The sequence below is a fragment of the Carassius gibelio genome, chromosome B3 (genome assembly GCF_023724105.1).
Source record: "Carassius gibelio isolate Cgi1373 ecotype wild population from Czech Republic chromosome B3, carGib1.2-hapl.c, whole genome shotgun sequence".
NCBI lineage: Eukaryota > Metazoa > Chordata > Actinopteri > Cypriniformes > Cyprinidae > Carassius > Carassius gibelio.
Window position 1 is genome coordinate 49,169,785 of NC_068398.1, and position 60,948 is coordinate 49,230,732.

At 40.5% G+C, this 60,948-nt stretch overlaps 3 protein-coding genes and 1 long non-coding RNA gene across 4 annotated transcripts; all 4 read left to right on the top strand.

Annotated features, from left to right (window-relative positions):
• Positions 1 to 15,694: 15,694 nt before the first annotated feature.
• Positions 15,695 to 17,889, top strand: LOC127953073 (serine/threonine-protein kinase pim-2-like). The gene is made up of 7 exons (XM_052551966.1): positions 15,695 to 15,902; positions 16,195 to 16,407; positions 16,657 to 16,751; positions 16,889 to 16,939; positions 17,020 to 17,401; positions 17,479 to 17,658; positions 17,789 to 17,889. The coding sequence occupies exons 1-7, from the start codon at positions 15,695 to 15,697 to the stop codon at positions 17,887 to 17,889; spliced, it is 1,230 nt and encodes a 409-aa protein (XP_052407926.1).
• Positions 17,890 to 36,172: 18,283 nt separating this feature from the next.
• On the top strand, positions 36,173 to 38,371 carry LOC127953074 (serine/threonine-protein kinase pim-2-like). The gene is made up of 7 exons (XM_052551967.1): positions 36,173 to 36,380; positions 36,671 to 36,883; positions 37,142 to 37,236; positions 37,373 to 37,423; positions 37,502 to 37,883; positions 37,961 to 38,140; positions 38,271 to 38,371. Exons 1-7 carry the CDS (start codon positions 36,173 to 36,175, stop codon positions 38,369 to 38,371), a joined length of 1,230 nt encoding a protein of 409 aa, XP_052407927.1.
• A 6,218-nt stretch (positions 38,372 to 44,589) lies between these two features.
• LOC127953075 (THAP domain-containing protein 6-like) lies at positions 44,590 to 47,543 on the top strand. The gene is made up of 4 exons (XM_052551968.1): positions 44,590 to 44,685; positions 45,163 to 45,257; positions 46,606 to 46,798; positions 47,319 to 47,543. Exons 1-4 carry the CDS (start codon positions 44,590 to 44,592, stop codon positions 47,541 to 47,543), a joined length of 609 nt encoding a protein of 202 aa, XP_052407928.1.
• Positions 47,544 to 55,426: 7,883 nt separating this feature from the next.
• LOC127951823 (uncharacterized) lies at positions 55,427 to 56,695 on the top strand. The gene is made up of 2 exons (XR_008152747.1): positions 55,427 to 56,028; positions 56,450 to 56,695. It is a non-coding gene; the product is annotated as an uncharacterized LOC127951823 (long non-coding RNA).
• Positions 56,696 to 60,948: the final 4,253 nt, after the last annotated feature.

Genomic DNA, 60,948 nt, shown 5'->3' on the forward strand with positions numbered 1-60,948 from the left:
TAAAATACACACTGATGTCTGTGGAAGCAAGTGCTAGTGTCGCGTTGGTTGGCGCTGAGCCAGAGACGGACGATCAGCGCTGTCATATCACAACTATGCAGTGTTTTCAACCTCATAATGTTTATTTTAGATTTCATACATTTAAATAGGCTACACATAAGCACTGGTAAAACAATAGCCTACATTTGGAGTCTGTGAAAGCAGCAAAAACGATCTATTCAAATATAATTTGCCGACGTGTGTTTTTCATATCAGATAAACACAGTGGAAGTAACGTTAGGCTAACTATAAAATTTACTCTATTGTTATAAAAAAATTTAAACGACCAAACACCCTCACTTACACATATTTGAGAATCGGAATATAGGATAGTTGATGACATGGTAAGTAAGTTTGTGAATATTTCAATTAAAAAAGGAAAAACGAAATGAAGGATAGCCTACATCTGTTATACAGTGTTATTATTGTGGCTGCGGTGTTTCACTTGACAAATATGACGCGTTGCCATGGAAACATTAAGGAGGAACGTTCTAAAATAACTGTCGCCATCGAAAAATCTTTAGAATATTAGAACAGTTAGAATATTTTAAACTTAAGTGTGATTCAGTGCCAAATCAAGGAGACTGCAGCTCTTCTAAAAAGGTATAGGACATGATCTATCATCATTACACTGTTTAAAATTTGCTAGTCTCTGGTTACCTGCAGTTGCATATGGAGTGTTTTAGGGAGCGCTGTATTTAAAAATCTTTCGTTGCAAAGCGAGATCTCAGTGTGTATTAATCATTGATGGTGTAATAAAGTTAAGCCCCCTTAACAGTTTCACATGCCCCCTCAGTAATTTCATCCTGCAGCTGGGCCTGAATGAACTACACTTCCACCCTTGCTTGACTTCAACCTCACCACCAGCTGTTCCCAACAACTTTTACAAACTTATTACAATATTCATACAAACTTATTTCAGTGAAAAGGATTTACTCTGTGTATGAATTTGAATCCACGCTACATTAACATTTTCATATGAACTGTAATAAATACAAAACTATAGCCAAACTAAAACTGCAATGAGACATTTATAATAAATAGGATAGTGAATGAATGAAATAACTACAATACTAGTTCAGTCCTTCAGAGGTTTGTAGGCCAGTGTCCTAGGCATTTAACGCTAGAAGCTAGAGTGAGACGGTCTAGTTAGTTTAACGCTAGAATGAGACGGTCTAGTTAGTTTAACGCTAGAATGAGACGGTCTAGTTAGTTCAACGCTAGAATGAGACGGTCTAGTTAGTTTTGCGCTAGAATGAGACGGTCTAGTTAGTTTAACGCTAGAATGAGACGGTCTAGTTAGTTTAACGCTAGAATGAGACGGTCTAGTTAGTTCAACGCTAGAATGAGACGGTCTAGTTAGTTTTGCGCTAGAATGAGACGGTCTAGTTAGTTTAACGCTAGAATGAGACGGTCTAGTTAGTTTTGCGCTAGAATGAGACGGTCTAGTTAGTTTAGCGCTAGAATGAGACAGTCTAGTTAGTTTAACGCTAGAATGAGACGGTCTAGTTAGTTTTGCGCTAGAATGAGACGGTCTAGTTAGTTTAACGCTAGAATGAGACGGTCTAGTTAGTTTTGCGCTAGAATGAGACGGTCTAGTTAGTTTAACGCTAGAATGAGACGGTCTAGTTAGTTTTGCGCTAGAATGAGACGATCTAGTAAGTTTTGCGCTAGCATGAGACGGTCTAGTTAGTTTTGCGCTAGAATGAGACGATCTAGTAAGTTTTGCGCTAGCATGAGACGGTCTAGTTAGTTTAACGCTAGAATGAGACGGTCTAGTTAGTTTAACGCTAGAATGAGACGGTCTAGTTAGTTTAACGCTAGAATGAGACGGTCTAGTTAGTTTTGCGCTAGAATGAGACGGTCTAGTTAGTTTTGCGCTAGAATGAGATGGTCTAGTTAGTTTAACGCTAGAATGAGACGGTCTAGTTAGTTTTGCGCTAGAATGAGACGGTCTAGTTAGTTTAACGCTAGAATGAGACGGTCTAGTTAGTTTTGCGCTAGAATGAGACGGTCTAGTTAGTTTTGCGCTAGAATGAGACGGTCTAGTTAGTTTAACGCTAGAATGAGACGGTCTAGTTAGTTTAAAGCTAGAATGAGACGGTCTAGTTAGTTTAACGCTAGAATGAGATGGTCTAGTTAGTTTAACGCTAGAATGAGACGGTCTAGTTAGTTTTGCGCTAGAATGAGACGGTCTAGTTAGTTTAACGCTAGAATGAGATGGTCTAGTTAGTTTAAAGCTAGAATGAGACTTCGCTTCACATGAAGATGTGGGACTAGTAGAAGATCGATACATCACTACGTGACCTCTCTGTTCAGAAAAATTAAAAATTAATCAAAATAATTAAGGAAGCACTAATTTTAGCTGTAGCGCAGCTTGCTATTTTATAGAATAAACCTTTAAAAGATTAAACAAATAAAATGGAACTGATGGTACATTTGAATGAGGACACATTTTATAATTTTGTATTGCTTAGTGTGAAAAAAGTTACAGCTGTGGTAAGAACCTATGATAGCCACGAGGAGTGTTGCTGTGGGCAACACCACATCCAAGGTTCTTCCGCTTTGCTCTTCAACTCCACTTGAGCAGAAAGCAGCATCACCTGATAGACCACCAAAGCGTCCTCTCTTGGAGTCAAGGCCCCGATATACTTCAAACAAAGTTCGTTTTCGTTCTTCATTTTTGGGGCCAAAAGAAGTTTGAAAAGGGTGAGCTACGGTATACTGTTAACAAACTTTCTGACACCCCTGCACTGCTGGAGGTGTGATGTAGATTAATGTAAACATGACTCGCAACGCTCGTGTGTATCCCCGAAGCACAACAACAATGAAATTAATCTAGGTGTGAGATGGGCTCCAATGGTCAGAATCAGGGGCGGTTCTAGGGTGAGTGGAGATCTGGGGCTTAGCCCAGAAATATCCATGTATGTGACTTTTTATTTTAATAAATCAGAAAGATTAACCTTGTTTAAAATATACAAAAACAAACAAAACTAAAAAAAACTAAAAAAATTTTTTTTAAACATTTTATTTAAAGTTTATCCCTTGTATCCTGACACATATGCTGATGTTGTGTCTCTATCTCACTTTTTTTTGTCTCTGTCTCTCAGTTTTCTTTTCTTCTCCAATCAGGCCTGACTGGCTACACTCGTCCTTGTAGAACAGGGATAAGAAGCAAACATTAAGCAGTGCACTGACATACTCTTACTCTACAAAGATATAATATCTCCATAAGTTTCAGTTGTTTTGTAGCTCTTCCAGCATGTCATGGAAGCCTTATGAAGGCTACTTTGTTCATGCTCTCTGAATGATTCTAAAGCCCTTTTCCAGTTGGAGAAACCTGCACTTGTTAATGTGTCTTTGCTGTTTCGGATATGATGCTTGCCAAAGAGACGACAAGAAAAGCAGAATGCAGAATTTCTGGAAACTGCCGTTACAATGAATGACGCTGTTATGATGCACAACATATATATATATATATATATATATATATATATATATATATATATATATATATATATATATATATATATATTTGAGAGGGGTTCCACATGTAATACATTTCGAATGGAAAGATGTCAGCCAATCACAACAGTTGTCATTTACTCGGAGTCTCCCAGCTGCACAACATATATATATATATATATATATATATATATATATATATATATATATATATATATTTGAGAGGGGTTCCACATGTAATACATTTCGAATGGAAAGATGTCAGCCAATCACAACAGTTGTCATTTACTCGGAGTCTCCCAGCAGACACGCCCCTTCAAACAGAGCATTCAAGCCAGAGGGCTAATGTCAGGATATAAAAATGCTTTTTATTTCTAAATTTTAAATGTAAAAATCATACTAACAATATGAGCACACCTAAGGAAACATTAAAAAGCATTTAAAGAAAAGGAAATAATCCATGTCATGGGACTTGATTTGATTGCATAAACAGTGTGACTTGGTTCTTGTGTCCTAAACCATACCATTCTTTTAAAGACAGGCATGCAATTTAATCATGTGATTTCTAAAAATTCTAAATTAATACAAATCATTTTATTGTCTATCTTACACAGCTCTTTCCTTTACCTGCAGTGGTCCATGGTCTGCTGGGTAGCTGTTAAGGGCGTTCTGCAGGGTGTAGGGGTTCAGGCAGACAGGCTCAATTCATGCACCGTGGCTCTTCAGGAAGTTCTCCACATCTATTCTGAACCTGTTGGAGTATGTTATAAGGTGCTTTAGTGCCAGAAATCTAATAATCTACTAGCTGTGTATTCATCGAGTGCAGCGTTAGTTCAGTCAGGCCACGTAGGCAAGGCTGTGAACAGCTGATGCTCAAATCACTACCACACTATATACGTATATAAGCCCCCCCCAAAAATTCCCTGCTAAGTTAAACTACATTCTAAGACTGAATGCATACAATTTAATGTAGGGTTCCCCAGCATCAGGGTAGGTATTATTAGCATTACACACGGTGTTGAATGCTACAGTCATGTCAAATCATGCGTCACTGGACTGGACGCTCTCAAACATCGTCATCACAAACAGTGGAACGACGTAAACAAGAATTAATTCATGGCGTAGTCCGCGAGATGCAGTTGAATCGTCAGTCATCAATCAGGGATATTATTCCAAGTTTTGTAAATTAAATCCCGAATGGATTAACCATCTGTTATGCTGCTAGAATTACCTATTGAAGGATCTATGAACATGATGTGTCTTTCCCCCACAAACATTAATTGTTATTGTGACAAAATCTAAGGACATCACATATTGTAAGGACATTCATATATAAGGACATTTCTAGAGTAGTCTACAGCATGAGCTACAGCTAATATAAAAGCGTTGGTTAAAACCAGTGGATATTTCATGCTACAAACTTTTAATAATAAATAAAATAAGACACTGACCGCAAGGGAAGGAGGAGATTGAACAGGAGGATTAGAAGAAGGAAATGGAGAAGGAGATGGAGGATGAGAAGAAGGAGATGGAGAATGAGCAGGAGGATGAGAAGGAAATGGAGAAGGAGATGGAGGATGAGAAGAATGAGGAGGAGGATGAGAAGAAGGAAATGGAGAAGGAGATGGAGGATGAGAAAAATGAGGAGGAGGATGAGAAGGAAATGGAGAAGGAGATGGAGGATGAGAAGAAGGAGATGGAGAATGATAAGAATGAGCAGGAGGATGAGAAGAAGGAGATGGAGAATGAGAAGAATGATGAGGAGGATGAAAAAAGGAAAGGGACTGCTGTTTTCTCCAGTTGGAGAGATACCGTCTGTTAAGCTCACGTAGTAAATCCAATCCTACAGATCCTCTTTTCATCACAGACAAAGGAGAAGCCATTTCCAAGCCTTGGTTTGACTCACGTCTCCGAACCCGCATGCCTACATTGTCCAGGTCTGACAGACACAGCGGCTCGTTATCATCACGGATCCGGCCTGACAGACACAGCGGCTCAGTATCTTCACAGTCCAGGTCTGACAGACACAGCGGCTCAGACCAGGTCTGACAGACACAGCGGCTCAGTATCTTCACAGTCCAGGTCTGACAGACACAGCGGCTCAGTATCTTCACGGATCCGGCCTGACAGACACAGCAGCTCAGTATCTTCACAGTCCAGGTCTGACAGACACAGCGGCTCAGTATCATCACGGATCCGGCCTGACAGACACAGCGGCTCAGTATCTTCACGGATCCGGCCTGACAGACACAGCGGCTCAGTATCTTCACAGTCCAGGTCTGACAGACACAGCGGCTCAGTATCTTCACAGTCCAGGTCTGACAGACACAGCGGCTCAGTATCTTCACAGACCAGGCCTGACAGACACAGCGGCTCAGTATCTTCACATTCCATGTCTGACAGACACAGCGGCTCGTTATCATCACGGATCCGGCCTGACAGACACAGCGGCTCGTTACCATCACGGATCCGGCCTGACAGACACAGCGGCTCAGTATCTTCACAGACCAGGTCTGACAGAAACAGCGGCTCAGTATCTTCACAGTCCAGGTCTGACAGACACAGTGGCTCGTTATCATCACGGATCCGGCCTGACAGACACAGCGGCTCAGTATCTTCACAGACCAGGTCTGACAGACACAGCGGCTCAGTATCTTCACAGTTCAGGTCTGACAGACACAGCGGCTCAGTATCTTCACAGACCAGGCCTGACAGACACAGCAGCTCAGTATCTTCACATTCCAGGTCTGACAGACACAGCGGCTCGTTATCATCACGGATCCGGCCTGACAGACACAGCGGCTCGTTACCATCACGGATCCGGCCTGACAGACACAGCGGCTCGTTATCATCACGGATCCGGCCTGACAGACACAGCGGCTCAGTATCTTCACAGTCCAGGTCTGACAGACACAGCGGCTCAGTATCTTCACAGACCAGGTCTGACAGACACAGCGGCTCAGTATCTTCACAGTCCAGGTCTGACAGACACAGCGGCTCAGTATCTTCACAGTCCAGGTCTGACAGACACAGCGGCTCAGTATCTTCACAGTCCAGGTCTGACAGACACAGCGGCTCAGACCAGGTCTGACAGACACAGCGGCTCAGTATCTTCACAGTCCAGGTCTGACAGACACAGCGGCTCAGTATCTTCACAGATCAGGTCTGACAGACACAGCGGCTCAGTATCTTCACAGTCCAGGTCTGCCAGACACAGCGGCTCAGTATCTTCAGAGACCTCACATCAGAGGTTTAGCCATTTACCCAAATCTAGGGCCTTGTAGAATATCAATAGACATGCAGTACAAACTTTGGTTCAGTTATACTAAGAACATGTTTGTCTTCCATCCTGCAAAGTTCGGTGAGGCTATGAATAACACTTTAAGATATTAATGCCCAAACATGGTTCTCTGATAGTGTTTTCGATGCTATAAAAATGACAATCTCAAGGACTGACAAAAAATATGAATATTTTTACAGGCCTTGGTTTTGGGACCCAAATATAATATAGAAAAACTCTTCATCTGAGATGTTGCTGCAACCACTTTCCTGGATTCTGACTGATTTGACATGGAATAAAGCCTCTATATTCTATTAGACACTAGCAGGAGAAGACCAGGGTTGATTTGGAGGTCTAGACACACCCTTGCCATGAAAAACATACCGTTGATATGGACGCGGAACGGACTATTTTCTTTAGCGGAAGCAATACAATAAATACATTTTGTCAAATTATTTATTTATTTTGTAGGTAGCAATGTAACCCCTTCAGGCTGATTTTTCACCAGCAATGACTGGAAACTCACATGTTGGCCGCTCATCGTGTTCACAATCAAAACGTCCCTCACGCTAGCGTTTCTTCTTCTCTCCTGTTTCCATGTCGGTGGCGGCGCCAAGCAAGTCGCTAACAGCGCCACCCGCTGTTGTGGAGTGCGAATTACATGACAGTTTACTAGCATGTGTGTGGATCTGAAGGCATTTGCGTGTGAAAGTGAAAGTGAAGTGACATTCAGCCAAGTATGGTGACCCATACTCATAATTTGTGCTCTGCATTTAACCCATCCGAAATGCACACACACAGAGCAGTGAACACACACACACACACACTGTGAGCACACACCCGGAGCAGTGGGCAGCCATTTATGCTGCGGCGCCCGGGGAGCAGTTGGGGGTTCGATGCCTTGCTCAAGGCACTGTGTCTGTCAGACCTAAAAGGGCAAATACTTTGAATCTCCAGAGCCATCTCCGGTCATTTCACCCACAATTCCGTCTGGCCCGAGACTAGAACCCACAACCCTTCGATTGGGAGTCCAACCCTCTAACCATTAGGCCACGACTTCCCCCCCAAAAATCAGCAAGGCGGAAAATTTGTGCCCAAAGTCACGTGACAGTTTTTCGTACTTGTAGAATTTTGTTTTGTATTTGAAGGATTTTGTTTTGTACTTGAAAGATTTTAGTTTGTACTTGGAAGATATTTTTGTCATTGAAGACATACGTTTCTTTGTATATGTAAAACGTACTGTATTTGTTAGATACGTTTTTTATTTGCAGAACAAAATGCATTAGTTTGTGAGTGATGTTTTGTATTTGCAAAAAGTTTGTTTGTGAATTGTTGGGTGTGAGTAAAACACATTTTGTGCGTGTGTGAGGTTTTGGCATGATTCTCACTCCATATTAAATTGGCTAGTCAGTTAAACAGCAACCAGGGAATTAGGGCTGTGAAGTCACATACCATGTGAATGATTGAACAAAATAATATATGTTGTTTCCTTTTGACTGGTGCACTTTGGCATAATTCATAATTCAAATTCGAGTTCAGCCATGGATCTCATTGGAAAACCAAATGTTACATCGCCGATCTGGGAATATTTTGGATTTGTGCTGAACGAAAAATGGGGCACCAAACAATTTAGATAATGCCATTTGTAGATTTTGTGAGAAAAAAAGTGTTAAAAGGGCAAATACTTTGAATCTCCAGAGCCATCTCCGGTCATGTCACCCAGCCGCATATACCCAATTTATGTCTTCTGAACCCAAACACCCGGCTAGTCAGCTGGGTATCGCAGAGGCCTTCTCAAACACGGCCAAATACAAAAGAGAAAGCGATAAATGGAAGACATTAATGAGAATTAGAGATGAACATTTTTGGTAGCCACTCCGGACTGTAGAGAAACCTGCTTTAAAAAATGCTTCAGTTGATTGATAAACAATAAAAACTTCCGAGCAAAAAATACTTTTTAAATACTGTCATTCCTCAAATATTCAACAAAACTAAGGAGAAAATAATTTCGAAACTAGACAACCTTGATTTATTTTCCGTCTAGACCTAAATATGGTCCAGCGTTAATATGACTCCATTTATGAGTCTGACTGTAGCCTACATTTCATCAACAAAAATTTGGAGCTGAGGAGCAGGTGCTTGCAGACTGCGTTCACACCAGAGATTAAATGAAAAAAAATTGCATGCATCATAACAGATAAAAGGGCCAAAATCGTGGCTGCTGTTAGAAATACGGAAATAAGATCATGAATACAAGTGTTTGAGCTTGTATTAAATTTTTATGATCGAAGCAGTTAGACCTTTCTCCTTTTTTATTTTATTGGACTGTTCATACAGTATCTGTGACTGGACAAACGACCCAATGGAATGGCCAGAGGTGTCGTTTCCCAGCATTTCAACCTAATTGAGCAAGAGACTGCTTATTACAAGCCTATACGAGAACGAGATAGCTTTTGAAAGTTAAGATTTGTCAGTTTGTTTTGCTTCTGTAATGTCTGTTTTTTCTTGTTCATTGTTTTCATGTCTTTTATTTTGTAGTTTGATTTATGCTGTTTGTGTCACGCTTCCCTTGCCCTCATGTATCTCTGCCTTGTGTTTGTGTGATGTTCTGATTGATTTATTGTCTTGTCATTTATCAGTTCTGTTTACTAATTGGTTGTCTTAGTCATGTGCCTTGTTCCCCATTGGTTTATGCATGTTATGTGTCCATCTTTGTCTGTTATAAGTAGTAAGGTTTTTGCCTTTTGAGGACTCTTTTACTATGTGGATTTTAATGATGTGGCCCTTAAGAACATATTTCAGCTGGGTCTTAATGAGCCCATTTGCTCTCTGCTTCTGGGGGGAAAAGATCACTGGTCCCTTGCTGAATATATAGAGCATGCTCTTTTGCTGGCGGGTTTACTACTTACTGTCGGGGTTGCTGAGGAGGAACACCGCTATCCTACATTACCCACCACATCAGAAAATTTCCATGTCCCAACCGTCATGTCAGGAGTTGTTCACATCACACCATCCAAGCCAAGGTCAACTCACATCATGACTGCCAAGCCAGCACCTGTTCAAGTCATCCCTGCTATGCCAGAGCCTGCTCACATCATGCCAGTCTCTCAAGAGAATCTCCACAACATGGCCGCCATTGAATAGCTCCATTGCAAAATGGCTGCCACTCGAGTCTCTTCAGAAACTGGCTGTTTGAGTCTTCCAGAGCCTCGTCACGTCACAGCTGAACTTCCAGAGTCTCGTCACGACATGGCCGCCACTCCAGAGTCTCGTCATGACATGGCAACCACTACTGAGCTTTGTCACAACATGGCTACCACTCCATAGCTTCGTCACGACATGGCTCCGATTTCTGAGTTTAAATATGTCATGCCTACCATGCCAGAGTCCCCGGCCGAGATGGCCACCACGCCAGAGTCCCCGGCCAAGATGGCCGCCACGTCAGAGTCCCCGGCCAAGATGGCTGCCATGCCAGAGTCTCCGGCCAAGATGGCCGCCACACCAGAGTCCACGGCCAAGATGGCTGCCACGTCTGAGCCCCCGGCCAAGCCTAAGTCTCGCCATGTCATGGCTGTCACAGAGACTGTTCCATTGACCTCAGTACTTCCGGTAATGGCAGTCCCCATGTTGAGCATGTGGGCTGCACACTGTGCTCCAGGGACCTCTCCTTTCCACAAGTCTGCTCCTGAGGCTTCTCCTGACCGTGAATCCACTGCAGTGCCTCCAGAGTTGGCAGTTTCCACTGCAGAACCTTCAGAGGTTTGGCTTCTGCTGCAGAACCTCCCGAGGTGGTGGCACCCACCTTTGAACTCTCTGCTTGTCCTGTCACAGCCATTGAGGCCACTCAAAAACTCACTGTCTGTCCTGTCATGACCAAGTGGTCTGTCCATGGTTCTGCTCTACCTCAACTCCATTGGGTGTCACTGCTCCACGGCCCAGGTTTCCCTCTGCTTCAATCTCTGTCTCTGCTTCACGGCCCTGGTCCCCCTCTGTTTCTTTATGTGTCACTGCTCCATGGCTCAGGTCCCTCTCTGTTCCATTGTCTGTCTCTGCTCCATGGCCCAGGTCTCCCTCTGCTCCATGGTCTGTTCCTCCTCCACTCCACCATCCTCCTGGGCTTTTTGGGTTTTGTTTGAGTGTCTGGAGCCGCTCTTGGGGGGGGGGGGGTATGTAATGTCTGTTTTTGGGGTTTGAGTATTCTGTTCATGCCACGTCAAGTCTGTTTCTGTCAAGTCTATTCAAGTCAAGTTTCTGTTTGGATTTCACTTCTGTAAATAAACTGCACTTGGGTTCATCTACACTCACCTTCAGTGGACTAATTGTTACAGCTTGATTTTAATAAAGTGATAAAGACTTGAGTAAAAGCCTGTCGTACTTTCTGTACTGTATAGAAAATACCCCAACATTTTTTTTTATCATTTACTATAGTTAAACCATGGTAAAAAAAAAAAAAAAAAAAAAGACATGTTTTGCTACACTAACCATGGTATTTGTAGTAAAACTGCAGGCTACAGTTAGTAATAAGAATGGCAAAAAAACAGCCATGGTTAGCCTACTATACTATTAATACCTACTTTTTTTTACTATAGTAATACCATTGAAGCTAATTTCAAAAGGGACTGTGTAAAATATTATGAAGTAAAATGTTTTTATTGAATATGACATCACAAAATATCAGGGAGTGAGATTTCCTTGATTGTGATTAAGGTTACCGTAAACTGTGCAAGGGGACGGGACTAACGACAGATCATCATTGCAGAGTAGTGTAGCCTGTCTGTGCTACCTATTGTAGTCCATCTGTTTATCAGTCATATACATCTTTGGATCAGGTTTTTTTTTTTTTTTACTTATTAGAGGTACAGGACGCCACACAGCAACTTTTCGGCACTGCACTAAGCAAAAATCAAAGAAATCATCACAAAAAGTGATATTAACACACGCTTAACAAGGTCTCTGTGCGTTAATTTGAATAGTTTGTTTTACCCCTATGGCATAAAAGGTTATGTCGCTTTTTGGGCATTCCCAGCGATGCTGAACAAGTCTATGGTAAATTTGACTGCTGTTATCAGTCTCTCTCAATTTTTTTTCATTTTATTGATAGTCATGAAAACACTATCGTGGAGTTTTCCTTTTGCTATTCGAGCAAATGGGAATGCAAAAAATATATTTGCAGTACTCTCCCATTTACTGCTCTTCAAATTGAAACCAATTATGACGACTTTAGCTGCTGAGAAACACAGAAATGTGGAAAAAGGTCCATTATAGGAGACACACACACACAAAACACATAATTTACCCCGCTTGTTCGTTTTCCTGTGTTATTACTGCAGATCTTACAATTGACTACAGACCTTTTATCCAAAGCAACTTACAGGGCATTCAGGCTAACAGTTTTTACCTAACATGTGTTCTCTGGGAATCAAACCCACAACCTTGCTCTGCTAACGCAATACTCTACCACTTGAGTCACAGGAACACTACTTATATATGAGAATTTCTTACATACATAGCATGTGGGTATCGGGTGAAAAATACCTGTGATAAAACTTAAAAACAAACAATTAAAATAAAAAAATCTTAACTGTTTTAGCACAACAGGTCATTCATATGTAAGCTTGCTTGTATGTATTTTGAACATGCTTCATTGCGCTCTCAGGTGATTTATTCAAAGAGAAATAAAATAGTATTTTTATCTTCCACATTCTTATTTTTGTAAATGCAGTTGCAATAAGCAGGTATTGTTTTCCTCCCATATTTAGTATGTACGTACGAGTGTAGATTTGTTTAAGTGTGTGTAAGGTCAATGTTTCCAAAAAACTATTTTAAATATTTTTTATGATGAGTTAGTTTAAGTAAAATGTCTGCATTTATAATTTCACCATATTATTTTCTGAAGTAACTGTGGGGAATATTTACTGAAGAGACCTGATCACCAGCAAGCTTCGGATCTACTGAATGTGTATTTTTCAATTATTTTATTGCGGGGTTAACCGTTATTTATCCGAATAGCGATGACTGGGGAAAAGTGTTTTGGGTGAACTCTTTAATTTGCATGCTACACTTTAAATATTAATCACGCCACCATATTGGTAATCCCTAGTGTGCGTAAACATTCTATTGAATAAATAGAAGACTGTATGATTTTAATGAGAGAACATCACATAACAAGTCAACATTTATAAATCTGAAGTATCTTTACATTATTACAATGCGAACCCCCTAGGCATGTAAATATTTATTTATTTTTAATGTTGGGAATTTTCTCAACATATATATAACAAATGACAAAGTGCTCATTCTGAAATCTGAAGAAAGATTTATTCTTTGTATAACTTAATTTGCCTTGTACAGTTATTCATTGATTGTATAACTTTGTTAAAGTTATTTTATTCATAATTTGGCGCTAAGTGCAAATGTTTCAACAATGATTTTGTTTACAGCATTCATACTAACAGGTTCATGTTTAATAATCTCTGAATAATTATGTTCATAAAGACATAGTCTATATTTTGTGTTGGATCAGTTACCGTGCGCAGCAGACACACCCATCTTAACGGTTTGAATATATCTCTTATCCTGCCCCAAAATACCATAAACATTACCGATAACATCTGAAGTAAAAATGAGTTTACATCCCATTTGACTGATTAGCTTAAAATCGGGTGATTTTTGGCCAGCGGTTTGCCTTTGACTCAATGGTGCCCTCTGTTGGTAGGGATTAGTAAAATGGTGGATCGAACACTTCCGGTGACTTCACTGCCTGTTGGCAGACTAGAACCAATGAGCGATACAGTCATATATAGATCAGTCGCAACAACCAAGAAAAAGTACTCATCGTTTCACTCAGAAATTACCCATGGTAATAGTTGTAAATAATTAGATAAATAAACAACAGTACAAATGTTTTAAGTTTTGGTGTATCTTTACAATAGTTAACATAAGTAAAATGCTGAAATTAAGAATAACAATGAGCAATACATTTGTTACAATATGAATTAATCTTTGAAACTGTTAAAAAACAACAACTGATCTTTGTTAGTTCATGTTAGCTCTGATCCATTAAATAATGTTAACAGGCACAAATTTTGTTCATAATGTATTTGTAAGTGTTGAAATTAACTAGGTTAATAATATTAACTACAGTTAATTAAGTATTTGCCATGTTAAGTAATGTTAACAAATGAAACCTTATTGTAAATTTTAAAGTGTCACCTGAGTGTTTATTCTTTATACTTGTTAAATTTTAGTTTCCAAGTATAAATAAATGCAAGGGTAATTTCACTAAATGTTAAGTTTCATATATATATATATATATATATATATATATATATATATATATATATATATATATATATATACAGTACAGACCAAAAGTTTGGAAACATTACTATTTTTAATGTTTTTGAAAGAAGTTTCTTCTGCTCATCAAGCCTGCATTTATTTGATCAAAAATACAGAAAAAATTTAATATTGCGATATATTATTACAATTTAAAACAAGTTTTTACATTTATTATACTTTAAAGCTGCAGTTGGTAACTTTTGACGCTCTAGCGGTTAATAAACAGAACTGCTTGCTTCTTGTGGAAGAACATCGTAGCCGGAACTACTTCTCTCTGTTTATGTCTATGAAGAATCACAAAGGTACTGGGTTACTCCGCCGCGGTACCCCCGAAGCAATCTAAAATAGTCCAAATATAAACATTTATTATAGGTGCACCCTAGTGATTCAGGACAAGCTAAAAACACGGTTTGGAAAATTGATTCATGGTGTACTTAGTTATTATATAAACCTTTCTACATTTTGAACACAAACAAAGTTACAGACCACAGCTCTGATTGGTTGTTTCTTAACGGGAGCGATGGAGTTTCTGCAAATGGCAATAGGACACTGGGAGGAGCCAGAGGAGCTTGATTTTTTCACAGATTATCTGTCTCATATTCTACTGTCAGGACATAATGACAGGTTTAACAAATATGTAAAAAATATATATTTACAAAAGTTACCTACTGCAGCTTTAAATTATCATTTATTTCTGTGATGCAAAGCTGAATTTTTAGGATCATTATCACATGATCCTTTAGGAATCATTCTAATATGATGATTAATTATCAAAGTTGGAAACAGTTCTGCCATCTTTTTAAAATATAAAAAAGCCATCTTTTTAAAATATAAATATTTTGTAAAAACAATCTACACTACTGGTCAGTAATTTGGGGTCAGTAATTTTTTTTTCTTAAATAAAATCAATATTTTTATTCAGCAAGGATGTGTTAAATTGATAAGTGATAGTATAGAAAATATATTATATATTATTAGAATTGTTTTTTTTATTTTGAATAAATGCAGTTCTTTATAACATTTTCTTCATCAAATATATTAGACAGCAGAATTGTTTCCAACACTCATAATAAATCAGAATATTAGAATGATTTCTAAATGATCATGTGATAGACTGGATGTTACATGTGACACTGAAGGCTGGAGCTATGATGCTGAAAATTCAGCTTTGCATCACAGGAATAATAATAATAATAAAAAAAGTATATTCAAATAGAAGAGTCACCTGCAGGCGAGAATCTGACTTGAAATAAACAGGCATATATTTAGGAACTTTGATTTATAAGATTTTTACGTTGATAAAATGAAACTAAGGTTTTTAAAAAATGCGCTCGAGACTCGCGCTCTGCTGCGTTCTATTTTGGAACGTTCGTGCATTGTGACATCACTCGACAGTCCCTTATAACCGCGCGCTCGCAGACTGTCTTCAGTCAGAGACAGTGAGAATCTGAGCGAGTTTGAGTGCTAGAGAAAATCTACCTACGAAAGCCTGCAGACACAACACACACAGTGTACAGACTAAAGTCTACTAAACACTCGAGAGTTTGTCCACTCACTCTCAGCGTCACGATGTGTTCAGCATCTGAGTCCATGTCTAATGAGACAGAAGCGGCTGCGTGGCTGGATAACATCAGCTTCTGCAGCGGCTTCTGTCAGTGGATCGACGAAGAGTTGATCGATTCACTGCCAGCTGACTCCCAGCAGCCTGTCGAGTCAACAAGGGCTTCAGAAGCAGAAGCAGTGAGTGCACAGCCTTCTGCTGAGAAAAGCCCCACAGGTCAGATTATTCGAATAAATAAACCCTTTCATCTCATTATATAATAACACACTTTATATAGTCAACAAATACTTGCATAACTTTTATTTTTGTGAGAAATATTGTAGTAAAAAAAATAGCCTCAGTTTTTATTAGTGGTTTTTGTAAGAGGTCGTTCACACAGAAATAGATTTAGAAATCCACTGCTCTACTTGTTCATTGTTTTCTAAGCAAGACATCTTTTATAATCATTGATGTTTAATTTGTGGTCAGACATGTTTCTAATGTTTCTTGTTGTTTTTCTTCAATGAAGAGCTTCGTACTGGAGGCAACAGGAGGAGCAGAATCCATGCGTTCTTCAAGAGAGCCTGGAAGGCCGTGAAGAAACCGTTCCTCCGCTGCAGACGGACACGAGTGGAGTCTGATACTGAACCGGCGTCTGTCCCGGGACCCTCTGAGCTCCAGAACGAGCCTGACACCGAGCCCACATCTGCTCCAGATCTCCCCGACTGGAGGCCAACTACCAGTGAGTCTGCTGTCAGATGCACACTTACTTTATCAGTTTTGAAGTGTTCTTACTTTGTCATCCTAGTATCACCTACTTTAACACACTTATAAACCTTTGCTTGTTTAACAAATATTAATAACACATTTCATTTTTAAAGAAACATTTGTCACATGGATCTTATTTAGTCAGACAGCAGTACTATTATATCAGACATGTAATTTAATATAAAATAACTGAGCATATTCTGTAACCTCTTGTGTTTTTCAGAATCTTTGCACAAATTGTACACAATGCAAGATTTGATAGGAACAGGAAGCTTCGGCAAGGTGTATAAGGCAATCCGAAAATCCGACGGTCGAGAGGTAACACGCTTTTACTGAACATTTGGCTCCTTGTGTAGAGATCCATGTCCACTTGATCTGAACGTGTTTAAAATAAAAGATAGATTGGATAATGTGAGAAATATTAATAATATATGTGTTTTTGTCTCTCTTTGCAGGTTGCCATCAAAACAACACGGAAATGGAACAACAGCTGTTCTCTTCAAATAGTGAGTTGTCAAAGAGTAAAGAACACATGTTTAGTTGTTGAAAGCTCTCTAACGGTTGGTGGTCTTGTGCTGTTCTCTAGCCTGGTTGTTCCAGACGTCTGGCTACAGAAGTGGGGCTGATGCTGATGTTGAGACGTCCTCCAGTGTGCCCCTACATCATAGAAATGTACGAGTGGTTCGATCGGCCCCTGGTCTTCTCACTCGTTTTGGAGTTCCCTCAACCCTGCGTGACCTTGCGAGAGTTCATCATGGATTCGTCAGGACTGAGTGAAGCGGTCGCGCGTGGCTTCATGCGTCAGTTAGTCCTGGCGGTGCAGCACTGCATAAACCACGGCGTGTTTCATAATGACGTCCATGCTGACAACGTCCTGGTGAACACCGACACTCTGGAGCTGAAGCTGATTGACTTCGGCTCCGGTCACCTGCTTGACAGCGCTGGCTATGACAGCGTCAAATATATAGGTCAGCTGCCTTTTCTATTGCACTGTGATTTACTTTGTTTTCTGAAAAATATTAATCATACAATGTCTTTCTTCCAGGAGCATTCCTGTTCTGCCCACCAGAGGTCTTCTCCAAACCCAAATACTACGCCGTCCCAACAAACGTCTGGACTCTAGGTGTGACGCTGTACATGATGGTCAACATAAAGCTGCCTTTTTCAAGTGTCAAGCAAATATTGAAAGCCTGTCCTTTCCCTTGGAAAGCTGACCTATCCAGCGGTGAGAAAACTGATAAACATTTATCTCTCACTCTAGCTTTTATCAGATATTTGAGAAGGTGTTTACACACGTCAGCTCTGGTGTGTTACGTGCTCTTGACTGACCGTCTCTCTCCTCCAAACTTTTACAGCATGCAGTGATCTGATCCACCAGTGTCTGGAGCGCAGTCCAGCGAAGCGGCCCACGTTAGAGCAGATCTTACAGCACCAATGGTTTGAAAGTCAGCTCTAGGATGAAGGCAGGCATGGGATCCTTCTGTCCTCTGGGTCAGACGAAGAGAAGATCTGCAATTGTTCTCATTAGAGGTCAAGTACTGTTGTATTTTTCATTTCTGAATTATGATCAGAAAACGAAGCAGTTATTGAACAGTACTGAACTGACTGGAAGACATTTTAATGTTCTGGTCCTCTTCTAAATAATATGATCAGATGATGAAACAGAGACTGGATGAAGACAGGGTCAAGAATACAGTTCCTCAGAGGACACACAACATCCAGTCGACTGAAGAACCCAGGACTAGACAGAAAACACAAGACAGAGACGGAAACAATGTCTCATTCTCTGAAGATCATGAGCCATAGACCTTTCATATGAATTGGTTATGATTTCTGATTTCACATGAATGCAGTGCTTCCCGGTGTTTTTGATGATACTCTTAACCAGCGCTGCAGCTCTAATGATTGGTTCAGCTTTACAATATATAATGCATAATCATTCATTATTATAGGTTTATTATTAAAAATTTGTAATTAAATTTGTTATAGTTATTTGTTTTGGAATAAATAAAAGTAGGTTCTTTTTAAACTTGTGACAAGTTGTTAAATACACAGTATTTAAAACAATGCTTCTAAATCCTGAAAAAAACAAAAAAACAAAAACCTGACTTTCAAAGTAATATGCCCAACAAGGAATTTTGTCAATTTATTTATTGGTTAAAAACACTTATCAGTCCCTCCAGAAAAACGTGATAATGTGATCGGCGGATTTAATGCATAATCAGCCAAAGGCCGCATATTTATGCGGGGTCGCATTTTTTCAAATACGCCACTCTTTTGCTGCATAAATTGCCGATTTCAGAAAGCAAAATATGCGGGGCTAGCATGATTTCATAATCCCTGTATTTTCGTTGCAAAAAACTCACATTAACATAATATATTAACAGAAAGTTGAAAAATGTTGCATTTACTTCACACAAATAAAGCGCCATTTTCCCCCTTTTGCCATGGGAACCTTATGAAGTGACGTAATAACGTGACGTGAACATCATCTGTAAACCCCGCGGTGAAACCAGGGTGAAACTTGAAGCACGCAAATCATTCTTATTTGCCAACAAAAATAAGCGCAAAAAAAAATGCACGAAGCAGTTTCCCCGATTTGTTACATGACAGTGGAGCCAAATTATATTGCGAGAACTTGCGAAAACTGCGGTTTGATGAAATAGAGAAATTCATTGCATAAAATTGCAAAAATATCCCGCATAATTCCATCGCATTTTTTAAGAAAACGTGCAGCAAAATCAAGGATTTTTGCCCGCAACAATCACAAAAAAAATCAGCGTTTTTTTGGAGGGACTGACTTATGTTACACTGCTCATTTATATCACATTCTGCTCCTCACTATCCATATGCATCTTTGCTCTTTCATGTTTTTTTACCTTCTCCGAGAGATGATGCATTTCGGTGGCACCTGTAGTTGTCCAAGAGATGTCCATCACTCCCTCGCGATGAAACAAAATGCAGAGGTAAATTAGCAGAATAAAATGTCTACTTCACAGCCTGCTAGCCTTTTTCTCTTCTCATACCATGTCCTCGAAAATCCTCATTTATATGACTTTGAGCACTTTGTAGAAACTAGTTTGATGTTTAAAATTTGTCTTGGTTGTCTTAATTCTTTAATTGTCAATTTATCCTCATTGCTACAGAACGAATGAATGGTATTTCTTTCAATGACAGGGAAGGGACCAGACTCAAGATGAGGAGCTCATCCTCTGAGCGTGGAGACGGTGGTGGAGATACAGGACGGATCTGGAGAGCTTCTTGGAGCTGACGCTTTACCTCCGATGGCTGCTCCCTACGCCTTCTCTGAGCTCTTCTTCTTGATGGTCCTGTATCAATAATGATAGCACATTTTGTACAATGAGAAGGCAGAAAAGGATTAAACTCATTCACAAACCATCAGTGTGAGGCTATGAGTGGTTACTGTAGATATAATATTATTGCCTGTACACACCCGTGGGTCAGCAGCAGATGTTGAAGGATGTTGAACCAGTCGGCTCTGTCATGACAATATTAAATATTAATACAACATTACACACATTGTACATTACACCAGTAAGCGAAATATTAATTTAACACAACATATATGCCCTGTTGTGAACACACCTCCTGTCTCTGAGTGCTGCTGCTGCTTCTGTCTCGCCCTGGTCCTCGGGGTGCTCGTACCCTGCGGCCTGGTTCTCCTCATCCCCCTCTCCATATCCCCTTCTCTCTGCACACTTCCTCTGAATAAACACATCAACTCAATATGTATATATAGCTCAAATTGAGTAAAGAGCATTTTTTACAACTTACCAGATTGTCCGACCTCCTTACTTACTTTCTTCCTAGCAAGATCCGTTTTATTTCTGTTTCTATAAAAGTATGAAGAAGTAATAACACAGCTCCACATATAGCAATGATAAATTTGTCCTCCCTTGTTGTTTCAGATTTTCCCTCCGCTCGCTACTGCTTAATCATGTCACTACTAGAACCAAAGTTCAGATTTTTACATTTTCATTGATCTAACAAGTAAATCGATAAAAAGGTCCTGCAGTGCGAATGGGGCATAGAGAAAGTGCACAGTTGTATTTTCCTGTGTTTACTGGGTAAGTGTTTTAACTTATACCGTTTATTGGTAACTGTAGAGATACTTAGCCCCAGCCATGTTAACTTTTGTGGCACAAACACCCAAAATACTGCTTTGCCAGGAAACTGCATTATTGTTTTAAGTTGTTTCGTACATTTTGAGTAAGTTTAACCTTTTAGAAAAGACAAAGGGTCACTTAATCTACAAAATGTGTTTTTAAATGGTACTTAGCTGTTCATCTTAAACAAGACAGAAGAGTTTCACTTGAAAGGCTTATAATTTAACATTTACATATAGTCTAGTTTTTAATTATTAATTTATGTTCTTGCTCTTTGTTGTTGCAGATGGACACTAAACTCACATTCTGTACATGTCATGTGGAGTCAGCTCTTTCACTGTGGGCTCACGTTTGTGTGGTGAGTAATATTTACAGTTTTTGAGAAAGTGCCAGTAGTTTTTACAACTTGTGCAACCTACAAATATGACTACCTGTTGTTGTTGTTGTTTATTTAGTTTATTTAAGTTTAATAAAAATCACTTTCGCAGCAGCTCTGTTAAAGTTAGAACAATTTACTCATGTACCAAGCACAGAAATCTGTGATTTTATTTTGTCTGAGCTTAACCACTTAACTAGTTCCCTCTCAAGTTCCCACACTGAGGGACCGTGTGGAAGTTCCCACCACTGCTTTATGCACAGGGAATCCTATAAATAAAGCCATAGCTTAGGGTGGGATTTTGAGTTCTGCATATCAACGTAAGCAGTAACATAAGAAACTTCAATGTAATAGAACCAGTTGAATATATTTTGGATGCCAAAGAGAACAAAACCTTTCAGTATGTCCCCATTCTTGAATCAACTTGAGTAACCTTCCTCTTGGGTGTAATTTGTCTTTGACCTTCATCTACTCCACTGTTGTGCAAAACAGATGATGTTAAGTGCTATGGCTATGACAAGGTTTTTGAACCACTTGTTAGAGATCTCAGGTCTTTGGAAGTTAATGGAATATTTGTTCCCCAACTGGGCAGATCGCTTAAAGGTACAGTTCAGTCAGTTGCTGCAGACAATTTAGGAGCTCACAGAATAGCAGGCTTTGTTGAGAGTTTTACAGGCCCCTTTTTTTTTCATTTTTGTACTGCAACAGCCTCAGAAACTGCATTCAATGAGGTGAGATCAGAAACTTTTACCCTCAGAACAAAAGAAACACACGGGACTCATGTCAAAGCAATCTAAGATGGCAGTGGCAGTAACTGTTTTGGAGTTAAACAAGCATGTCCTTTGACTAAACCCCTTTCTCATTTTCATGTTGTCAGTGGCTACCCTCCTGACATTTCCCATGATCCTTTGAAGGCATTGTGCCTGTTGAAATAGCACGTTGTCTCAAAATACTAATATCAAATAAAGTATATCAGCTTGGATGATATCAACAATTGCATTTTTCTCTTTCCATACAAGTGGACAGACAAAAAAATAAGCCTCATGTTTTGCCACGAAATCTGTCAAGCAGGAACACCATAGGCGGTAATGCCCATGAAAACTGGAGCTTGCCAAGACTGGTTCCCTTTCTAATTGGGTCCCAAATTCCTGAGCTTGACCTTGCATGCAATGAGTCTATTGCATTCCTTGAAAGCAAAGTTTCTGACCATAGACAAAGGCATCAAGAGGTGTTTCCACAGAATAGACTGTTGCCCAAACATCATTATCTAGAGCAATATCCAAAACTATTAAAGTTGTTTGGGCCTCTTGTGGGTCTGTGGACCATGAGGTTTGAGGCAAAGCACATTTTCTTCAAAAGGGTAATTAAATGCACAAGTTGCTTTAAAAATGTGCCCCTCTTTCTGGCTGTGAGACATCAGTATATGATTGGGTACCACTTGTCATCTTCGAGTATTGATAAACCAATTCTGTATGTGTCAAATGCATCTCTTGTTCCGATTGCGAGTTGGCTCAATCTTTCAAACAAAAGCCCTATTCGGACGGGACTAGTTTTACAGGGGGTCGTTAGAGAAATCTGCGTTCACAGACGTACTTGGTGATTTTAATCCCGTCCGAATCTGCCACGACTGTGTTTTTCTCACACAACCTCTGTGATAATTCCAGAGCAAATTACCTACCGTTTTTCAGCAAACTCAGTCATCCTCTGAGAAAACTAATCCCATCCGAATGCGAATGTCTGTGATTGCCGGTGATATTTTATTTCACAACGCGTTTCCTTGTGTGTTTTGGCCAACGTGAATTACCGGAGATGCTCTTACCGCGCGGATGTTTGATATATTTGCTTAGCGGCAAATAAATAATAATAATAAAATAATACAAATAATAAAATCAAGAGCAAGATCGCGTAAACTGTTAATAACGGCTATTGTAATATCAGCATCAGGTAAGATTACTCACGTTCATTTATGTACTCAGTTACATAATGTTTTAATTACATTTAATAAAAGAAAAAAAAGGAAAACAAGTTAAACTAAAGGAACCACACATTAACATGGTTTTGTTATACTAGCCATTTAGTATTTATTGTGTAATAATACTAAGGCAATCATTCTGAATGAATGCAATGCACGCATACAGAGCGCGTAATCTCTGTGAAGCCCAGATGTACAAATCAGACCCTCCCACCTCTGTAAAAAACACAGAGATACTAGTCTTGAAACTCAAACGTAGTTTAGAAAACGAGTCCCGTCGGAATAGTGCTAAAGATATCCTGATCTATCTGAAATACACCTTTCAAAAATGTTTGGAGCAAGGGAATAAACTACAGGCCAGGTAAGGTAGTTGCCCATGGGTCTGAAGGTGGACTGCCAGAATTTGGGGAAATGCATCAAATATGCATTTTGCATCCAAGATTGTTTTTTGTTTTGAAACTGCTGTGTGGATGGTATAGAGAGCAATATGGAGCTTATGAGCTGACTCCATCTCCAGCACAAGAACTTGTTCATATTGAAATCTGTGAACTGTTTGATGAGTATCCCTTGGCTGACTATCAGGTTGGGTGTGCGCGGATGGTGATCCACTTGTGTTTAAAGTAAGTTAATAAGTTGGACACGATGATTAGATACATAACATAACATCAACTAGGGGTGTGTGCACGGATAGTCGAACATTCGAATATTCGTTCTGCTCTAATTATTCGATAAATAAAAATGATATTAGAATTTCGAAAAAAAAAAAAGAGTTCACAATAAAACCTAATTTGGTCACTTTCTGTGATTATCCACATTTGAAGATGTATGGAAGCAAAAAATAATTAATTAATAAATAAGGGGCCGTTCACATATCACGTCTAAAAACACGTAGAAAACGCTAGGCGTGCCGCTTTCTCCTTTCCAAAGTGATCGGCAGAAGCACTCCTGAGGCGTCTGCCGTTGCTAAGCAACAATGACACGCTTTCTCCATGAAGACGTGGAAATTTCAGGAGAGGATAAATGGATTTGCAGAACAAAAAAAATCGCTTTCAGTAGCTCTGCTACTAAATTTATTTCAAACTGGCAATCCATTTACAGCTATGATTAGCTGTTCCTTCATCTTGGCAGAGCTTTCAGCGTTGTTACAGGAATGGATGAAGCTGAATGTTTAGGTCTTGTCACATGACATGCGGTGCGCTTGCAGCATTCAGAAAAGTTAAGATGTTTTTAACTCGATGCGGTGCAGACTCACCTGGAAAAAACGAGCGCGTCGCACCACGTGCGCATCGCGACCACATCGCTTCCATTATGAGCGCGCATACCGCGCGCCTACATTGGAAATAACGAACTTGAGCGTGCAAAAGATGCAATATGTGAACGGCCCCTTAAGAACTGCGGTCTTCTACAGTACTTCAAATATGCAGTGGAGAATCACAGAAAGTGACCGAAATCAAGAACATTGTTGCGGCATCTCTCAAGCAGTGAATAAACACAGCTCACTTGGAGAATGCAGTGAAAACTCCTCTTCTCGCATCCGCTCTAGAGCCTCGGCACAAACATCTCAGGTTTCTCGATGAAAACATGAGAGAAGTAAGAAAAAAAACTTTTTTGAACATTATCAGAACATTTTCCTTGATGTGAGTGGTGCGGATGCAGCCGCTGCCACCAACGATAAAGAGGATGCAATGCCCACTCGTCGGAAAAGGTTGAGCCAGTTCTTCAGCGATGATTACAAAAAGTCCAGCGGAGACGAGTGGGAACAGTTCTTGCTGGAGCCATGTATTCGACCAGATGAGGATCCCATTCAGTGGTAAAACGAAAACACGAAGCGCTTCACAAAACTTATTCGCTTAGTACACAATTATTTGTGAGTCCCGCCAACGTCTGTGCCGTCAGAGCGCGTTTTCTCCGCGGCCGCCCTGATTGTTAACAGACTAAGGAGCCGACTTTCCCCCGATCATGTGTTCCTTAACAAGAACATGTAAAACAATAGAAAAAAAAAAGCAAAAAAGATTTAATGACAGTTTAAAAGTTTCAAAGTGTAGGCTAAGTTCTACAATAGCCTAATTGCTGCAGGCTGCTTTAAGTTTTTTCTTTGTTCAATTTTTTTTTTTTTATCTGTACTTTTGTTTGTTTGCACGCATTGTTAAAGGCGCAATAGGTAAATTTTCTGTTTAAAAAATAGCAGAAACCACTATATCTATGTTATATATATTTTTTTGTTGTGTATTTACATTATCCCGACAGTTTCCACGAACTTTCAAATCCGGAGAAAATAATAGTTTAATTAGAAGACACGTTTCTTAATTTCCCTATCTGTCGGTCACTACGAGTTATGTCGACCGACAAATGGGGTCTCACTTGGGAGGCCAATCATCTCTGATTTTAAGAGAAAACGCCAATGAAATTGGCAAGTGGATTAACACACCTGAGCCACTCCCCGTGCCAGCGGGTATAAATAGGGCGACAGGTGCATCCACTCATTAGATTTTTGCTTCGGAGCCGAGTAGTCGATGAAGAAGATCACTACAAAGCCATTCATCTTTGTTTTTGGTAGAGCTGTTCCTGGTCGGTGTGACGGCGCGTTACAGTGGTGTCCCTGCGAGCGGCGATTCCCCTGGGCGCTTCGGCTAAAAGAGACAGTTCTCTAAAAGAGCAAATCACGGACGATTCGCGTCTTTTTCAAGATGCCGTTTCGTCCGTGTCCTTCTGGATGCGGTCGTTTCCTGTCCTCGGTTGACGGTCACGAGCGTTGTCTGCAGTGTCTGGGCGTCCAACACGCTGAGGCTGCGCTCGTGGATGATTCATGCGTCTACTGTGGGCGTATGAACATGGCAGCGCTGCGATCGCGTCTCTCACTCCTCAAGGGGAGTGCAGCAGACCCCTCTGTCGCCACCCGTCCCGGTCTCTCTGGCTCGAGCAGAGGGCCGCCGGCTGGCGCTCTGGGAGATCTGAGGATCACAGTGAGAGCTTCTCCGCCGGGCCACGCCCCACGGACCTCTCACTCCTCACGCAGCGACTGTCCCGTGCAGCTGCCGATTGATTCTGCTGGGCCGTCTCACAGCGGTCCCAGCGTGTCTTTCGGTGCGCCGCCCGAGGACCAGATGTCGATTGCTGCATCGGGGGATGGGTTATCGACCTCTGAGGATGAAGGTTCGGCGGGGCTGCCCCCCTCGGGTGTTGTCGCTACTGCCGAATCGGACTTGGAGTTGTCGGCCATGCTTGCCCGGGCAGCCGTGAGTATCGGACTGGAGGTGACTACACCGCCCAGTCCCGAGCCCTCACGGCTGGATGATTGGTTTCTCGGCGCGGGACGCGGCTCACAACCTCGTTCTGCTCCGGTGCCTTTCTTCCCGGAGGTGCATGAAGAGGTGACGAAGTCGTGGACGGCCCCTTTCACGGCCAGAAGCCGCTCTTCTCCCTCTTCCATCCTCACCACCCTCGATGGCGGGGCAGCCAGGGGGTACGTAGAGGTTCCCCAGGTGGAGAGGGCGGTTGCGGTGCACTTGTGCCCACAAAACGCCGCCACTTGGAGGAATCGTCCGCGCCTCCCGTCCAAGGCCTGTAAGCTGACGGCCGCACTCGCTGCCAAGGCTTACAGTGCTGCGGGCCAAGCTGCCTCTGCCCTGCATGCCATGGCTATCCTGCAGGTACACCAAGCCAAGGCACTCAAAACCATGCACGAGGGTGGTACCGACCCGGGGTTGATGCAGGAGCTGCGCACGGCGACCGACTTCGCCTTACGGGCAACGAAGGTCACGGCGCGGTCCCTCGGGAAGGCGATGTCCACGCTGGTGGTCCAGGAGCGGCATCTCTGGCTGAACCTGGCTGAGATGAGGGACTTGGACAAAGCGCGCTTTCTCGACGCCCCCATCTCCCAGGCAGGCCTGTTCGGCGACACTGTCGAGGACTTTGCCCAGCAGTTCTCGGCGGTACAGAAGCAGACTGAGGCCATCCAGCACATCCTGCCCCGACGTGTCTCTCCGGCTGCCACCGTTCCGTCGCGGGTAGCGCCTCAGCCTGCTCGTCGCCGTGGGCGCCCCCCTGCGTCCTCTACGCCAGCTCCGCCCCGTGCTGAGAGTTCTTCGAGGCCGGCGCGTCGAGCCCCGCGCAGGAGAGCGGCGCCCCCCGTGTCACTCCCGGCTGCGAAGTCCTCCAGGAAGTCGACCAAGCGGCCCTGACACGGGCAACTCGGAGATGCGGAGAACTGCTCTTCAGGAGATGGCGAAGACAGCGCCACTCCTTCCCCCGGAGGAGGGCCGGGCGGAGAATCCTCAGTTTCTGTTTTGTTCTGTTCCGCCACTGGCCGGACGGCCAGTGGTACCCACATTTTCAATAAAAGAGCAAATTCTCCTTCCTCCGAGTTGCAAGGCTCGTGGCTTGACAATGAGCGACGCACAGCTTCCTCACTCTCACCCACGACGCCCCCTTTCGCCAGCGGCCAAGAGGTCGCGGTTCGGAGACGCAACGCCTCTCCACGCGTCTCTGGCCAGTTCCTCCGGGAACACGAGGAGTGTGGTTGCGATGACCCAGGACGCTGTGCCTTCTGGGCCTTGCGGCACGACTCCCCATCGCTGCACCACTGCGGGTATGTCGACTGTCCCTTTGGTGCCACTTGTACGGTATCTGGGAGCGTGGCTTGCGCTGCCCAACCCGTCACGCTGGCTCATCCGGACGGTTCGACTCGGCTATGCGATTCAATTCGCCCGGCGACCCCCCAAGTTCAATGGCGTGCTCGAGACTTCGGTGGCAGTCCAGGACGCCCCTGTCTTGCGCGAGGAGATTGCTGTCCTCCTGGCGAAGGATGCAATCGAGCCGGTCCCTCCAGCCGAGATGAGGACGGGGTTTTACAGCCCTTACTTCATCGTGCCCAAGAAGAGCGGTGGCCTTCGACCTATCCTGGATCTGCGAGTCTTGAATCGGGCCCTACACAAGCTCCCGTTCAGGATGTTGACGCAGAAACGCATTATCAAATGCGTCCAGCCCCAGGACTGGTTTGCAGCGATCGACCTGAAAGACGCGTACTTTCATGTCTCTATCCTCCCTCGTCACAGACCGTTCCTGCGCTTTGCTTTCGAGGGTCAGGCATGGCAGTACAAGGTCCTCCCCTTCGGGCTCTCCCTGTCCCCCCGTGTCTTCACGAAGGTCGCGGAGGGCGCCCTTGCCCCACTTTGGGAAGTGGGCATCAGGATCCTCAACTATCTCGACGACTGGCTCATTATGGCCCGGTCCCGAGAAGAGTTGTGCGATCACAGGGACTTCGTGCTTCGGCACCTCAGTCAGTTGGGGCTTCAGGTCAACCGAGAGAAGAGCAAGCTCTCCCCTGTGCAGAGAATCTCTTATCTCGGTATGGAGTTAGACTCGGTGAGTATGACGGCACGTCTCACCAGCGAACGTGCCCACTCAGTGCTGAACTGCCTGAGTTCCTTCAGAGGCAGGACAGTGGTACCACTGAAACACTTTCAGAGGCTCCTGGGGCATATGGCATCCGCAGCCGCAGTCACGCCGCTCGGATTGCTTCATATGAGACCACTTCAGCACTGGTTACACTCCCGAGTCCCGAGATGGGCATGGCGCCGCGGTACACATCGTGTCACCATCACACCGATGTGTCGCCGCCTATTCAGTCCTTGGTCGGACCTTGCCTTTCTACGGGCCGGTGTGCCCTTGGAACAAGTGTCCCGGCACGTTGTTGTCACAACAGATGCCTCCAACTCGGGCTGGGGCGCGACATGCAACGGGCAGGCAGCCTCAGGGTCCTGGACAGGACCTCGACTGCTTTGGCACATCAACTGCCTGGAGTTGCTGGCAGTGCATCTAGCTTTGCGACGGTTTCGTCCGCTAGTGCTGGACAAGCACGTGTTGGTCCGCACGGACAACACTGCGGCTGTTTCGTACATCAACCGACAAGGCGGGTTACGATCACGCCGCATGTCTCAACTCGCCCGTCATCTCCTCCTCTGGAGTCAGACGTGGCTCAAGTCGCTGCGCGCTGTCCACATCCCGGGGGAGCTCAATCGTGCAGCCGACGCGCTCTCACGACAGCTCACTTTCCCCGGGGAATGGCGACTCCATCCCCAGACGGTCCAGCTGATTTGGAGTCGATTCGGGGAAGCCCAGGTAGACCTGTTTGCTTCCCACGAGTCCTCCCACTGCCAGCTGTACTATTCCCTGTCCCAGGCCCCCCTGGGCACAGATGCACTGGCACACAGCTGGCCTCGGGCTTTACGCAAGTATGCGTTTCCCCCAGTGAGCCTGCTCGCACAGACACTGTGCAAGGTCAGGGAGGACGAGGAACAGATCCTGTTGGTTGCGCCTTACTGGCCCACCCGGACCTGGTTTTCGGAACTCATGCTCCTCGTGACAGCCCCTCCCTGGCGCATCCCCCTGAGGAGAGACCTTCTCTCTCAGGGGCTTGGCACCATTTGGCACCCGCGTCCAGATCTCTGGAACCTCCACGTGTGGCTTCTAGACGGGACGCGGCAGACCTAAGTGATCTGCCCCCAGCAGTGGTAGACACTATCACTCAGGCTAGAGCCCCTTCTACGAGGCAGGCCTATGCTCTGAAGTGGAGTCTGTTCACGAATTGGTGTTCTTCTCACCGAGAAGACCCCCGGAGATGCCCGGTCAGAGTCGTGCTTTCTTTCCTGCAAGGTAGGCTGGAGCGTGGGCTGTCACCCTCCACCCTGAAGGTGTATGTGGCTGCCATTGCAGCACATCACGATGCAGTGGACGGCCGGTCCCTGGGGAGGCATGACCTGATCGTTAGGTTCCTGAGGGGTGCCAGAAGGTTACATCCTCCTAGGACACCCCTGATTCCCTCCTGGGACCTCTCTATTGTCCTGGCGGGACTTCAGAGGGGTCCCTTTGAGCCGCTGGATTCGGTTGAGCTGAAGTTCCTGTCTCTCAAGACAGCGCTCCTGATCGCGCTCACTTCCATCAAGAGGGTCGGGGACCTCCAAGCATTTTCGGTAAGTGAAGAGTGCCTTGTGTTCGGGCCGGCCTACTCTCACGTTGTCCTGAGACCCCGGCCTGGATACGTGCCCAAGGTTCCCACCACTCCCTTCCGAGACCAGGTGGTGAACCTGCAAGCGCTGCCCCTGGAGGAGGCAGATCCAGCCTTGTCGTTGCTGTGTCCCGTAAGAGCGCTCCGCATATACGTGGACCGCACCCAGAGCTTCAGAAGCTCTGAGCAGCTCCTGGTCTGCTTTGGAGGTCAGCAGAAGGGGAAGGCTGTCTCTAAGCAGAGGTTGGCCCACTGGATAGTGGACGCCATCGCCTTGGCTTACCGTTCCCAAGGCGAGCCGTGCCCCCTGGGGGTGAGGGCCCACTCCACACGGAGTGTGGCCTCCTCCTATGCGTTGGCGCACGGCGCCTCTCTGGCAGACGTTTGTCGAGCTGCGGGCTGGGCGACACCTAACACCTTTGCGAGGTTTTACAACCTCCGTGTAGAGCCAGTTTCCTCCCGTGTGTTGGGTAACAGGTAATTGGCGGGAAGGGCTGGCTGGGTGTCTCGCTTGCTGCGCCATTCCCCCTAACACGGGGATGTGAGCGCCTTCTTCTCCCAGTAGAGTTCCCCGGTTGGCGTACCCTGGTCGAGCATCCTCCAGCACCCTCGGCGTCAGACTTGGCGGAGCAGTCTGTCGCCAGGCCCAGTACTGGCGTTAGCATGCCCGGAGCCGGTCAGCCCCTGTACTGGGCTAGGTGTCCATATGGCTGGGTTCCCTACGGGTAATCCCATATGTGTATTCTTCCACGGTAAGGTTTCCCTCTTGGCAAACCCGTGTCTTCCCTTGACAGATCGCTCTGTCAGTCTCTTCTGGCAGCCGTTCCATCCCTACTCCAAGGTAGGACCTGCCTCAGAGACCCTTTCCATATGTAGTACTGCCCCCTGGGTCAGTCCATATCGGTAAATCCACATGTCACCTCCCTACGGGTAGGATGTGGTCTCCGTAGCGACCTTTCCTAAAGGCTCGCTTCCCCATTGTCTTGCCAGCTGAAAGAACAAATAGGGAAGATTTGAAGCAATCTTTCTCTGAAGGTTGAAATCCCTTCCATTTACTTTATGTGGGCGGAACAGCAGCATGGCCTTCTCCAGCAGCGATGTACTCACCCTTTGGCCCCTTCGGTACCAAGGTCAGTGAATTTGCGCTGGGGCTTTGGGAAGGTTACGACCTTACGCGTAGCTTTTGTGGCACGCCAAGGCTTGTCAACAATTGCAGCGCCTCAGGGTTGTGACAAGGTTCAGGTTATGGCGTTTTCCATAGGACCCCATTTGTCGGTCGACATAACTCGTAGTGACCGACAGATAGGGAACGTCTCGGTTACGTACGTAACCCTCGTTCCCTGATGGAGGGAACGGAGACGTTATGTCCCCATGCCACAACCTTGAACCATTCGCTGTTGCCGGGACACGTTCTCGGCTCCTCAGCGTAAAACCTAATGAGTGGATGCACCTGTCGCCCTATTTATACCCGCTGGCACGGGGAGTGGCTCAGGTGTGTTAATCCACTTGCCAATTTCATTGGCGTTTTCTCTTAAAATCAGAGATGATTGGCCTCCCAAGTGAGACCCCATTTGTCGGTCGACATAACGTCTCCGTTCCCTCCATCAGGGAACGAGGGTTACGTACGTAACCGAGACGTTCCGTTTTGTCGCCCGTCTATGGCGTCATATAAACTTTGACCCCTCTAGTTTATCTAACTTCCTGCAGAACTGCCAAATACAAAGGTGAACAGAAGCAAGGACGAGACAAAGAAGAAAAAGTAGTAGCTAGCCTTGATCGAGACTATTATATTTTATATTTATATTGTTTATATTCGTATTTAAACCTCAATCAATAACTTAGTTATGGATCATGATTATGCTTTGCCTGCACGTTCTGTGAAGCGCAAATGTACGGGTGAAATAAATGACCCGAAAAGGTTTTGGGACATGAGAAGCAACAAGACACGGGTAAATATTGGATTTGCATTTCCAAGATTGAGTTTCGTGACAAGCTGAAACTACAGAGAGATGCCGAACTCGCTTGCATTCTGATAAACAGGTATGCATCCATTCAGCTAACTGTATCTATCCGTATATTTTGTGAAACAATGATGTCTTGTGTAAAACTTCTGGACTAGCTCTGATGTATAGTATAATGTAAATCTACATTTGTTCTATATCTAGCTGGATAAAGTAGCTTCAAATGCAGTTCACTATCTTGTTCGATATCATAGTATAAACGTAATAATAATTATTAACGAATGGCGACCGTGTTTTTTTAACATATATTACTACTAGCTAGATGGAATATTGATTTGATAGGGGTCTCATAATTAATTTTTCTCTCTGTTCGAAAAGATGTGATTGTTAAAATACTAAGTTAGAATGAGTGAGGAATGATAAGGAGCGACAGAGAACGTGTTCCAATGAACAACAACTCCCATGAGCCTACGCTCTTTCCCGGCGTCATCAAAGTACGTCTTATGTTATTATTATGATTGAGTGACCCCTGGTGGCCAAAAATCCCATACTGTATGTTTAAAGGTTTTCAGCTACAAAGCTTTTACTCACCGCCGGCGGTTCCAACACACGATCTTGACCCTTTTTCGTTGGGATTGCATCATCCTTAAGAAATAAACGATACACAAATCCGTCGTCAAACTGGGCCTTGTTTGTAAAACAAGCATCTTCGAAATGCAGGGAACAAACAAAAACACTTGCACAACTCCGTTGATGCTCTGTAAAAATAAACTCCATCCACTGGTCCCTTAATGCTGTTTTTTCTTTGGTAATCTGTGCAGGGTTGTCTTGCCCTGGCAACCAAAAACACTCCTTTTGTGACACTCCTTTCACAGACATTGTCTGTGCACAGCCTCTCTCTGCTCTGCTATACGGGAGTGTGCGCTCTTCCGGCAGACATGCCCTTAGCACCCATATAAGGAAATTCCGCTCCATCTAACGTAACACAGAGCCATACTCGAAAAAAACTTTCCGAAACTTGTGACAAACCAGAAGGAGTATTTTTGGAACAGAAATACTCCTTCAAACGTACAACTTAATTTTTGAAACTTTGTCCATGTTTAGCATGGGAATCCAACTCTTTAACAGTGTAAAAAACTCAGTATGCATGAAATAGCATTTCACCCCCCCTTTAAACTTAATTTAAATAAATGAATATTCTAATATTCGTATTCGTATATTTTTGTGCGCTTAAATATTCGAATGTGATATTTACGGAAAACGCCCATCCCTAACATGAACTTGAGGGCACACTCTTAAATTTGTCTATGTCAAGGTTATTAAAGTTAATGAAAACTTACCAAATAATGATAACTAGGTTTGTGAAAAAATTATAGTTAACTGGTGGAAAAGTAATCTCTTCAAATTTCTTGGCTGTCCCCATTTTAGTCCACGCCTGTCGCCTGGCATCTTGGCGGCGAAAATGGGGAGAAAGCTACAGAGTCCCATAATACATAGAAAGATTAAACCAAGACTGAAACTAATAAAATGTAACTAAAACCAAGTATTTCAAAAAAATAAAATAAACAACCAAACTAATTTTAAAACATTTTAAAACTAATAAAAATGCTAAACTATAGTAACGTTGGTGTATATGTTTTTTTTTTTTGTCTTGGATGTCTTTCCTCCTTAGCATGGTGTTTGACAAACTTGCATACTTGCACATTTGATCTCAGAAGTTCAGATGACAAACGTATTATTGTTCTTTTTCTTAACAGTGCAGTAAGACCATGACAGCGATTCTCAGAGTAATCTTGGGGCCGTCTGGTCTACCTTCAACTTTAAATGATCTAGAGACTGAGATAAAGACTCAATGTAAAATAAAACAATCCTTTCAACTGCAATTTAGGGTTGCGGATAGCGTGTTTCATTGTCTCTCCCCCATGCTAGTGGATCTGCCGTAGATTCAATTGGTTGTACTTGGAGATAGCGGGTTAACTCCGTGTCAGCGCGCGCTCTGATCGGTAAAGGGGCAGAGATTTCAGACCTCCGTTTATTAAGGAGATCTGTCACAAAACTCATAATTTTTGCTTTTTATTTATTAAAATACATGCAATTGGTTGATGAAACATTTATTAAAATTAAGATAAAATTTGTTCAAAACGAAATTCGTTTTTAAGAAAGGTTTTCTACAAAGCAAAATGTAATGAAGTGGTAAAAACCATGTCTCCCGATATATTGGGCATCTTATGATCCTATCTAAAAAATGAAACAAATTTTTCATAAAAAATGTTTGTAAAAAATATTTTAATGACACGGTTTTGGCGGTTATAGAGTTCTAATGACGGTGTTCAACTATAACCGCCGGTCTCACGGTTATATACTAACCGTCACACCCCTAGTTTTAGATCTAACTAATATCTTGTATGCATTTCCCTGTACTGATGTTTCAGATAAATGAGTTTAAACAGATCACCACCATGCCTCTACAGTCCAGGTCCCTCTCACAAATTTGCTGAAGGTGTTTGAGAAAAGATCGGGAGAGCAGGGAAAGAAGATGAGAGACATGTCTGCCATGGTGACGCTAAGAATTCTAACTATTTCACTTTTAGTTGCATTTTTTCCCATGTTGGGATTAGCTTGGCAGAGGAGGTTAGAGTAGGCAAAACCTGTATTCAAGTAAATCTGGTCATCAAAATAATTATTTGAGTTAAGTTTAATTTATACTCCTGCATCAAGTCGGTCGGACTAAAAAGGGAAAAAAATAATTATTTGGGTCGGTCGGGTTATTGGGAAATGAATATTTTTAAGGATGGCCTAATAGTTATTTGAAACTTGTGAAGCTTGTGAACATATTAGCAACACAGCTAGTAATGACAGCATTTGGTTTTATTGTTGTCATCAATTAATACACTTCTTAATTACATAACATATTTTTACATTATGTTGTCAATAAATTACCTTTATCAGTTTGTTTTGGCCACTGTCTGACATCATCTATCCAATATTCCCTTTCACCAGACATTTTCTTTAATGAGCAGGATCCGGTTTCATTGAAATGTCAATAGAGGGCACGGGCAAGTGTCACACCGTCACACTTCGCAGGCACGCAGTAATGTCGGCAGGCAAGATGCCGGCGCCCATAGAGTTTGCGGCAGATTTGTGTATAACTAGGGGAGTAACAAAACTTCAGTTGTGACTGAATGGTAGTTGTTCAGTCAGAACTAAATAAGCCTGTCATATGAGAAACAAAACCCCTTCAAGAAACCTTAACCAGTCCAGTTGTCCTTGATTTCCACTTTCCTTGTTTAACTGTTATTTATTTTATGAATATATAGATTTAGAACATAGAAATTACAATTGAACTTTACGTAAAAGAATATTTACATTAATTACATTCCATTAACCTTATATCAAAATTAAGTACTTGTGTTGATTGAACATGAATAGTCTGTGTTGTTTAAATGTGAATAATTTGTAGATAGAACACAACTGTGTAAGTGGCTACCAAAGCAAACAATTTGTGTGCAACCAATGTCCACTATTCAACTGAGTAAATCCAACTAATCTTTAAAAGTGTAATAAAATTCTAATTTGTATTATCATCTGTTTTTAGGGTGAGTTTGTAACATCTGTCCAGGAGCTACAGATTAAAACAAAAATCATCCGTTTATTGGAAGGACAGTCTGATGAGATATTTTGCACTGTAAAATCATCTTACATGTTTATTTAATTTTTGTAGGAGAGTCTGATGATGTTAATGGCATTGTAAATAGCCTAAATCATTGCCTAATAAGAATCTTCGGCAAAGTTACTTTATAGTCACAGGAGTGAAGCAGTAAGTAGGATTTATCGATGAGGAAGGATAGATTGATAGATATAGCTCAAAATTTTCCCTACGGTAGGAAAATCTGACACATCGACAGAACAGCGACAGGCGAGAATCTAACGTGAACTGGGTCGAGTGTATTTTGCTATCTGGGAACATTCTGGCTTTAAATAAACAGGCGTATGTTTAGGAAGTTTGAGTTATGAGATTTTTATGGTGTTAAAAATGAAACTAAGGTTTTTAAAAAATGCGCTCGAGACTCGCGCTCTGCTGCGTTCTATTTTGGAACGTTCGTGCATTGTGACATCACTCGACAGTCCCTTATAACCGCCGCTCGCAGACGTCTTCAGTCAGAGACAATGAGAATCTGAGCGAGTTTGAGTGCTAGAGAAGATCTACATACGAAAGTCTGCAGACACAACACACACAGTGTACAGACTAAAGTCTACTAAACACTCGAGAGTTTGTCCACTCACTCTCAGCGTCACGATGTGTTCAGCATCTGAGTCCGTGTCTAATGAGACAGAAGCGGCTGCGTGGCTGGATAACATCAGCTTCTGCAGCGGCTTCTGTCAGTGGATCGACGAAGAGTTGATCGATTCACTGCCAGCTGACTCCCAGCAGCCTGTCGAGTCAACAAGGGCTTCAGAAGCAGAAGCAGTGAGTGCACAGCCTTCTGCTGAGAAAAGCCCGACAGGTCAGATTATTCGAATAAATAAACCCTTTCATCTCATTATAAAATAACACACTTTATATAGTCAGCAAATACTTGCATAACTTTTTTTTGTGAGAAATATTGTAGTAAAAAAAATAGCCTCAGTTTTTATTAGTGGTTTTTGTAAGAGGTCGTTCACACAGAAATAGATTTAGAAATCCACTGCTCTACTTGTTCATTGTTTTCTAAGCAAGACATCTTTTATAATCTTTGATGTTTAATTTGTGGTCAGACATGTTTCTAATGTTTCTTGTTGTTTTTCTTCAATGAAGAGATTCGTACTGGAGGAAACAGGAGGAGCAGAATCCATGCGTTCTTCAAGAGAGCCTGGAAGGCCGTGAAGAAGCCGTTCCTCCGCTGCAGACGGACACGAGTGGAGTCTGATCCTGAACCGGCGTCTGTCCCGGGACCCTCTGAGCTCCAGAACGAGCCTGACACCGAGCCCACATCTGCTCCAGATCTCCCCGACTGGAGGCCAACTACCAGTGAGTCTGCTGTCAGATGCACACTTACTTTATCAGTTTTGAAGTGTTCTTACTTTGTCATCCTAGTATCACCTACTTTAACACACTTATAAACCTTTGCTTGTTTAACAAATATTAATAACACATTTCATTTTTAAAGAAACATTTGTCACATGGATCTTATTTAGTCTGTTTCTGATACAGACAGTACTATTATATCAGACATGTAATTTAATATAAAATAACTGTGCATATTCTGTAACCTCTTGTGTTTTTCAGAATCTTTGCACAAATTGTACACAATGCAAGATTTGATAGGAACAGGAAGCTTCGGCAAGGTGTATAAGGCAATCCGAAAATCTGACGGTCGAGAGGTAACACGCTTTTACTGAACTTTGGTTCCTTGTGTAGAGATCCATGTCCACTTGATCTGAACGTGTTTAAAACAAAAGACATATTGGAGAATGTGAGAAATATTAATAATATATGTGTTTTTGTCTCTTTTTGCAGGTTGCCATCAAAACAACGCGGAAATGGAACAACTGCTGTTCTCTTCAAATAGTGAGTTGTCAAAGAGTAAAGAACATGTTTAGTTGTTGAAAGCTCTCTAACGGTTGGTGGTCTTGTGCTGTTCTCTAGCCTGGTTGTTCCAGACGTCTGGCTACAGAAGTGGGGCTGATGCTGATGTTGAGACGTCCTCCAGTGTGCCCCTACATCATAGAAATGTACGAGTGGTTCGATCGGCCCCTGGTCTTCTCGCTCGTTCTGGAGTTCCCTCAACCCTGCGTGACCTTGCGAGAGTTCATCATGGATTCGTCAGGACTGAGTGAAGCGGTCGCGCGTGGCTTCATGCGTCAGTTAGTCCTGGCGGTGCAGCACTGCATAAACCACGGCGTGTTTCATAATGACGTCCATGCTGACAACGTCCTGGTGAACACCAACACTCTGGAGCTGAAGCTGATTGACTTCGGCTCCGGTCACCTGCTTGACAGCGCTGGCTATGACAGCGTCAAATATATAGGTCAGCTGCCTTTTCTATTGCACTGTGATTTATTTTGTTTTCTGAAAAATATTAATCGTATGATGTCTTTCTTACAGGAGCATTCCTGTTCTGCCCACCAGAGGTCTTCTCCAAACCCAAATACTACGCCGTCCCAACAAACGTCTGGACTCTAGGTGTGACGCTGTACATGATGGTCAACATAAAGCTGCCTTTTTCAAGTGTCAAGCAAATATTGAAAGCCTGTCCTTTCCCTTGGAAAGCTGACCTATCCAGCGGTGAGAAAACTGATAAACATTTACCTCTCACTCTAGCTTTTATCAGATATTTGAGAAGGTGTTTACACACGTGAGCTCTGCTGTGTTACGTGCTCTTGACTGACCGTCTCTCTCCTCCAAACTTTTACAGCATGCAGTGATCTGATCCACCAGTGTCTGGAGCGCAGTCCAGCGAAGCGGCCCACGTTAGAGCAGATCTTACAGCACCAATGGTTTGAAAGTCAGCTCTAGGATGAAGACAGGCGTGGATCCTTCTGTCCTCTGGGTCAGACGAAGAGAAGATCTGCAATTGTTCTCATTAGAGGTCAAGTACTGTTGTATTTTTCATTTCTAAATTATGATCAGAAAACGAAGCAGTTATTGAACAGTACTGAACTGACTGGAGGACATTTTAATGTTCTGGTACTTTTTTAAATAACATGATCAGATGATGATCATGTTACTCTTCCTCAGAGGACACACAACATCCAGTCGGCTGAAGAACCCAGGACTAGACAGAAAACACAAGACAGAGACGGAAACAATGTCTCATTCTCTGGAGATCATGAGCCATAGACCTCTAAAGGACCAATGTGTGATGTTTGAAATGCAAACACATTTTCCAGTCTTGGTCTGGCCTGATATATATATATATATATATATATATATATATATATATAGTTCCTGTAGCTCAATTGGTAGAGCACTGTGCTATCAAGCACAAGATTGGGGATTAGATTCCCCGGGAACACGATAGGTAAAAAAATTGATAGCCTGAATGCACTGTAAGTCGCTTTGGATAAAAGCGTCTGCTAAATGCATAAATTAAATTTAATATCATTTACCGTGACTGGTTCTGAATTGGTCATGATTTCTGATTTAATTTGAATGCAGTGCTTCCAGGTGTTGATGATACACTTAACCAGCGCTGCAGCTAATAAACGGGTCAGCTTTATAATATATATTGCATAATAGTTCATTATAGTAGTTATTATTATAAATTGCTAATAAAATTTGTTAAATTAAAGTGATTTCTATGTTGCTGTTTTCTTTTGGAAGAAATAAAAGTAGGTTCTTTTTAAACTTGTGACACGTTATCGTGCTTCTAAATCCTGACAAAAAAAAAAGAAAAAAAAGACTTAAAATGCCCAACAAGGAATTTGCCACTTTATTATTGGTTAAAAACACTTCACCATACAAATAATGAGACATAACTAGAATTGAACAGGTTTTGATTGTAGAAGTTATTTAGCAGTATTTTATTTATTACACATGTTGTTAAATTACAAATGGTTAATTGCTGGCATGATGCGTTATGTCTTGGGGCTGGCCATTAAAGCCTGATGAGTTAACAAACTACAATCCAATCCATTTCCTGATGGGCAAATAAAGTCTGAAGTGGCTAAATAGCTTGTTGGAAACATTATATATTGCCATCCATGAATAGCTTGTAGGAAAACTTGACTAGTTATTTTCCCTAAATTCTGTTTAATGGATTCTATGTTTTGTGTTTCAATCAGTGGTGTAACTTTGCTTTAAAATGTTGTGGGGACAACACATAAACCATTCTGCTAGTTTTTATTTAATAACCTAATTTATTTTGGGATTGGGTTTAGAGTTGAAAAATTGCACTTTTTGAAAAACTGTTTGAGTACATGAATTAATCCGGGATATTGGTTTGTTTGAACTCTGAGGGAGTGTCAGCCACATTAAAAAAGTGAACAGCTTAAGTCATTTGTGGATTAATGCGTATTGGAGACGTGAACCATTTCAAATGATTCAGTTCGATTTGGTGAACTGGTTCAAAAAGATCCAGTTACATCATATGATTCGTTCGCGAAACGGACATCAGTACACTGCCGTAAACGCTCACAAGAGACACGGAAGAGAGTTTTGCTATTTTTGGACCAAAATGTATTTTCAATGCTTCAACAAATTCTATCTGACCCTCTGATGTCACATGGACTACTTTGCTGATGTTTTTCTTACCTTTCTGGACATGGACAGTAGACCGTATACACAGCTTCAATGGAGGGACTGAGAGCTCTCGGACTAAATCTAAAATATCTTAATCTGTGTTCCAAAGATAAACTGAGGTCTCACGGGTTTGGAACGACTTGAGGGTGAGTTATTAATGACATAATTTAGATTTTTGGGTGAACTATTCTTTTAAAGTACATGGTTCTTGACACAGGATATATATTACATATACTTTTAAACCTTATTCTATGAAAGAGGTTGTCAGTTACTTGAAACAATGCATTATGATTTGATCCTGAATTAGTAAGAAAAAAAAATGTGTCTGAAGTAGGGGTGTGACGGTTAGTATATAACCGTGAGACCGGCGGTTATAGTTGAACACCGTCATTAGAACTTTATAACCGCCAAAACCGTGTCACCAAAATATTTTTTACAAACATTTTTTATCAAAAATTATTTTCATTTTTCAGATAGGATCATAAGATGTGCAATATATCGGAAGACATATTACCACTTAATGAAGTTTTGTAAATCGTCAGACATGATATTTACCCATTCATTAAATTGAAGTGAATTTCGTTTTGAACAAATTTTATCTTAATTTTAATAGATGTTTCATCAACCAATTGCATGTATTTTAATAAATAAAAAGCAAATATAGCAGACAATGATAACCGTGACATGGAAGCACCAGCGTGCCGCGTTCACTTGCACTGCACTGTGAACTAGAGCACATCTCATCGTAAATGAAACTCAGCGTAGGCCTATGCCTCATACTCTAGCATTAAATATTTTTGCTGCATCGTTTCCAGAACAGACAATGGCTTTTTTTTTTTTTTTGCGGCTCGCATCAGCAAAGCATAGACCGCAAAACAATCAGCGGATGGCGGGCGGGTGCGGCTTTGAAATTTGCTCAAAAAACTTTGGCGCGGATGATGAGTTTTGTGACAGATCTCCTTAATAAACGGAGGTCTGAAATCTCTGCCCCTTTACCGATCAGAGCGCGCGCTGACACGGAGTTAACCCGCTATCTCCAAGATCAACCAATTGACTCTACGGCAGATCCACTAGCATGGTGGCGAGACAATATGAAACAAAATGAAACACGCTATCCGCTCCCCCCCGACGGTTATGTTATGAACCGTCACATTTGACTCACATCATAACCGTCATCACCAATTCTGAAACCGGCACACCCCTAGTCTGAAGGGTGAAAAAAAACAACAACAACAATTAATAGCCCTCATGAATGCATGTCAACATGGCAGCTTCAATCAAAACTAGGTGGCATGCTTGAACAAGAAAACATTAATAGCAATCCTTGAATGAAAATGAGAATATAAAACAAAACCCATTACAAACATCTTCTCTGGATATCTAAGGTGACACGGATTATAACCGTACACAGTGAGCATCACTGTGAGTAAGTTCAATGGAAATTAAAGTACACCTGAGCCACAGTTGGCATGTTTTAGTTCAGTGGTTCTCAAACCTGTCCTAGAGTACTCCCAACATTGCATGTTTTCTTTGTCTCTCTAATCAAACACACCTGATTCAACTCATCAGCTCATTATCACATGGGTTAATCATCTGATGAGTTCTATCAAACAAAGTCAATAAATAAATGAATTAAAGTCAATGTGGATCCGTTTTCGCCCAACTCTAGTCTCCACCTCAATAGGCTTCTGAGGGCAGTTTCTGACATGTCTCCATAGACAATCTCTTGCGTAGAGTCCTTGACAAAACTTGCAGTGACTATAGTCATTAGATTGTATGACTCTAGTGGGTCTTCGATCTCCATCACCACTGCTTGCCACAGTGGCATTGTGGTTAAAGTTTCCCCTTTTCTTAAGAGACCATAACAAATATTTTCTTTTGTGAGATCTCTTATTAAAACTGAAAGCCTTTGCAACATCAGGATGTGTACTGTGAGCAGATTCGAGGTGTCTTCCCAATTTAGAAATGGCCCTATTACAATAAAGACAATATTGTTTCTTGTTGTACTTGCTTCGTTTTGCTGTGTTTGGCAACGAAGTGATATTTATGGAGCTGTGCGATGTCTTCCTGATGAACTGTCACTGCAACTTATCACTGAACTACAATGGCCGCTGCTCATCTTTGAGAAACTAAAACTTCTCTGCTCCATGAAACTGTTGGTACTATCTGAACTGTGGGCTGTAGCAATCCCCAATGATAGTTCCTCAAACACTTTGTGGGGAAGATGATTGTCTATGATTTTTTGATCTCTACTATTAGAACTTGTGTCAGATGAGTTGCAACTTGGATCTGGAACATAGTTGGCATCATCATAGTTTGTAGCATCTGGAGATTTATCAGTCATGTCATTAGAGATCTAAAGGAAATGGAGAGAAAAGCATCTCATTCCATCAATAAGTTAAACATTTAATAATAGCTAGAATATTGTTCTCCTAGAACAATCACATAACACCACATTTAAACATATTAATAAAAACAAAATTATAAGTAACAATTTTGCGCTTCTTAATATGATTTGTGTTTTACTATTTCATTATTGTTGTCTATTGGTATTTATTAATCAATTAATGTGTTTGAAGTAAATAAAAACATTTAATTTTGTGATTTTTGTGAGACTTTTAGACTATTATGGCTGTTGATGGCGCAGTGGATAAGACACATGCCTCTGGTGTGAGAGACCTGGGTTTGAATCCACTGTGAGACACCAATGTGTCCCTGAGCAAGACACTTAACCCCTAGTTGCTCCAGAGGCGTGTGACCTCTGACATATATAGCAATTGTAAGTCGCTTTGGATAAAAGCGTAAGCTAAATAAAAAATTAATAATGTAACCTGTTGGAAGGATGAACTGGATCTCTTGCTCACTTCTGGCTCTCCTGAATGTTCAGTCATGAATGTTGGATCATGTCACTTGGTGTCTGCAATGAAGTATAACAACAATTATCAGTTAGAAATATTCAGAACTGTAACAAGCTAATGATCCTACTAATTAAATCCTAACCCCAATCTATCATAATCACCTTTTGGCTAAGACTCAAAAACACCAACAGATTTTGAAAAAAGGGTTGAAAACCTCTGATGAATGGGAGGTTTATGAAAATACGAGACATATTGCGTCCCATATTGATTCAAAATGGGTGCAAACTTCCGTATTTTAAAGGACAGGTGGCAACCCTAGATGATATAATTTAAATATTTAAGTTTCGACCACATATCTTTAAAGTCACTGATCCACTTGACCTTAAAACAAGGTTATTCACGTCCAGATAAAATAAACTGAATAGCCTCAGCCTGACGGCTAAGTCTGGTTCTCCTTTTGGACATGCTCTTTGGCCATGCGCTCCTCAATTAGCAAAGATCTACAGAGATATTAAAGACAAAAAGTCAGCAAGACTAGTACCAAAAAAAGACCCATACTTGAATAAAATAGGGTGTATACATGGCCTATAGAAATAATGTAACTTTAGCTTAACATTACTTATTTTCTCATCAATGCATGTCATTAACTTTAGCTAATTAGGCTAAATGATTGATGCTAACACTGTGTTACTGCAGCTACAACAATGTAATGCAAAGCATTTCTGTTAAAGAATGGTCAAATTGAACATATACTCAATGAATAACTGTCGTTGTGGTTGAAAATGAAGAAAAGTAAGTTTAATTACTTACCAGGCCACACCTGAGGAGACAGCAGCAGCAGAGACGGTCGGTGGCTCTGGGTCTGCGGGAAAAACCTGCACTTGTCCAAACAGACAACCGGACAATGGGAGTAAAGTGTCACTTACTGCTGTTATTTGGCTGGTCATTTGGCCATTTAGACTCCCAATTATATGTTAAACATTATTGATAGTTCAGATTTTAACATAATCAAGGTTTTCAACTCAAAGACCAGGAGAGACTCCACCCTATGTGGCAGCTCCGACCGTGTTTTTATGCTGGCCCACCGTGGCGGTATTATGCTGTTTTTTAAATTAAGTTCTTAATATTAATTACATTTATTTTATTTAATATGCATGTTCAGTCTGGATGTGGCTCTTATAATCAGAGTTTTGCAGAGTTTATAGTAGCCTGGTAGTAAATTGATGATATTATTTTACTCTGGTGACGTGGAATATGTGAATTACAGTAGGCTAATTCTAATCTTAAAAATCTTAAAAAGTTGGTGTGTATGAAAAGTTTTTATTTTTATTTTTTATTGAAACCAATGACTCAAATCATACAACAATCATCACAACAGCATACTATAAGAACGCTTCACGGGATAGATATCACATATCTTTCAAATTAACAAGTCATAAATAAAGAACAACAATCATAAATTTGTTACATGGTTGTTATGAAAATGTACAATATGAGGACTCATCAATGTGTGTTAAAAGTGTTAAGTGCGTGGACTCCGAAGTGCGGATGTGAAGTGCGATTGCATCACAGCGTCACAACGTAAGCTGTCCCAAAGTCAGAATGAGCACTTTGAAGGGTGCATTTGAAGTGCGAATGCGTCACCGCGGCGCGACGAAGGATGACGAATTTCGACTTCAAAAGCGCCCCTTAAATTCCCATGAAAATGAAGTGTACGTCTATGGACACTTCGTACCCTACCATATCCCAGAATCACTTGCGCGCATATGACGACGGTGGCAGGTGAGAGTTCTGTGGAGGACTTCACATTGATATGTAAGTATTGTATTTTCATTCACTCAAATACCTAGCGAAAGTGCTAAAAGCCAGGTTTTTTTTTTTTACATAAAGCCCACAAACAATAAGACAGCTGATATATAAGGCAATGGTCTTTCTCTTTGTTGTGTTTTTCAAATGCTGTCATACAAGATATGTCTACAAATGTTTTAACTAAACTTTAGCAATGAAGTATTTTGTATGCATGGCCTGCTGTGTCATATTTTCTATTGGTAAGATTACAGAGCTGTCTTTATATTTTTCAAAAGTGTTTCCATTTTCTCTTGTTTTATTACTGTTCTGGAGAGAGTGAGACTGCTGGGAAAGACTTAAAAATAGAAAGTTAACAGACAATTCTTTTGCTGAAATTCATTGTGCTGTTGTTGTTAACAGGCATGGCTGAGAGCTGCACGGGTCCAATTTTGTAAATCCACACCCGACCCAACCCGCTTAAAACCCAACCCGACACCCGACCCGAAATCAAATCAGTTAAGCAAATCACTTTAGACACACTTTTTTCAAATTTTATTGCCAGGTCATACAGAAGTTATTTATGGAAAACTCTTTTTAAAAGGTATTCATTTTTTATACATTTTATCTTAATTTTGATCAATGTTTTATCAATCAATTGCCCATATTTAATAAATAAGAAGCAAATATTTTTTCAAATATTTTGCTACCTAAAAGTGAAATATTTTTTGTGTCACGCATGCATGCATGTCTATTTTCCTCATATTAAATATAAAATGCATGTGGACTGATATTTTTCAAATGTCTGGACTCGTTTATTAATGAAGTATATAAACAGACGTTTCAATATATTGGTATTAAATGCATTTTCTGAGAATTTATATTTCACGTTTTTACTGCAAATATCAAAATACGTGCTCTTTGGTCCATCAGTGCTTGAGTCACTGATCACATTAGAATAAAATATCTCATAATAAAATTGACAACAAAATTGACTGATTTATGTATGTATATGCATAGTTCTCATCAGTCGGAAATACAGATAAACGCTTTCATTTGTTGTATTTTTGATCCTGAAAGAAAACAGAACAACAAAAGAGCGAATCATACCACCGTCGGTTGTGCTTCAAGTCGAACGCACCCATTTTTAAATCGTTCACAGCTGAGCATCGCGAGAGGCGGATCTGCGCCAGAGCGCACATGTGAATGAGCTGCATTCATTTTCAGGTGCAAAAAAAAAAAAAATCCCTGGATAGCCTAGATTAGGCCCATATTCACAAATGTGTTAGCTATGAAATGAAATCTCTGATATTCCAATTGTCAAATACATGCAAGTGGAAGTGTATTGTTGTTTAAACACCTTTATAATGATCGCGTTAGTTGAGCTGTATGCGCGATATAATTTTATGACACAAATTTTAAAATAGCCTTAAATCAAACACATTTTAATTCAGATTCTGTATATATATATATACAGAATCTCTCGACTTGGCCGTTGAGAGCATAGACATCTATACGTAGATGCCTCGTGACGTGCTGGAGAGTGATCCAGCGTCTCCGCCATATTGGTTGGGTCTCTCCACTCAACGCTAGCACCAGAGTTAATCGGATTCAACGGAGAGCGAGCAATTATGTCCGTATTTTGTGCAGCTTAAGGTTGCAATAACCAACGCAGTATTGATACCAGATCACATGGGATTACATTTCACAAGTAAGATTGAACAATAATTTAGGTTATTTTACCCTTTATAAAATTATGTCATTGTAACTAACGTTACTTACGTGTAACGTTCAGCAGGAACTGGTAACGCAACTTACTCTCTCTCATTATCTCTTGCTGTTTTTTTTTCTCTTCACACTTTGAAGGTTTCCCAGTGATACAGGCTTGAGGAAGCAATGGAAAGTTGCTATAAGACGCAAGGGTTTTGTTGTGACTGAGTCGTCAAAGCTCTGTAGTGAACACTTCAAGCCTGATGATTTTGACAGGATGGGTCAGATTGTCAGGCTTAGAGATGGTGCGACCCCATCTGTCTTCAACTTTCCATGTCATCTCCAAAGAGTAGGTGTATTTTACTCTACATGCTAACAGAGATGTCTATTCATATGTAAAACAAAAAAACGGTAAAACCGTTAGATATTTCTGCATGTATAGGAATTAGTGATGTATTGTGTATTAAAATATACTGTGGGATACTAAAACCTTTTCAAGTGTTTTTAATGAAGTTGTTTTTAAGTATTATGTTTATTATATTTTAGCTTGCAGTGACAAGGAACACAAAAACTTCAAGGAAAGCTGAAGAGATCTTACCAGTGCTCCCTTGCTTTCTGCAACTCTTTTCAGAAATACTCATACACTTATATGTGTATGAGTATATGTTATAAATAAATACACACCTTCTTTCACTGACATTCTCTCATACACGCACCTTTTTCTCTTTCCCATACTCATGGTGCTGGAATTGATATTACGGGTAAGAAAGTAAGAATGTGTGCCTGCACATATGCAGTGCTATGCACCATACAACTGTGAGTGGTTTGATATAAACATCACCCCAATATTTCATCCTTCTTTCTAATAGGACCACTCCTATGCATTGCCCAATTCTCCTACTCGTCTAAAGGCCAGACTCACTGAAGCTTTGGCTAGAGTGGAGAGTCTAGAGCGGGAGAAGCAAAATGCAAAGACCCGGGAACGGAGAGCAAAGAAAACAGTAAAGAGTCTTCTGGTAGATCTGAAGGAAAAGGAGTTGAATGAAAGGCTTGGCTTCCACTCTGGTAAAAATAAATTGATAATACAACCTTGAATTGTATGTTGTTTACACTCTTTGTCAGACTTTACGAAAGGTATTATTTCAAGGGAACTTTCTAACTAGTTTAACTGAATTTCAGATCTTCCGGTAGACCTCTTTTCAAAGCGGGGCCATGAATACACCAAGGACCAGAGAGAGTTTGGCCTCACACTGCACCTCCATGGTCCGAAAGCCTACAGTTACCTGAGGGATTCTCTGCATCTTCCCCTGCCACATCCACATACATTGCAACGGTGTAGTACATGTTTTTTTTTATTACACTTTCTAAACATACTGGTTAAAATACTTAAAACACTTCAGCCCTACATAATGTACAACAAACAGGGAACTGATGTAAAAGTTTTAAGCTATTTTCTCTATTTTTAGTAGTATTGTAAAAAAGAACAACTATAGAAAAAAATTTAAAAGTGCCCAAAATAGGGATCCCAGGATTGAAGCATAAAATAGCTATTTATTTTCTTTTTGTAAAGGTGGATGCAATCAGTGGATGCCAGGCCTGGGCTCAACACAATGATGTTGGACATGTTGAAGAGAAGACGTGAAGAAGACAGTGCTAAATATGGCTCTGTGGCCCTCATGTTGGATGCCATGGCCATCAAAAAACATGTCCAGTACAATCCCCATACCCAGAAAATGTCTGGATATGTGGATATTGGGAATGGCATGGATTAGACTGATTTAGCCACAGAGGTGCTTGTTTTTATGGTGGTAAGAATACAGGGTCATTGGAAAGCTCCAATTGCCTACTACCTCACAAAGTCTCTGACTCCAGACACACAGAAGGTCCTGGTTGTCCATGCTCTGGAGGAATTGCATGCACGTGGCATAAAAGTGGTCTGCATGACAATGGATGGACATGCCTCCAATGTCAACATGTGCAATCAGCTCGGGTGTCAGCTAAAGGGAAACCCCCATGGGCCGTTAAAAACCTTCTTTGAACATCCAGTGACCGCTGACAGGGTGTTTGTGTTGATGGACGCTTGTCACATGTTGAAACTGGTATGCAACATGTTGCAGGCTTACAGCCCGATAACCAGCGCCACTGGAGAAATCGGCTGGTCATACATCGTTGAGCTCAACAATGTCCAAACAAAAGATGGATTGCATGCGGCCAACAAGATAACAAACAAGCATGTTCAATTTGATGGCCAGAAGATGAAGGTGTCCCTGGCTGCTCAAACACTGAGTCACTCTGTAGTTGTAGCACTGCGCACACTTCTTTTTTTTTCTTTTTTTTTGAAAATGTAGTAAACAGTTGAAAGTAAAACAAATTATGTCTGAATAACATGTTTGTGAAGGAGTTTAAAGAAAATATTGTGACATTGAATATTGCTGTTGAATTTTTTTATTTTTCAGAACCAGATCATTTATGAACATTAAATAACATTAAGGAACACATGAATTATCAAGTTATCAAAATAAATGGAAAAGCAAAGTGTTAGTTTAAACAATTGTGTAAAAAAAAGAAAAAAGAAAAAAAAGATTCATTGCCAGGGTAAAATTGGAAATAAAAAAGTATTCAAATATTAAGTGAACAGAAGTTATAATAAAACAATAAATTAAATTGTAAGAATTAAAGTGATAGAACAAAAACATTTGTACATTAACATAGACTGAATTATAAAACATACAATTATAGAACACATGTTAGGTACAATAAATGTATCAGAGTATAATCAAAACAGTTTAACAGTTAATAATAATAATAATAATTTTCAGGTTGTACAATGAAATAAAATAAAATACCATGACTATGTATTAATGTATGTGTGTGTATGTTATGTCTGTAATGTGTATGTCTAAAGAGTTAGTTCACTGCTAACCCTAACCCTAACTAACCCTTTATTCTGCCTTAGGGCGGGCGTACACGGTGCAAATTCGGATGGTCGGAAGATCGTATGTCCACGCACACGTCACGAGTGAATTTATCGGAAAATCGTAATCACCTCAATTTAGCTGTGCATTCTTAATGTGGTATTGTTATGTTTACAGACACCAACTTCTGAAGAACAGTGGCGGAAAATTGCTGAACAGTTTGACATGAAGTGGCAATTTCCTCATTGCCTTGGGGCAATAGATGGGAAACATATCTTCATTCAACCCCCAGCCAATAGCGGCAGCACATTCTACAACTACAAGTCCAGGTTTTTTTATTCTGTTGATGGCTGTAGTGGATGCCAATTACAGATTTATCTACACAAATGTGGGAGTTCAAGGCAGAGTTTCAGACGCAGGTTTATTTGCACAGTCTGATTTGCGAGCTGCCTTGGATGACAGAAAATTAAACCTTCCTCCTGCTGAGGCTCTACCAAACACCAACATCATCATGCCATATTGTTTTGTGGGAGATGAAGCTTACCCACTGAGAAATGACCTGCTGAAGCCTTACCCCCACAGACGATTACAGCCTGAACAACGCATTTTCAACTATAGGCTATCCCGTGCAAGACGTGTTGTAGAAAATGCTTTTGGAATTCTAGCAAACCGCCTCAGGGTGTTCCGCACAACCATCTGCCTTAATCCTGACAAAGCAGTTACTGTCACTTTGGCTGCACTGTGCCTTCACAATTTCTTACGTCACAAGCAATCAGATGTCTACCTTCTACCTGGATACACTGACTGGGAGGATGAGAACCATCAGCTCCACGATGGGACATGGAGACAAGAGAGAATCCTGCAGTCAGTTAACATGGGAGAAGGGGAAAATCCAGCAATAGCTGCCAAAGAGCAACGTGACCATCTTAAAGAATACTTTCTCTCCCCATCTGGCTGTGTACCATGGCAAGATCAGTATGTGTAATGGATAAACTAAAAAACAACAACAACAACACTTCATTGTCTATGTTTTCATTATTATTTTTTATTTTCTTGTTATAACCAGCATTTTATTAACAACATGTTCTATAAGATGTCAAACATTTTGAGCGAGTGAAACACAAAATATTTAAGATCACAAATTGCAATAACAAATTTTGTGTCAAAACACAAAAATCCCAATCAAAACTAGATAAAATTACATCAATCAAAAGTTAAGCATTCTGTGTTTATTTCTGTGTTGCCTACAGCATTTTTGAACCATATTCTAGCCAAAATAATGGCCAAAAAACAAAATACAACTACAGCTCTTGTAGCTGATTGCACCCTGTATCATCTAGCTGATGCATTAATGTGTCATTTGGCTGGGATATTAAGGGGTGTTGTGGATGCTGCGGATGGTGGATTAGGAATGTATGTAGGATGGGGAGAAAAGTAACTTCCAGACATGGGGAAGCCTGGATGAGTTTGCATAGGATGCACAGAAATTTCACTTTCTTGAGCATCATAAATCTGAGACATTATGGCTCTTTTTAGTCTCAGTACTAGGGCAGGGTTTTTAATTCGGCCAAGTTCCTCCCCCACCTGTTTCCCAAAGGAATACTCCCCTTTTTCCTCTCTATTAGAAATTCGGTCTGCAACCTTATTGAGTATTGCAAGTTTTTGTTGCTCAATGTTGTTATTTTTCTGAAGCCTGTACTTGGCCCGACATGATGTATTTCCAAAGGCAGGTTGTTCCTTTTCACAAGGTGTGTCACAAGAACTCTGCTCTGAACCAGGTGACAGATCAGTGTCATTTTCCAGATCACTGTCTGCTCCTCCTTGAGCACTAGTGTCGTCTTCAAGCTGTAAAAGATGCAACAATTAAACAATTAAAATGTAAATCAGGAAAATGACAACTGCCTTCCTTCCCACTATCTTCTTAAATTATCCTACTCTGTCCTCCTGTTAACATCATCTATACATCTGTATCTCTTGCTATTTATTTTTCCCTCCCAGTTTTCTCTCTCCCTATTACATCTACTTACTTCCAAGCTACTTTGACTTGCTCTCTGCAAGACAAATGGCTTCAGGAACTGCAAATGTTGTAATATCCACTTCTGCCTTGCTGTTGGCTGTTTAAAGCCACTACCACTTGCTTTTTCTTTTATAAGTTTTCCAAATTGTGTCCTGAGCGTGGCCATTCTTGTTTGGACATCTTGTACTGTATGAACAATACCAGAAAAAAAAGCCATGTTATATTATTCTGTGTAACTATGCTGTCTCTGTGTATGTAGGGTGACCAGACCTTTTTTCCCTTATACTGACATATGAGAGAAAGGTATAATGTAAATGTCTATAATGACATGGTTTATGAGGACAAAAAAAAAAGCCTAGTCGTAATACTATAGCTAGCATAGCATAACCGTAGCTAGCAATAGGTAACATCTCACCTGATAAATGTAGCTCTTGGGCGATCTGCTGTAAAATATCATCACGGACGACCCTGTCATGGTACACACTGCTAGAGACATCATACAGCGCTCGCTGTTCCTGCCAGAGTTCAGCGAGTTTATCTTCTTTGTCAGTAGTCCACATTCGTCGTGGCGCTGCCATCTTCGTCTCTCTTCTTCTGTGGTTTTCCTAGTTCGTGATTGGTCAACTTCAGATAGCTCAACAAATCGGCTCGTTCAACCGCACAAATGGCACGAATTCAAACCGATAGCTCACAAACTTTTTAGACATGTTTAAAAATGATCGGGAGGTCGGGAAGTGCTCGTAAGCCACTCTGCTCGGCTCGTAATTCATCGCAAATGATACGAGCCGCGACCATACGAGAATACGCAATTTCCACACGATTGAAAAAAAACGCATGCGAACTCGTACAACAGCAAAAATCGCACCGTGTACGCCCGCCCTTAAAAGGGATTGTTCACCTAACCATGGTGACATGTCTACTGATCTTTGGGGGGTTTTGTTTATTTTGGTTCTATGACATGATTGTCATCTGTGTAAGTCACAGTCACAGGCCCACATGTTAAAAGAAATTCTTCAATGTCCTGTGCATCTAGGTATTGTGTGCTTTGTTTTCTAATGAATCTAGTCAACACAGAATTTGCAATTGTCAATGACAGCTCATTCTCTTCAAGCTTCAAAATCAATGTGCCATTACATTTTGAAATGTAACTCTCCTGTTTCCTCAGTATCTTACAGGTAGTACACCTGTGAAAATTCAACTTTGTGTTGAAGTCTGATTGTGTGCTGTGACACTTGGGACACAGTTTTTTCATGGAAATTGTGCTGCCCTCAATTGTTTGTGTAATTGTGTTCGTTTGTGTATCAACATCTTCTGTCTGATGTGGTGGTCAATAAAACTGCTGTGTTTTTTTGTGTAATTTTTGTGTTTCTTGTGGTTGTCAAGTACGTTTTACCACTAAATGTTCTGGTTGACAGATTTGTAAATTCGTAAGTTGTAACAATTTTTACCATATTTATCTGATTGTCCCATAGGGACAGCTGAATCATTCCTGTTTGGTCTCCTATTCTGCAGGACTTGACTTCGCTCTCTGTGTCCCGGATGGTCATCATGGTGCTTGGTTTGTTAAGGCTTGAAATTGTTGCGTTGAGTTTCAAAATCTGTAAAGTAGAGTAAATAGCTAATAATGTATTTAAAACAAACAACCTATAACCAGTGTGTTTGAGTGCCACATTTTAAACTATAAGGTGTCACTGAAGAACAGTGAGTAGTGAAATTCCTCAGGATAAACGTCATTCACAACTATCAGAAATCATAACAGCTGTGGTACTTGGATAAACCCATATATATATATATATATATATATATATATATATATATATATATATATATATATATATATATATATACACCACACACAACATTATTTTAATAAAGACTGTTTTTTGTGGACTAACATTTGTGAAATACTTTATTCAAGGCATACTGTAAGTTAAAACCATGTAGTTTTTTTATGCCTCTTTACAAATATTTTGCAGATTCTGTAAATTGTATGTAAACATTTGTTACAATTTGTATTTAAATTGAAAGCAGTACAGTTATGATGGTTAAATATTATGGTTTGGTTTAAAAGATAGGGTTAAAACTAAGCCAGGTTTAGGCTTTAGTTCAAATAGGAGTTTCAAGTAGCTTTTATAATTGTGCCTTTTTAAAAACGTACTGCTGTGCGTCTTGAGACAAAACAATGGCTCTGAGCTATTTCAATGTCCTATTTGATGTCAAAAGTAAGGCATAATCCTGGCTTAATATAAGACCTGTGTCTGTGAAACTGGGTTTGAAAGTTTTAGTATATAAACATTACATAATATTAATAATAAAAAAATCATACTATAATACATTTATTGTATCTAGGCTACAGCTTTATAATATATTAGTTAAATGGATCATTTAATAAGCTTTATTTTTTATTTCTACATTATTATATCACAACTTTTCACTTACCGATTGGCGACTTGGCATTTTGGAGTCTCTTGAGGAGGTTTGCAGGGGAAGTCTAGTCCACTTGTCATGTCTACAGTTGTTTCTCGTGTGCATTGTATATGTCAAAATCTTCGCTGTGAGCTAAAAAGTAGAGTACGTAGATGTATTGTGAGTTCATTTATATGGGAACAATAAGAAAACAGGTAGTCCATTTTGTAATTGTATTCATTATAAATGTAGCATTTATATTGGGTACAGAAATGTAAATGTAACAACTGATCAGTATTAATTTAATAAAGAATAAGCGTTGCAGTTTTGTTTGATTAACATGAATTACAGTAAGACAGTAGGTATTTATAATGTGACGGCAATTAAGATAGAATTAATGCACAGATTGATACACCTGATTTATTTTTGAACTCTTCGCGATCACTTGAGACACAACCCAGCCGGCACATGACCGACCTTCAACGTTGAAATATGGTTGAAATAAGGTCAGTTGTGGTTTCAACGTTGAAACAACGTTGATTCAACGTTTAAAGCTGAATGGTTGAAAAACATCCAGCACATGACCAACTTTCAATGTTGAAATATGGTTGAAATAAGGTCAGTTGTGGTTTCAACGTTGAAACGACGTTGATTCAACGTTTAAAGCTGAATGGTTGAAAAACATCCAGCACATGACCAACTTTCAACGTTGAAATATGGTTGAAATAAGGTCAGTTGTTTTAATGAAACAACGTTAAAAATGTTTAATGCTAAATGGTAGAAAAAGGTTAACAAGCTTTTAAATTATTTATATTAAATTATTTAAATTAATTATTATTTTAATAGCATTTAAAAATATTTTAGTCATGATACCTATTCTAAAATGTTAAATATTATCATCATTAACAACAATAAAACTATACATTTCGCTGCTTTATCACACTGAAACAACTCCCATTGGTAGTTTTATTTTATTACTTCTATCGTGATTGGTTAATCTGGCTGTCATTCAGGAAACTGTACAATGAATCGGTTCGCGCTTTTCTACATTTAAAAAATATGACCGTTATTGTCGTCTTTCTGTGAGTGAGGCGGCTGACTGTGAGCTGCTGCTCGTTATAACTGACTGCTCTATCGGTCCCGAATTATTTCATATTTGCCTGTACATTTTTTATTTATTTCGAGCGAATTTGAGTCGTGACATGTCAATGGAGAACAAAAACTGTGAACACAAGAAGGGTCAGGTGTTCTGCGAGGTCCTGAAAACATCCTGTCAAAATGAGGTAAGAAAATCGCTAACTTTATCTTTATTATCTTTTGAAAATAGTAAAGTATTACCAGAGTTTACAAATGGGTAGTTTAAAGGACATGTAACCTGCAGATAAATAAATACCCGTGTGTCTATTTTTGCATTGCTTTATCACAGATGGTCAAGTTAGATGCTCACCCAATGTGTTGCTGGTGAGTTATGTGTTAATGTCTGTCTTTTAGAGATTTTCCCATATTTTCCTGATATGAATCCCATGCATTAGGTGTGTTATATATGTTTGTATTCTTATATTAGTTTCAAAGTGTTTTCTGCAACATATAAGTGCAAATGTCGGTATTTAAATAATATAATTTTAATGAATTAATGAAAATGAAAAAAAAAAAGGATTGTTTAAAGCCATGGTTCTCAAAGCGTCAGGCCCCCTCTAGTTGTTATGCAGGTGAATCACTAAATTAAACTAATTAATGTTAATATATTTTAACTTAATCTTTGAGTAAGTTTTTTTTTTTGCACATTTAAGTATGTTACAGTTAAAGTACAGTACAGTTTTGTAACTTTTGTTACATAATTACATTTAAAATTACATTTTAATTTAAACTTTTTTTTTTCATTTACCTGTGTATGTAAGCACAGTTGTAGTGTTAATGTTCAAACTGTATTTACCATGGTAAAGTGTCTGACAACAATAAATATTCTTATTAGAATAAAACTGCCTCATTTTTTTACTGTAGAGCTGTAGCTGAATAGTTTGGCCTACTACGCTGCTGAAATGTAATGTTGGTCATTATGGTGCAACTTAATATTTAATAACAAATATTTTCTGAAGTGGTACTTGGTATAAAAAGTTTGAGAACCAGTGGTTTAAAGAAATGGTATAATATGAAATCCTGCTTTTTAAGAACTTTTCAGTAAACCATTTCTTCTTTCCCCTTGTAGAGTCATCGAGGATCCAGCTTGTTCTTGAAACATTGGTAAGAAATTGTTCATCTGCTACATTGCACTGTCACTTCTGCTAGAGATGCTTTGACCTTTTGTGATAGGTTTTGGTTGTGCTTAGTTTAATAAAAATGTACTGAATTTGATTTGACTTGTTTTACTACACTGTAATGTTAGTGTTCTGATTAAAACAGTGTAACTGGGGGCTCTGAAAACACTGCTTGTGAATAATTTGTTAATATTGTACATTTTCATCTGAATACATTAAATAAGTGTTTAATGAATAGTGTTGTCCACTTTGTTTCCAACCTCACTGTTACTGAACTGTAAAGTGAAAATATTGTGTGATTTATTTTGCATTCAGTTTTCAGTTAAATATATTTCACAATATCAAAGTTATTGTCAAACATTGTGAACATACCTAAACTCACTGGTTAAATCTTATGTTCCCTCCAGAAGTTTGCACTCTGCAAGTGAACGACGCCTTGTGGTGCCATCCCAAAGAAGTTCAAAATCACTCTCAAGGATCTTTTCCTGGACTGTGCCCAGCTGGTGGAATGACCTCCCAATCTCAATCCGAACTGAGTGTTTACTCATTTTCAAGAAACATCTTAAGACTCATCTTTTTCACCAGAACTTAACCAACTAATGCTAGCACTTTTCCTTCTTTTCTTGTCTTTTTTATATATATATATATATATATATATATATATATATATATATATATATATATATATAAAAAAAAAAACCTGGCTATGCGTTCTGTACTAGACTAACTGAGACTTGTCATGGCACTTGTATACTGTTGTTGTTCGCTTGTACACCTGACTGCTTCTGTTGTTCTTATTTGTAAGTCGCTTTGGATAAAACCGTCTGGTAAATGATTAAATGTAAATGTTTATACAGGACGGTACAGAAAGTGCACAAGTGGGAGAGAGTGGAGGGGACGGCGTCTGAAAGGACCTAGCGCTGGGACACTTTCAAGGATCACCCGAAGCACAACCACACTGTATACACTAAGGCTGCTGGTTCTAACATTTTACAGTGCCCTGCAGTAGAAATCTCATTCTGCATGCCCCACGGTAAAGAAGACACAGTCCGGGGGGGTTCCCGTTAGAAATCAACTGGTGGAAGGTTCCCTTCTCGAACTATTCAACACATTTTCACTGCACAAATGTACACAACTCTTGTAATGAGACACATTACTAAAACATGTTTTTGACAGAAACTGTAGGTTTCCACCAAAATAAAAGATCCACTGGTTTCAGTCATAAAGGTACAAGGGTTTGTCTTGTAAGTGCTGCAAAAAATATGCATTTATGTGCCAAATTATTTCACAAAAACCTTTAAATATTATTGTATTTGGATTGTTCTACTACCTGTTTTTAGCATTACCTCCATGCATACTCTGCATAATAAAGTGTGGGATTATTTTCATCTGTTTTCAACAGTATGTTTCCAAAATTAAACTGCTGTTTGACCATTTTGAGCATGTGGTCGTTTATTGAAGTTGTTTGTAAAGCCATTGCTGCCAGTCATTAGATTTTTAGCCTTGCATGTACATTGTTGATCTAAATGCCAACTAGGATCTAGGTGTATTTACACACGGTGCAAGGTACGACGGGGAAACAACGTCGTGTTATCAACGCTGATTAACTTTTCAAAATCAACACCTCATTCAGCTTTCATCCCAGGGCTGCAGCACGACCCTAATTCACCCATAATGCAGGTAAGACGGTGAAACAGCGTCGCGATTTCAACGTTGATCCAATTTGCAAAATCGAAAGGTTTTTCAACGTTGATTCAACGTCGGGAGTTCAACAGTGAATCAGCGTTGTGATTTCAACCGTACATCAACGTCACGATTTCAACGGTGAATCAACGTCGTGATTTCAACGTTGATCCAATTTGCAAAATCGAAAGGTTTTTCAACGTTGATTCAACCATGGTACCTGACGTTGTTTCAACGTTGAATCAACGTTGAAATGCCGGCTGGGAATAGTTGCAGATATGGGTATTTTGACATGTTGTGTGTCCATCAATGTACATGGATACGCAAATGATAATCAATTCGGACTTCGCGCTCTATCTGAATGTGATCCACTTTGTGAGTGAGCGTGCTTTGGGTGCAGTTGTGAGCGAGTAATTAAACACCACTGTCTTTTCCAGATGTAGTCTCGTTTAAAATCATTAAATGGGTAACAGATAACCGACTAAGAAAAAAAATGCAAATGATAACGTTTCTCAATCACATGCTGAACCGCAAGTGGTTCACGGATCAAGTACGATCCGTTTAACCCCTTATTGAAAGTGGTACAGTTTGCAGGAACTATTAAAAAAAAAAAAAAAAAAAAAAGAGCCCGCTGTGTAATAACGAAGAGATATTCGTTGAATAAAATAATTGTCGGATAAAACCGTGGTTTCTTGTAAAGACAAAAAGTTTGTATGACTTTCTCAATGCTAAAGACGTAATATATCGTGTTTAATAGCTTTACAAAATATGTAGGTTATTTCTTGTAATTTAGCTTAATTGTGTATCAGTTAATAAACATTTAAATGTGTACTGTTTTTGGTACCAATTAATACATTTGTAATAGTTTGCATAGAATAAAATATTATGTAGACTAATGTTGATAAATGGGATAATAAAAAAAATAAAATTATTATTATTATGGTAAAGTTATAGAACACATACTTACCAATTGTTTTTCTTGCATTTCTGAGTTTGACCGGGGTCTCGTTTCTCTCTGCCGTGATGATGCTGTTATGTTTTTCAGGCGTGAAGAATACAGTCTGATGGTATTCTTGTCTCGATGTTTGTATTGTACAATTAAAATACCAGTTATTTTTTTTTATGTTTTTATTGGCGAAACTGAATGAAAATATCCAGTTATTGGGTCGTCGTCTTTGTTTGCGTTTTTCTCCATTTCTAAATGTTTCTTTAGAAGTGTTGCCGATTTGGCGGGCTGGTGTCTTCTTGAGCGCAATTGAAGCTGTTTTTGAATATCGCGGGTTTTATATATTTTTCAAATCGAGACGAAGTAGCCTATACGCCTGCTTGTTTTTGATTCGCTGAAATCCAGTTAATGTTTTTTTGTAAAGAAATGGCAGCCTATCAGATTAAAACTACGTTAGTTTGAATACAACATGATAAGATTTACCATTGAAATTACGTTTATAAAATGGATACAGTTTAAGAATAATGTATTTAATTTAAGTGTTTTTTTAGTTTTTTTCAATGTAGATTTAAAAAAAAGGTACTGTATATGTTTGATTTAGGCTATTTGATTTGTCATCAGATAAACTGATGTTAAACATTTTATTTAAAAAAAAGTTTTAGGGTGATGGAAGATTCGAATAGGATAGGACACAAGGACAAATCGACAGAACACCGACAGGTGAGAATCTAACGTGAACTGGGTCGAGTGTATTTTGCTATCTGTGAACATTCTGGCTTTAAATAAACAGGCATATGTTTAGGAAGTTTGAGTTATGAGATTTTTACGGTGTTAAAAATGAAACTAAGGTTTTTAAAAAATGCGCTCGAGACTCGCGCTCTGCTGCGTTCTATTTTGGAACGTTCGTGCATTGTGACATCAGTCGACAGTCCCTTATAACCGCGCGCTCGCAGACTGTCTTCAGTCAGAGACAGTGAGAATCTGAGCGAGTTCGAGTGCTAGAGAAGATCTACATACGAAAGTCTGCAGACACAACACACACAGTGTACAGACTAAAGTCTACTAAACACTCGAGAGTTTGTCCACTCACTCTCAGCGTCACGATGTGTTCAGCATCTGAGTCCGTGTCTAATGAGACAGAAGCGGCTGCGTGGCTGGATAACATCAGCTTCTGCAGCGGCTTCTGTCAGTGGATCGACGAAGAGTTGATCGATTCACTGCCAGCTGACTCCCAGCAGCCTGTCGAGTCAACAAGGGCTTCAGAAGCAGAAGCAGTGAGTGCACAGCCTTCTGCTGAGAAAAGCCCCACAGGTCAGATTATTAAAAAATAAACCCTTTCATCTCATTATAAAATAACACACTTCATATAGTCAACAAATACTTAAATTATATTTATTTTTGTGACAAATATTGTAGTAAAAAATTTGTCTTACAGTTTTTATTAGTGGTTTTTGTAAGAGGTCGTTCACACAGAAATAGATTTAGAAATCCACTGCTCTACTTGTTCATTGTTTTCTAAGCAAGACATCTTTAATAATCACTGATGTTTAATTTGTGGTCAGACATGTTTCTAATGTTTCTTGTTGTTTTTCTTCAATGAAGAGATTCGTGCTGGAGGCAACAGGAGGAGCAGAATCCATGCGTTCTTCAAGAGAGCCTGGAAGGCCGTGAAGAAGCCGTTCCTCCGCTGCAGACGGACACGAGTGGAGTCTGATCCTGAACCGGCGTCTGTCCCGGGACCCTCTGAGCTCCAGAACGAGCCTGACACCGAGCCCACATCTGCTCCAGATCTCCCCGACTGGAGGCCAACTACCAGTGAGTCTGCTGTCAGATGCACACTTACTTTATCAGTTTTGAAGTGCTCTTACTTTGTCATCCTAGTATCACCTACTTTAACACACTTATAAACCTTTGCTTGTCTAACAAATATTAATAACACATTTCATTTTTAAAGAAACATTTGTCACATGGATCTTATTTCATCTGTTTTTGATACAGACAGCAGTACTATTACATCACACATGTAATTTAATATAAAATAACTAAGCATATTCTGTAACCTCTTGTGTTTTTCAGAATCTTTGCACAAATTGTACACAATGCAAGATTTGATAGGAACAGGAAGCTTCGGCAAGGTGTATAAGGCAATCCGAAAATCCGATGGTCGAGAGGTAACACACTTTTACTGAACATTTGGCTCCTTGTGTAGAGATCCATGTCCACTTGATCTGAACGTGTTTAAAATAAAAGACAGATTGCATAATGTGAGAAATATTA

Bases quoted from the DNA above. Each gene is read 5' to 3' on its own strand.
- LOC127953073 (XM_052551966.1), top strand. From the start codon at position 15,695: ATGTGTTCAGCATCTGAGTCCATGTCTAATGAGACAGAAGCGGCTGCG. The intron at 16,940-17,019 runs GTGAGTTGTCAA...GCTGTTCTCTAG, and splicing joins ACAGCTGTTCTCTTCAAATA to CCTGGTTGTTCCAGACGTCT. The intron at 17,659-17,788 runs GTGAGAAAACTG...AAACTTTTACAG, and splicing joins GAAAGCTGACCTATCCAGCG to CATGCAGTGATCTGATCCAC.
- LOC127953074 (XM_052551967.1), top strand. From the start codon at position 36,173: ATGTGTTCAGCATCTGAGTCCGTGTCTAATGAGACAGAAGCGGCTGCG. The intron at 37,884-37,960 runs GTCAGCTGCCTT...TCTTTCTTACAG, and splicing joins TGACAGCGTCAAATATATAG to GAGCATTCCTGTTCTGCCCA. The intron at 38,141-38,270 runs GTGAGAAAACTG...AAACTTTTACAG, and splicing joins GAAAGCTGACCTATCCAGCG to CATGCAGTGATCTGATCCAC.
- LOC127953075 (XM_052551968.1), top strand. From the start codon at position 44,590: ATGCGTCACCGCGGCGCGACGAAGGATGACGAATTTCGACTTCAAAAG. The intron at 44,686-45,162 runs GTACCCTACCAT...TGTTGTTAACAG, and splicing joins TGTACGTCTATGGACACTTC to GCATGGCTGAGAGCTGCACG. The intron at 45,258-46,605 runs GTTAAGCAAATC...CACACTTTGAAG, and splicing joins CCCGACCCGAAATCAAATCA to GTTTCCCAGTGATACAGGCT.